The sequence below is a fragment of the Diospyros lotus genome, chromosome 7 (genome assembly GCF_014633365.1).
Source record: "Diospyros lotus cultivar Yz01 chromosome 7, ASM1463336v1, whole genome shotgun sequence".
Taxonomy (NCBI): Eukaryota; Viridiplantae; Streptophyta; class Magnoliopsida; order Ericales; family Ebenaceae; genus Diospyros; species Diospyros lotus.
This window is the reverse complement of record NC_068344.1, coordinates 32,524,604-32,596,692: the sequence shown is the minus strand read 5'-3', so window position 1 is coordinate 32,596,692 and position 72,089 is coordinate 32,524,604. Positions and strand designations below refer to the sequence as shown.

General features: G+C 37.7%; 4 protein-coding genes across 4 annotated transcripts; 1 reads left to right on the top strand and 3 right to left on the bottom strand.

Annotated features, from left to right (window-relative positions):
- Positions 1-25,683: 25,683 nt before the first annotated feature.
- LOC127805964 (receptor-like protein 56) lies at positions 25,684-31,024 on the bottom strand. The gene is made up of 6 exons (XM_052342829.1): positions 30,639-31,024; positions 30,401-30,556; positions 29,893-30,048; positions 28,699-28,854; positions 28,274-28,420; positions 25,684-28,114 (listed from the first exon to the last, which is right to left on the bottom strand). The coding sequence occupies exons 1-6, from the start codon at positions 30,973-30,975 to the stop codon at positions 25,908-25,910; spliced, it is 3,159 nt and encodes a 1,052-aa protein (XP_052198789.1). The 5' UTR covers positions 30,976-31,024; the 3' UTR covers positions 25,684-25,907.
- Positions 31,025-39,029: 8,005 nt separating this feature from the next.
- On the bottom strand, positions 39,030-43,373 carry LOC127805686 (calcium uptake protein, mitochondrial-like). Its single transcript, XM_052342441.1, has 8 exons — positions 43,031-43,373; positions 41,343-41,410; positions 41,008-41,231; positions 40,778-40,861; positions 40,078-40,291; positions 39,696-39,992; positions 39,221-39,597; positions 39,030-39,126 (listed from the first exon to the last, which is right to left on the bottom strand). Exons 1-7 carry the CDS (start codon positions 43,371-43,373, stop codon positions 39,382-39,384), a joined length of 1,446 nt encoding a protein of 481 aa, XP_052198401.1. The 3' UTR covers positions 39,030-39,126; positions 39,221-39,381.
- A 993-nt stretch (positions 43,374-44,366) lies between these two features.
- LOC127805685 (uncharacterized) lies at positions 44,367-45,525 on the top strand. Its single transcript, XM_052342440.1, has one exon. The coding sequence runs from the start codon at positions 44,764-44,766 to the stop codon at positions 45,523-45,525; it is 762 nt and encodes a 253-aa protein (XP_052198400.1). The 5' UTR covers positions 44,367-44,763.
- Positions 45,526-47,261: 1,736 nt separating this feature from the next.
- LOC127806595 (protein NUCLEAR FUSION DEFECTIVE 4-like) lies at positions 47,262-61,608 on the bottom strand. Its single transcript, XM_052343980.1, has 3 exons — positions 61,146-61,608; positions 48,379-49,274; positions 47,262-47,955 (listed from the first exon to the last, which is right to left on the bottom strand). Exons 1-3 carry the CDS (start codon positions 61,467-61,469, stop codon positions 47,490-47,492), a joined length of 1,686 nt encoding a protein of 561 aa, XP_052199940.1. The 5' UTR covers positions 61,470-61,608; the 3' UTR covers positions 47,262-47,489.
- Positions 61,609-72,089: the final 10,481 nt, after the last annotated feature.

Sequence of the window (72,089 nt, the reverse complement as noted above, 5' to 3'; positions counted from 1 at the left end):
CATTAATTCATTCTATTGGGCTATAGTTGTATGATTGGGCTATTCAACATGCTCGGATAATTTCTCAGAAGAAGGTGTGCAGAACTTAAGTGAGCTGCAAGTTTCTTGATTTGGGATCAAGAAAATGCCCCTTTACTCATTTGCAGCACTTGAATCACTAAAGTCATTTAACTCTTAATGTGGAAGGATCAACAACCCCCAGTCTTAAACTTAAACATGGATTATAGCTTACCAATGATCACTTAACTTGGGGTAGTCAATAGGGATTCTATATTTTTATGCCACTGTTAGTCTAATCTTCAATTTTTGAGAATTAAAGTTAATTTGATGTTTATTTGTCAACTTCCACAATAGTACAAAATAACTTCTTAGATGAATAAGAAAAATTACTAAAATGAACCAGTTTTCTTAATGTTCCAAAATCAATTATAAGAAATCGACTATTATCACTACAAGAAAAATCAGTTTTACTGACGGAAAAATCCGTCACTAAATTTTTCTGTGACGGGTTTAGTGACGGGGTAAAATCCGTCACTAAAGAGGGCGTGACAGAATTCTAGTGACGGGGTGAGTGCTACCCGTCGCAGATCTGTGACGGGATAGCAATTCCGTCACAGATTTGTGACGGGTGTCCCGTCACAGATCTGTTACGGAACAGTATTACCCGTCACAGATCTATGACGGGGAAGTTCTGCCCGTCACAGATCTATGACGGGGGAAGTTCATCCCGTCACAAATCTGTGACGGGGAAATACTTCCCGTCACAGATCTGTGACGGAAAAGTACGACCCGTCACAGATCTGTGACGGGGAAAAGTCTGTCACAAATCTGTGACGGACAGGACAAGCCGTCACAGATCTGTGACAGGAAGTACTATCCCGTCACAGATCTGTGACGGGCTCTACCCGTCACAAAAATTTTTAAAATAAAAAAATAAAAATGAACAATCTGTGACGGGTTACTACCCGTCACAGATCTGCGACGGGAGTACCCGTCACAAATATTTTTAAATATAAAAAAATAATATTAAATAAATAATTAATATTTTATAAAATTAATATAAATAAAAAAAATAATTTTGAAAAAAAAATTAAATTAATATTAATATTTTAAATCAATAATATATTTTTAATTTCAAAAAATATATTTTTAATTTTTAAATTTATAAAATTAAAATTTATATTTATTAAAATTAAAATTAAAATTAATACTTTCTTTTATAAGAATAAAAAAATTGAAAATAACAACAATTTTTTTAAAAATTTAAATAAAATATTAAAAATAACATTAAATAAAATTAATATTACCCACATTCACATTAAAAATATAACAAATTTAACATTAAAAAGAAAATTAAAATTTAATATTAATATTAAGATTACCCAAGTTTACTTCAATGTTTACAACATTCCACTACAATCAATCATCATTATTATTAGCATTTTCATCTTCATCATTGTCACTCTCATCTTAATCAGCTACCGGGTCAGATCCACCTGGAACAGTCGACGGTCCAGCATCTGCAGTAAATTGTTTTGTCAATCTACTTATTACTATATTCATTTCTAACTGTCACGCTGTCACTTATTCTTGCCACTGTCGTAATTGTCGATTCTCAGCCCGGGATTCAAGCAACTCATCAGTTAATTGGGTGACTTTAAGTCTCATTTGTTCAAACTCTGGTGACATATGTGAAGATGATTGGCTAGAACGATTGGTGGTAGATGGATATAACAAATTAGCTTGGGAGCCCAGTCCGTATATTCGACCCTTTCTATTTCGACCACTAACAGCTTGATAGAAGATGTCGTGTTCATTAACTGTAGGCGATGAGGACTCTCCGGTACTTGCGGATGATGAAGATACCTCTGCACTCAATCTTTCATATTTTTCCTATAAAATTAAAAAATTCATGTAAATGAATTAAAAAATTATTTTCAAATAAAAATTTTAATTTAATTTATAAAACACACTTACAGCGACGGCCCTAGATCTGTCATCGACCCACACTTCTTCTCCTTGATTATCTTTCCTGGTGTGGGTTCTCCTGAAGAATTCAAACTCATTGGGCTCACGATTCAATTTAGTTGCCTGTATAAGAAATTAATAAATAATATAGTAAATAATATAGTAAACTTATAATTTAAATAAATTAAAAAATATATATAACTTAGCATAAGTAATTACCAGCCTTCTTCGAGTCAAGGAGAATGGAATGGACCCGCCAGTGTGGAGCGACCCACCGGTCTCGGAAGCACGATTTTTTTTATTTTGTGTGGCAATTTTTTTGTTGCTTTCTTCTGCCCACTTTGCATCAAGTGCCTTACGCACGTCGGGATCCATCCACATTGCTTCGTCTTCCCCATTTCTAATTCGATGCAAATGGCTCCTAAAACTTTGTCTACCAGACTTATTCCATGTGAGCCATATGCGATCATTCTCCTCGGGTTGCCAGAAATACGTCTTCTACATTAAGTTAAGAAACATATATATATATATATATAAGAATTTAAATACAAACTTATATTAATAAAGAATTATAAATTAACTTACGTTAAATTCTTCAAGCCACATCCTTCGTATTATTTCTGGCACTTCATCCCAATGAATCCACCGTTCAGTGTATCGTGCCCTCCAAATCTTTCCCAATTTGCTTGGTGGGCCACTCTCAGGGATAAAACTGTCAAACACAAAATATATATATATATATATATTCATTTGCAAGTAATAAATTTAAAATAATAAATACGATACTCACTAATTACAGTGTTCATCGCAAGATAAGTATTTTCGACCGTCTCCTCGGCTGATGCCAACCGAGTCAGTTGGAATGGGCTCAGAGTGTTGTGCAGAAGCAGATAATGAATTGAGTCCTTGCGGTGTCGGCATGAATGTGTATGGGGAATGTCTGTCTGGCATATGAGAAGTTCCCCCAACATATTGGCCACTCGGTGGTACAACATCTGGTGGGTAGAAAGTAGGTGGAACACCATAATAACCCCATGGCGGCATCGTGGTTCCAAGATATGGAAATTGATGAGGCATGGGAGCAAAAGGTTGTGAGGGTGGTGGTGGGGGTGGTGACTGGAGATTGAATTGTATGGATTGAACAACAGGTGTGGAGTCAGGAGAAGAATATTGCGAACCAAAAATTGGCATCTGGAGAAGGTGTGGTCCTATAAGATGTTCTACTTCTACCTCTTCCCCTACTCGAAGGTGTTGAATGTTCTGATATCTATTTCGATAATTATATATATATGAAAAAAAAATTACATTAACATCAAAGTCATCATACTAAAAGTACAGGTACACAAATTATAAATATTCATATTTTAAAAATACAAAGGTTATTAATTAGCATGCACAAAAAAAAAAAACCCATAAAACTATCAATCATCTTCTTCTATATATTCATCAATGTCTTCCTGGTCACTATCTCTGTCATCAGATAATATATTTTCCTCGTCTTCTTCTGAAACAGATTCTTCATACATATCATTTTCTTCTTCCTCAACAATATTGGAGACATCAACTTCCTCTACTAGCCCATTATCATCTTGTAAAGTGCCTCTAAGGTCAATATTTACATCAATTACAGGCCGTTGCAATATTTCATCCTCTTGAAAAGGCTCTTCCATGTTAGCTTCAGGAGCATTTATTGTACCTCGTGCCTTTGTTTTAATTACAACTATCCAACCATTTTTTTCACGACAGTAATCAGGGTAAAGCGCGTAATACACTTGTTCAGCTTGTTGGGCAAATATGAATGGATCATATTTCCTATATCTTCTTGATGATCGAATGTTTACAATTCCATATTTATCATGAATTTTAGTTCCTCGTGGACTTGGATCATACCATTCACATTTGAACAAAATTACTCTTTTTATTGGTAAGCCTGCATATTCTAACTCAAGTATGTCTATAAGTTTTCCATAATAATTCATATGTGAAGCTCCACCTCCTGACGCAGACACGCAAACACTATAATTTTCTGTCGACCTACTCTGACTCCATTCAACAGTATGAAATTTGTATTTATTGACGAAATACATTGGCCAATGTTTCACGTTGGGAGTTGGCCCCCACCTTATGCTCTGAATTAGTGGGTCTGCAATAACTTCGCCACTCAAATTCACCTAACCAAATATTTTCATCAATTTATGTATACATAATTAATATTAAATTAAGAAATATCTTAAACTTTACAAACTTACATGATTATGGAACCAAACACAAAAATGCTCCTCGATTTGTTTGTTTAATTCTTCATCACTGATTACTGGCGATAATTCACGTAACATGTTTGTGTACATGCTGAAACATTAAAATATATATATCAACATAATATGAACAAAATTATTAATATGAAGTCATAAATATATTAATATAATTAAGTTTGGGTTCTTACTCAATATAAGGTTCGACCTCTGGCGTATTTAGCAAGACATATAACTTTGCTGTTTGGAACTCATTCACATCCAACCATCGTTTTTTCATTGGACCAGCTGCACGACCCGGATAATTGAAGATAGAAATTTGTGGATGCGAAGATTCTCCCCCATCATCATTTCGAGGGGATCTCATCCTCCTTGATTGAATATTTGATTCAAAATAATATGAACCAAATGTGGTTGTCTCCTCAATTAAATATGCCTCACAAATAGATCCTTCTATGCGAGCCTTATTCCGAACTTTCTTCTTTAAAGTATTGAGAAACCTAAATCATTTTAAAGTTATCTTAATTTATGAAAAAGAACATAATAAACTATATGACAAAATCAATAAATTATATGAATATAAAATTTATTATCGTTCAAATGGATACATCAATCTGTATTGGATTGGCTCTCCGACCTTTGCTTCGTAAACCAAATGTACCAAGAGATGTTCCATTGAGTTAAACCATCCAGGCGGAAATACACGCTCTATTTTGCATAAAATGATTGGGATGTTTTGTTCCATAACTTTCAAATGTTCAGTTCTTAACATTGTTGAGCATATTTCTTTGAAAAACTGGCATAATTCAGTTATTGGACTCCAAATTCGATCTGGTAATCCTGAAAATGCCGTTGGAAGTAACCGCTCCATAAGAACATGACAATTATGACTCTTCAAGCCAAACAATTTTCCATTCTTCATATCAACACATCTGCCCAATCTAGATGCATACCCGTCAGGGAGTTTAAGTTCTTTTATCCATTTCAAAATATTTAACTTTTGTTCTCTTGTGAAAGTATATTGAGCTTTAGGTTTCCAATATTTACCCCACCACGTTCTACTAATTCCAACTCCTTCCGCCTGCAATATTCTTTCAGGTCCATTCTAGCTTTACTATTATCTTTAGTTTTACCTTTCACATCCATGATTGTATTGAAAAGATTATCAAAAATATTCTTCTCGATGTGCATGACATCTAAATTGTGTCGGATAAGATTATCTTTCCAATATGGCAAATCCCAAAAAATGCTTATTTTTGTCCAATTGTGTTGCACACCATATCCGATCATAACACAATTTTGTTGTTCTAAGATAGACGGGACATTACATACTCTACTGTTATATGCGATCTTCGGAAATCAATTGACGGGCTGGGCCCGGCCCAACAGAACGACCCGAATCACCTAAGGCCCAGCAGAGCGGCCCGAACTTCCCAGAAGCCCGCCAGACCTGAAGACCGAAAGCCATCAGTGCGGAGTCCCATTCCTTCGGGACCAGAAGCCAGGTCGCTGATGCTAGCGAGCTCGCTTTAAGCGAGCTCGCTCAGACGAACTCCAAACATCACGACCTCAGCTCGCCGAGAGATACGCCCAGATCAGACGGCTGGAAGATCGCGAGATAATCGGAAGCGATAGACACTTACCTATTGGAAGCAATCCGAATCCCTGAAGACGAGGGACCTATCCCTGATAATCCGAAACCAATAAGGAAAGCACCATCAACGGAATAGACTTCTTCCATACTTAGGACTAATTCGCATTGTAAGCTACCCTACTCTATATATAGAAGAGGGGACGCCATTGTAAAGGGATCGATCATCAGAAAATACATACTGTTACTCTGCTAGAATAACCAGAGAACGGTCGTGAACTAGGCATCATTCTGGCCGAACCACGTAAAAGCCCTGTGTGTGTTTCTTATCTGCTTCAGTCTTCCATTCCTTGCCTTTTGGTACCCGTTATCACATTGTGGGCTCTCGAACTCCGATTGACCGTTTTCGTACGTCAACATCTTAGCGCTAGAAGGAGGGCCTGCACTGATCGATAGCAATGGCAAGAGGAAGGAATGCACGAAGCTCTGACGCAATCGCCGATTTGCCTGAAAATCATCACAACCAACCGCACGATGATCCACTTGTCATGGGATCCGTCGCCCCCGCGACGGAAACCCTGGTTCCACTGGCTACCGGAGTCACTACCGGAATGCCCCCACGGGCTCCGGCCCAACCTGTCGCCCCAACCGTCGGAGTAGAGGCGGTTTAGGCCTGGCAGCGGTGTCAGGAGGCTCTGGAGAATACTGTTAGGCAGCTCGCTGATGCGGTCAGGGCCCTTGCCCGAGCCCAGCTGCAAATGGTCCCGAGACAACCAGAGTCGCTGTCACCCCGAAGACCTCGCCACCCGCGAGAGGAAAGACCCCCGCCAAACGAAAGAGAAGCCGATAGAGTTCCTTAGCCAGAAAGGTCAGTAAATTCCTCTAATTCAAGGTCCAAGGATGCGGACCTCCTGTCACGTCGCTCACCGGGGAGAGGAAGCAGGAGATCGCAGCTCCAACGGTCTGTGGACCAGGACACCGCCGTTGAGGAGTTGCTCCAAAGGGTGCAAGAACTGGAGGCACGACAAGGAGTTCGTGGCCAAAATAGTGGCTATGGAGAACGGACGCCATTCACAAAGGAAGTTGAACTCGAAGCTCTCCCCAAGAGATTCAAGGTTCCGAGCATACCACAGTATAACGGAGATAGCGACCCCTATGACCACCTGGACGCATTCAATGTCCAGATGGATCTGCAGACCACCAGCTCGCTGGTGAAGTGCCAGGTATTCCCCGCGACCTTGGGCGACATCCCGCGCGCCTGGCTCAGAAGCCTCCCGTCTCGCAGCATTGGCAGTTGAGAAGAATGCCAGCGGAAGTTCCTCGGGCAGTACAGAGCCCTGAGACGATAGCTCGCCCCGCCATGCCACCTCGCCAAGGTCTTCCAAAGGTCGGGCGAGTCCCTCAAAGATTACATCGCCAAGTTCCGGCGCGAGGTGAGTAACGTCGAAAGTCCCTCGGATGAAAGTATCCTAACGGCCATCTCGGCAGGTCTTAGGAAAGACGGGAAGATCTACGAGAGCATCTATAAATCCCCCGTTGCGGATCTGGGAGAGTTCTATGAACGAGCTGCAAAGGAGATCCGATGGGAAGAAGCGTTCGGTTCGAAGAAGCCCGCCGGACATAGAGAGGAAGTCGGAAGCTCTAACCGAGACAGGAAAAGGAACGACGGGGGAAACAGAAAGGACAACCGAGGAGAGCGGTCTAACAACCAGGTAGCCAAGCGAGCTCGGCGGGAAGAACAAGAGGACCGACCTCCGAGACAAGGCCGTTTCAACAACTATACGGCCCTATCAGATTCTCAAGAAAGGATCTTCGCCATGGAAAGGAGAAGAGAGGATTTCGGGAGGCCAAACCCGATAAAAACTCCCAACAAGTTCAGAAATAGGGAGAAATTTTGTGCGTATCACAGCGAGGTGGGGCACAACACCTCTGAATGTTACGCTTTGAAGGATGCAATTAAAGAACTGATTCGAAGGGGCCGGCTGCGAGACTATGTGGTGCGACCTGCAAATCAGCCACCCCAGCGGGCGAATCAACAACGATCGCCCCCCGAGGATGAGCGCGCACCAGCAGTTCGGATGATCTATACGATCCACGGCGGTTCTCACCTCACAGGCACATCGAACAGGTCGCACGAAAGGTACGTACGCGAGGCTAATCATGTCCTAGTGGCAGGATCTAGCGAGCAGATGGGATCATCAAAGCGAGCTAGGATGGCGGTGAAAGAAATCACTTTCTCCGAGGAGGACGCCAGGGACATACACTGGCCACACAATGACGCCCTCGGCAACATGGAGGTGCGAAGAATAATGGTGGACACCGGCAGCTCGGTGAACGTGATGTACAGGGCCTGTTTCGACCAGATGGGACTCGGGCCCGAACAGTTGGGCCCATCCCCAGAGCCACTTTTCGGGTTCACGGGAGATGCAGTCGTCCCCATGGGACGAGTTAAGCTCCCATTCACAATTGGGGGCGAAGGTCGTGAAGCCACAGCGCTTGCGGAGTTTCTAATCATTGACTACCCCTCAGCATACAACGTCGTGCTCGGGAGGCCGGTGATGAACGAGTTGGATATGGTCACCTCGACCAGAGTGCTGACCGTCAAGTTTCCAACCACCAACGGAACTGGATGCGTGAGGGGAGAGCAGCACCTCGCAAGACGTTGCTACGAGGACGCGGTCAAGATGGGGACCAGAGGAAAGAAAGTAAATGTGGTCACAGAGGGAGCGCAGCGACCTTTAAGTTGGAGCGGGGTGAGTTACGACCTGGATCCCAGAGAAGTGGATTGCGACAAGGCCACCGGCCCGGTGGAAGAACTCGAAGAGGTCCCGATCAGCGAGGTGGACGCTGAAAGATGCCTGAAGCTCGGAAAGAATCTGGCCCCCGAGGTAAAATGCCAACTTATTGAATTCCTTAAGACTAACCTGGATGTATTTGCGTGGAATCACGAAGACATGGTGGGGATAGCACCAGAGGTCATGTCGCACAGACTCAACATAAACCCCAGCTACAAGCTTGTGCGCCAGAAGAGGAGACCAATGACTCTAGAACACTACGCCGCCCTTAAAGAGGAGGTGGATAAGCTCCTGGCTAATGGGTTTATCAGAGAGGCTCACTACCCAGTCTGGGTAGCCAACCCAGTGCTGGTAAAAAAGAAGAATGGGAAGTGGAGGACCTGCGTCGACTTCACCAACTTAAATAAAGCCTGCCCGAAGGACAGTTTCCCCCTCCCAAGAATTGACCAGCTCGTGGATGCAACAGCGGGGCATCAGCTCCTCAGTTTCATGGACGCCTACTCGGGATACAACCAGATCCCCATGAATCCTAACGAGGAGGAACACACGTCGTTTATCACCGATCGCGGGCTATACTGTTATAAGGTCATGCCGTTCGGGTTGAAGAATGCTGGGGCGACCTACCAGAGACTTGTGAATATGATGTTCGAAGCGCAGATTGGGAAAATAATGGAGGTATACGTTGACGATATGCTGGTTAAGTCTGAGCAGGTCGCAGATCATGTTCGTAATTTGGGAGAAACATTCAAGATCCTCAGGAGCTACAATATGAAGCTAAACCCACTAAAATGTGCATTTGGGGTGGCTTCCGGGAGGTTCTTGGGATTCATGGTCAACAGCAGAGGTATCGAGGCCAATCCAGAAAAAATAAAAGCCCTTTTGGATATGAGGTCGCCTGTAAGAATGAAGGACGTGCAGAGCCTTATCGGCCAGGTCACTGCACTAAACCGATTTATCTCCAAGGCAACCGACAAGTGCATCCCTTTCTTCAATACGTTGCGAAAAGCCCAAGGTTTCAGCTGGAGTGAGGAGTGCGAGCTCGCCTTCTAGCAGCTGAAGGAGTATATGGGGCAAGCTCCGCTGCTTTCAAAACCCCGAGATGGGTAAAAACTGGTGATCTACCTAGGAGTGTCGGCGCATGCTCTCAGCGCAGCCTTGGTTCGGGAGGAAGAAGGGGTGCAATACCCCGTTTATTATATTAGCAAGAGGTTAGTGGACGCAGAAACGAGGTACACACCGATGGAGAAGCTCGCATACTGCTTGGTCATAGCATCGAGGAAATTACGTCCTTATTTCCAGGCCCATCAGATCGATGTTCTAACTAAGTACCCCTTGAGGCAGATTTTGCAGAAGCCAGACACATCGGGCCGCCTGCTGAAATGGGCAATTGAGCTCGCTCAGTTCGACTTGGAATACAAACCAAGAGTGGCAATCAAGGGGCAGGCACTGGCGGATTTTATCGCTGAATTCACTGAAATGACCCGAGTAGAAGGAGAGACCTCGGAAGGACCGTCCTGGGAGTTGTACGTTGACGGGTCGTCGAGCGAGCAAGGAGCTAGGGCAGGAGTTATGCTAATAAGCCCGGAGGGCCACAGAATACTATGCGTCCTGCGATTCGGTTTCCGAGCTACTAATAACGAGGCCGAGTACGAGGCGCTGCTCGCAGGGCTGCGCTTGGCAAAGGAGGTGCGAGCTGAAGCACTGATAATTTTCAGCGATTCCCAGCTCGTTGTCAACCAAATACGCGGGGAATATCAGGCCAAGGGGGTGAAGATGGCAGCATACCTGCTCAAAGTACGTGAACTTCTAGTTCCTTTCCAACGGTTCGAGGTACGCCAAATTCCACGCTCTCAGAATTCCCATGCAGATGCACTGGCTCGGCTAGTTACTGCGCGAGATACAGAGTTTCTAGGGGCTATACCGGTGGAGTTTTTAGCCGCCCCTAGCATGGAGCAACCGGCCGAGACGATGGTGATTCACGCATCCCAGGGCTCATGGATGAACCCCATTCTGGAGTACCTACGGGAAGGAAAGCTACCGACAGATAAACTAGAAACGCGCAGACTGCGAGCTCGAGCCACTCGCTACTGTATCTACGATGAGGTGTTGTATAAGCGAGGATTCACAGCTCCATTGTTAAGGTGTATTGAGGGCTCTGACTGTCAGACCGTGCTGGATGAAATACATACTGGGCATTGCGGCAACCACGCCGGGGCTCTGTTACTAGCCCAGAAGGCCCTTCGGCAGGGATTCTATTGGCCTATGATGAAACAAAACGCGATCAACTTGGTGAAAAAGTGTGACAAGTGCCAACGGTTCGCTAATGTCCCGCGGGCTCCACCGGCCTACCTTCAACAGATGAACAGCTCGTGGCCGTTTGCTGTCTGGGGTATGGACCTGATTGGGCCGCTCCCAACAGCTCGTGGCAATTGCAAGCATGCCATCGTGGCAGTTGATTACTTCACCAAATGAGCCGAAGCGAAAGAGCTCGCTGAAATCTCCAGCTCCAAGGTACAAAAATTTGTCTGGAATAATATCATTTGCAGGTTTGGGGTCCCACAGCAGATAGTCACAGACAACGGAACTCAATTCACCAGCGAGCAATTCATCCAATTCTGCGAATCATTGGGAATCCAAAAGAGCTTCACGGCCGTAGACCACCCCCAGGCCAATGGGCAGGTCGAAGCAGTCAACAAGATAATCAAGCACGCCCTGAAGACGAAGCTGGAAAACAGGAAGGGCGCTTGGGCGGACGAACTACAAACGGTGCTTTGGGCGTATCGGACGACAGCTCGAACTAGCACAGCTGAGACTCCTTTCTCGTTGGTCTATGGGTCTGAGGCGATGATCCCAGCTGAACACAAGGTGACCAGTCAGCGAAGAGCCACCTTTAACCCGGAGGGAAATGACGAACTCCTAGCCGCGAATCTAGATCTACTTGAGGAGGCTAGAGACACAGCTCGCCTACGGATCGCCATCTACCAACAAAGGGTAGCGCGTTACTACAACAGAAAAGTTCGGGTCAGACGATACAAGCTCGGAGACCGTGTGCTACGCCTAGTACTCATCGGCGGTCGAAAAGCCAGTGACGGCACGCTAGGCCCGAACTGGGAAGGACCTTTTGTTATCCACGAGGACTTGGGAAACGGGGCATACCATCTGGCCAACATGGATAGAGCTGTCCTCCCGCGAGCCTGGAACGCGGAGCACCTCTGCCCCTACCATCAGTAAAAGTGTTTCCATTCTTATGTTTTATGTTAAAATTTTTTAAGCTCGATTGAGATTAATAAATTTCTGGCTGATCAACTTTGTCGAACTTTGTTACCTGTCCTCCACTACAGCACTTTAACATTTTTTGGGGAAGGGGTAAAAAACCATGGTTTGCGAGCTGGGGCCCATTCATCTTAGTCGACGGGCTATGGTTTGTGGCTTATCTGAGCATTCCTCTTGGTCCTCCCCTAGGTCGTGGTTCGCTAGCTGAGGCCCATTCATCTTGACCCAATGTCACGGTTTGGCGCCTACCTGGGCAACCACTTCCACCTCGGGCAAAGGGATCACTAGCTGAGACCCCCTTTCATCTTGAATAAAAATCATGGTCTGCGGTCTACCTAGGTGTCCCCTCCCGAGCCAACTACAAGCAGCGCCATGGTATGTTAGCTGAGGTCGCTATGCGACCTACCTGGACATATATCTTGGCCGGATTTTCAAATTCTACGCAAATTTACAAGTAGCGCCATGGTATGTTAGCTGAGGTCGCTATGCGACCTACCTGGACATATATCTTGGCCAGATTTTCAATTTCTACGCGAATTTACGGAAGTGCCCTGGTATGTTAGCTGAGGTCGCTATGCGACCTACCTGGACATATATCTTGGCAAGATCTTCAATTTAACGCGAAGCTATTCCCCTATATACTATGCGGAAAATTAGCTAAAGACATTCCGCGACCTATCCGGACATTCATCTTGACTAAATTCTGGGCAGAGACGATGACCGATTTGGTTATTCTTATTACCCTGGCTTGGGAAGCAGCTATACGCAACAAACGCGACCTACGAGCTACTGATCTCTCGACTTAATCCGATCATAAAAAGCTCCTGGATACACTGAAAATCAGCACTTCAGGCTCGTCAGCAAGGTAGCTAAAGCGCTTAGGTGTTATTCGCAACCTACTACTTAGCTAAGCAAAGCATTAAGGACGGACCATTTGCGACCAACGATCAAACGATCTATAAAAAAAAAAAAAACAATCGTTCGAGAAACTGCTCTTCAAGAATCCGGGATTAAATCAAAGCGAACGAATATGTTATTACAGAGAACGTGTCATACAAGAACTATCTACCAAGCTACAATGTGAAGGAAAAACGCCTACATAAGCTACAAGGTAGCCCGAGCCCGCAACGGTCTCTGCTCTCCTACGAAGAAGTTGTCAGCTCCAAACGCCCTCCCACGGTGGACTTCACCTGCAGAAAAGCAGCTCTCCACCGCCATTGCCCTTGGTGTATATTCTGATACAGATTTCAACCGAAAAACTGTCTCAGAATATACACCAGGGCGATGGCAGAACGAGCGGTATCTCCCGATCCGTCCGACCTTCAGCAATTCTTCCCCAATCTTAGCAACCTTCTGAAGAAGATTACCGCACTGCATGGGGATCGCAGCTGAAGCACCGTCGCCAGGATAAAAAGAAATGAACCTCATGAAGTACGTCTCAAGGGGTCATATCAGGCTATTTATAAACCAAGGCTATGGGGAAGAGAAAAGCAAAGTCAAACCAAGAAAATTGGAGCTATAATGGTAGCCCCGGTTCCCGGGACCAACGGCTATTCCCAAAAACCGGCAATTATTCCCGAGAATATGACAAGTCCCAAGACGACGGTCAAACTTCGCAAAGGGAAGAGAAAGTCGGCATTAGCTCCCAGTCCGCACAACGAACTGCGAGCTAGGGGGAAGGGGGATACACCAAGTCTACAAGCTCAGTTTACAAGCTCGCTAAGGTGATTCCTGATTCTTTGGACGGATCGAAAAAACTTCTTACGCGGACCTACGACCTAAAGCTAGCTAAAGCTCGCTTTGACATGGTCCAACATCGCTACACGACAAGTCAGGTTTAAGTTTCGCCTCTTCAAAGTTTTTATTAGATTTACTTCAATTATTTGTGAATCTAAGGTTGCGATTTGAGGATCGATCTACCAAGGCCTAACCACCGAGAGCGCCAAAGTTCAGTCAAATAAAAGCTTGCAGGGAGAAAACACACATGAAGCATGAAGACTTTGTTAAAAGAAAAATGTCTTACAAACAAAAATACAAGGAAAAACCCTAGCTAGGAGGAGGAGCCGCATTTTCGTCAAGCTGAGCGGGAACATCTTCAGTAGAAGGAGCAGCCTCGAGTTGATCGGGCTGGTCGGGCTGACTAGAAACCCCGGCAGCCTCTTTTTCAGCTGCCTCAGCTGAAAACCTTGCGAACTCCTGGACAGCATCCTCGCCGAAGAAGGAGATGTCCAGCTCAGGACGAAATGTCCACAAAGTATACAAAAATTCGACTGAGTTCTCTGAGGCAGCATCCTCGCGCTCCTTGGCTACCCGGGCTCCGACCTCAGCTTCTTTATGGGCAAGCTCCTTCTTGAGCCCCTCCACCTCGCGGGCTGCAGCTTCAGCTCGCTCCTCAGCCAACAGCTGCGCTTTTAGACTCCCCTCCAGCTCGGTCGAAGCCTTCTTAAGCTTCGCGTTATAATCACAAAGGGCAAGAGCACTCGCAGACTTCTCTCGAAAAAGCTTATCTTCGGCATTCTTCTTGGCCTCCTCAGCCCTCGCGATCTGGTCTTCCTGCCCCTCATAATAAACCCGTATCTTTCGAGTTTCCTCTGTCAGATAGGTGAGGTTGTCTTGCAGCTTCTTTTTGTCGTCTTTCAACTTCCCAGCCAAAGTCGCGAGCTTCTCCTTCTCCCTAAGGAGAACAGCGAGCTCCTCGGCTTGCTTCACACAGCTGAGAACGGACTGGAAAACAAGCAGAAAAGGCTAAGCAAAACGAATAGAAAGGAAAGGAAAGGTCGGCAAAATAAGGAGGACGTACCAGAAGACCATGGCGAGCTGAATATAATGGAAGCCTTTCCCCCGTAACGTCCTCCTTCTCCAGAGACCGGACGGAGTTGCCTAAAACGTTATTTAAGTTGTCCAGGAGGCGATCGAAGTAGACCCCTCTTGCGGAAACCTCTTCAGCTGCTGCCATAGGGGGATCGACAGCCTTTTTTTTCTTCCCGGCTTGGACCCTGGTGGGAGACGAAGCCGACGCAGCCTTCCTCTTGCTCCTAGAAGCCGAGGCTGCCTGACCCTCTTCTACCAAAGCCTTTCCACGGGCAAACGTAGCCACAACCACCTCGGAATCACGGATTGTGATTGTCTCGGTGGCGGGCTGAGCAGTTGGAATCACCAGGGCTTCGGCCGTAGGGGCTGCAGGCCCTTCAACCCTGGGCACATCCACCTGAGCTCGCAAGGTTGGCGCTGGAGGAACCGCGGTAGAGGTCGCCGATGGTTTGTTGCGCGGAACGTATTTTAGCTTTACTATCCTCGGCGTTGATGAACCGGCTTGTTCTCTCTGACCGCCTTCGTTCGAGCTCGAGCTGCGATCAGCCTCGTCAAGGGCCGACTTGACGTCCCTTTTTCCCCGGATCCCGACGTCCCTCTTCTCTATCACCTTTGCGTCGAGGGAAGGAGCAAGCCCGAACTTGCGAAGTAGGTCGTCAGATGGCTCAATATCGTCAGCGTCCGTCTTTACAGCACCGACCTTCTCCAGAAGCTCGACCTCGTCCTTGGTCAGGCTCGGCTTCTTACCTGAGGTATCTGAAAAAGAAGGCAGGCAGTCAAAGAGCGAGAGAAGAGCATAAAGAAAAAAGACAAGGGCGTGAGCTCGCTTACTTGGGCATTGTACAAAGCCGAAGCTCGTGAGCTCGTGAAGGGAAGTGCAAGAGGCGAAAAACCACCGGGACTTGTAAGCCCCAACATTGGATTTGCCCTTTGCCTTACCCTTCGGCAAGAGCTTCTTATACTTGGAATTTAGGGCTGTGAGATAATACAGCCCGTCGCCTAAACTCTTGAAGGAGAAAAGGGACCTAATAACCCTAGGGGAAGGAGGCTCAAGACCTGCCCTCTTAAAAAGGAGGGCTAACGAAGAGAGTTGTGAGTAGGAGTTCGGAGTAAGCTGGAAGGGTGAAAGCTTCAGGTCGTTTAGAAGAGCTATCAAATAAGAAGGGACTGGAAGCCTAAAACCAGACTCCAGGTGTTGAAGGCTCAAAGCGATGAACCATTTAGGAGGGTTGGCAGCATGGTTCTCAGGAGAAGGAACCATGGCACTAGAGGTCGAAAGAAAATTATATTCATTGACCCAAGAAATGAGCTCGCCAAGGGTAGGGGTGTTCAAAAAAACCGATGCACCGCGGAAACCGACCAAACCAAACCAAACCAAACCGAACCGGTTGGTTTTTTTTTTTTTTGCGGTCCAAAACGGTTTGGTGGTTATACAAACTGCACGGTTTGCGGTTTGTATGGTTAGCGGTTTGGTTTAAAACCAAACCGCCCAAGAAAATATAAAAAAAATATATAAAAAATATATTATTATAAAAATCACCCCAACAACCCCTATAACCCTTATTATTATAAAATTTTTATAATAATATATAACTATTATAATTGCCAACCGATTATAATAGTTTATAATAGTATATAATTATTCTTTCTAATATTTTTATACTATATTACATGTTATTAATAATTATTTTCAAACCGCGGTAAACCGCACCAAACCAGACCGCAAATGCGGTCTGGTTTGGTGCGGTTTGGCCACACCAAAACCAGACCGCGGTCTGGTTTGATCAGAAAACCGCACTAGCGATTTGGTTTGCTGAAAATGGTTCAGACCGGCCAAACCGCACCATGAACACCCCTAGCCAAGGGTCACATTAGAAGGATGACGCTCGAACACCTCGCGGGCTCCTCGCTCATCCCCAGATCGCTGAGACGAAGCAGCTGAGACTGACGAAGCGAGCTCGCGAGCATCCCCACCTCGCCGAGAGGTAAGCTCTTGGACCGTCTCCTCCCATCCTTCACACGGTTCCGAAGAAGTCGGGGTATCCATGTCTCCTATTTGGTAATCGCGGCGCCTGTAACCTGAGAGGGACATCTACGACAAAATTAGAGTCAGGCTGCTGGAAGCAGACCGGCGCTCACAAAACAGAAAAAAGCCCTAGACTCTCCCCATTCGATCAGGTCACGCCGAAACTGCGAAGTAAGGACACTGCCTAAAGCAGGGGGGCCAGAAACTTAAGCCCAGTGGATATCTAAAAGCAAGACTAAGCTCGCTTCGACAATCATAAGCCAAAAAGGGGGCCAAACGACGCTCTAAATACCAGAGGAAGACACATAGCCATCACGAAGAAGGCAGTACGCGGATAAATCCGAGAGACAGTAAACTAGAAAGCAAGACTAAATGGGTTGCGAGGAACTCACCGGATAAACGGAAGACAAGCAAATGCCGAAGCAGGGAATGGCGGCGAAGGCACCCGAAAACTGGAAAGGCGGTCGCAATCGAGACAGAGCAAGGAGACGAACAAGAGCCTTTGCACACAACGAAAATTCGAAATGATAAAGCGAAGGGGGAAGAAGGTAGTCTCTCCCGCTATTTATACTTTTTGCCCGGAAGATCCTGGCCGTCGGATCAAAAAATGGCTCATGGCATGCCCCAAGAAACTCGGCCGCACGACAGCTCGTGGGACCCACAGGCATGATCACGCGCAGTAATGGGGGAATGTGCGCATTTAAAGCAGTACGGGCAAGACGTGCCCTTTGAAGTGTTTCTCAAGGGACGTTTGGTCGTCCGAAATACAACTAGACAGGTTGCGGCAACTGGAGCAGCTCTCAGTCCGCAGCTCGCACTAAGAGCTGGGGGGGGGCTTATGTTATATGCGATCTCCGGAAATCAATTGACGGGCTGGGCCCGGCCCAGCAGAACGACCCGAATCACCTAAGGCCCAGCAGAGCGGCCCGAACTCCCCAGAAGCCCGCCAGACCCGAAGACCGAAAGCCATCAGTGCGGAGTCCCATTCCTTCGGGACCAGAAGCCAGGTCGCTGATGCCAGCGAGCTCGCTCAGACGAACTCCAAACATCACGACCTCAGCTCGCCGAGAGATACGCCCAGATCAGACGGCTGGAAGATCGCAAGATAATCGGAAGCGATAGACACTTACCTATCGGAAGCAATCCGAATCCCTGAAGACGAGGGACCTATCCCTGATAATCCGAAACCAATAAGGAAAGCACCATCAACGGAATAGACTTCTTCCATACTTAGGACTAATTCGCATTGTAAGCTACCCTACTCTATATATAGAAGAGGGGACGCCATTGTAAAGGGATCGATCATCAGAAAATACATACTGTTACTCTGCTAGAATAACCAGAGAACGGTCGTGGACTAGGCATCATTCTGGCCGAACCACGTAAAAGCCCTGTGTGTGTTTCTTATCTGCTTTAGTCTTTCATTCCTTGCCTTTTGGTACCCGTTATCACATTGTGGGCTCTCGAACTCAGGTTGACCGTTTCCGTACGTCAACATCTACCAAATACATTTTCTCCACTTAAACGAGGAGGTGAACAAGAATTATCAACTTTATTTTTTCGAAATGTAGTTGTATTCCTTCGAAAAGGGTGATCCATTGGTAAAAATTGTCGGTAACAATAAAAAAATGATGTTTTCCCACCGTACTTGAGATTAAAAGCTTTTGTGTTTTCCATACAATACGAGCATGCTAATCTACCTGATGTCATCTAACCAGATAACATTCCATATGCAGAAAAATCATTGACAGTCCACAACAGAGCTGCTTTCATCATAAAATTTTGCTTTGTAGATATGTCATAAGTTAACACTCCTTCGTGCCAAAGCAATTTCAATTCATCAATTAAATGCTGTAAAAATACGTCTATCTTACTTTTGGGATTTGAAGGATCAGAAATAATAACCGTTAAAAACATAAACTCTCTTTTCAAACATAATCCAAGAGGCAAATTATATGGAGTCACAATTACTGGCCAACAAGAGTACGGGCGACCCGATTGACCATATGGAGTGAACCCATCTGCACACAAACCAAGCCTTACATTTCTAGGATCAGCAGAGAAGTCAGGATGTGTCCGATCAAAATATTTCCATGCTTCACCGTCAGACGGGTGAGATAATACCCCAAACTCTCTCCGATTTTCATAGTGTCACCTCATGTTCGAAGCAGTAATGGTTGAAGCATAGATTCTTTGCAATCTTGGTATGAGGGGCAAATACCACATTCTCTTAAAAGGAATTTCTTTAAATTTTCCTGTGCCACTTCTTGCAGACTTAAAACGAGGATGACTACAAAACTTACAACTCCTCTCAAATTGATCATCCTTATAATATAACATACAACTATTTGGACAACAATCAATCTTCTGACAACCAAGTCCAAGCTTAGAAACCAACTTTTTAGTATGATAAAAGTCATCAGGCACACGATTACCAGTTGGCATTGTATGTTGCATAAATTGCATGATTTCATTATAACAACCTTCAGGCATGTTGTAATCAGATTTAATGCTCAACATCCTAACTGCAGCAGAAAGTTCACTCTCTACATCACAACCCGAGTATAATGGGGATTGTGCAGCAAATAACATCTCATAAAATGCTTTTGCATTTTCATTAGGTGGTTCCTCAATATTGTACGACTGATGACCACTTTCGCTAAACGCTCCTTGCATTGTAGCAGGCGCATGTGACGGTCCTGCTGCATCCATTACCATTTGCTCATACGGATTAAACTGATCTCTAAAATTATCTTCTCTATAATATTCATTTACAATAATATTTTGAGGCATTATTGGCATTTCTTCCCCATGGTTCGTCCAATAATAATACCCTTTCATAAACCCATGCTTACAAATATCCATTTTCACCTTATTAACTGGTTTAAACTTCAAACACTCACATTTTATACAAGGACATTTCAACACTCCTAGCCTTATGAAACTTTCTTGAGAAGATGCAAGTTGAATAAACTCATCAACACCAGCATAAAATTCAGGAGTGATCCCACCCCTTCTTGGCATACACCAATTATCAATCCATCGACGATGCAACGGAGCTTCCATTTTCAATTCAAAAAATTGTATAACAAGCACAATTCCTAATAGATATTTTATCCTGAAATCTAACCAAATTATATTTCATCATTTCAGACTATCATAAGTAATTGATAAATATGAACAAAAAATAAATATAATAATAAATAATTTATTGAGATAAATTTTGCATCTTTTTTATAAATTATGATAATAAATAATTAAGATAAATTTTAATATTTTCACTTCACTCTACATGTTTGAATTGAATTTTTTTTAAATACTTATTTAAATTTGTATTTCCTTTAATACTTAAACAATTATTATAATTTTTAATTGTTACATTTTTTTTTATTTTATTTTGATTTGAGTAATTAACAACAATATGGTTAAAATAATGTATCTAATATATTTTCTAAGTTAGCTATAAATGTCTCACTTTGAAATTTAAAATCCATTAGTGTACTTATTTTATTTCATAACAACAAATTATATTACTCATTAATAGTATTCTATTTTTAATATTGTAATAAATAAATATTTCAATTTAAATATTTATCTAATTTATTTCTCATGTAATTTTTAATTTTTAGTGTTTAATTTAAATAAAAAAATTAAATTTTATACCTTTTTAAATTCATTTTAATTTTTAAAATAATTATCTAATTTATTTCGTACATTATTTTAAATATTCTAATTTTACTTTTATTTATTATTTTTAATGTTTTAAACAAAAAAAATTAATTTTTAATGTCTATACTTAATCTTATGGCAACAAAATATATGTTTTCATAAATATTGTATTTACTTTTAGTATTTTATTTTTAACGTATTTTATTTAAAATTACAATATTTTAAATTAAAAATCTGTTTTAAATTAAAAACAAAAAAATAAATATTATTATTATAATTACATAACAAAATAACTACAGAAATAATTTATAAACAATTAATAAAATTCACATTTTAATTTCTAAACATTACAAATAATATAAACAATTAAAATAAAACCTAAACTAATTTAAATAAAATAATCATTAAACTCAACATACATACTAAACACAAAAATAAATTAACTATTAAATAAAACTAACGCAATTTAAACTTTTATTTCCTTTACTACTTAAACAATTATTCAAATTTTGATTTGTTACATTTTTTATTTTATTTTCGTTGAGTTATTAAAAATATTAAGGTTAAATTTATTGTTATAAAAACTAATAATTTTTCATGGTAAAATTTTATTTTGTATTTTTAGTCCTTAATTTTTAAGAAAATATATTCGGTAGTGTATTTTTAGTGTTTACTTTTTTATTGTATTTTATTTTTAATATTGTATTTCTTATATATTTTAATTTAAATATTTATCTAATTAATTTCTCATATTATTTTTCAATTTTAGTGTTTTATTTTAAATAATAATCTTAATCTATACCTTTTTTATTTTAAAAATAATTATCTAATTTATTTCATATGTTAGTTTTAAAATTTTTAATTAAAATTTTATTTATTATTTATTATTTATTATATTTTAAATAGAATTCTTTTATATTTTTAATAGAATTTTTTTAATTTTTTAATGTATACACTTAAATATTTTCTTATGACAATAAAATATATGCTTTCTTAAATAGTAAATTTATTTTTAGTATATAATTTTTTATATACTTTATTTAAAATTACAATATTTTTCATTAAAAATATATCTAAACTTAAAAATAAAAAAATAAACATTATTTACACATGCACGGGTTTGCTAGTCCAATAACATATCAAAATAACCAAATAATTAATTAGTTGTAGTTTAATTATTTAATTATAGTTATTTACATTTTAATTTTTAAGCATTACAAATAATATAAACAATTAAACTAAAACTAAACTAATTAATATAAAAATAAACTACTAAACTAACACAAAAATAAAATAACTACAACTAAACTAATACAAAAATAAAATAACTACAACTAAACTAACATAAAAATAAAATAATTACACCTAAATTAACACAAATAAATTATAATTAAACTAACAGAATACAATTAAAACTAAAACAAAATAAAAAAACATAAAATACTTACTTGAGAGCACTGAAATTAACTGAAGAAGAAGAAGAACCAAGGAATGTGAAGAAGATGAAAATCGAACAGTGAGAGAATAGGGGGGGCGAGACAGTAAGAGAATGGGAGGGAGGGGGGGCGAGACAGTGAGAGAATGGGAGGGGGCGTTAAGTGTGAAGAGTGGGGAAGGGGAAGGAGGGGGGATTTTTAAAGGTGAGATACGGGACTGATGCGTCCCGTCGCAGAATTGCGACGGGTCTGACGCGTCCCGTCGCAGTTCTGCGACGGGTCGTCTGTACCTGTCGCAGTTTTGCGACGGGTCATCTGTACCCGTCGCACTTCTACGACGGGATTGATGTTCCGTCGCAGTTCTATGACGGGACACCTCACTCCCGTCGTTGATTTGCGACGGGAGATTATTTTCTGTCACTATTTTGTGACGGGATACACCATCCCGTCACTGATTTGAGACGAAAATAGATATCCTGTCACAAAATTGTGACGGTAATTTCTGACTGTCACTAAACCACTTTAGTGACAGCTTTCCATCACTAAACCCGTCACAAATTAGTGAAAGGAGCATCCCTGTCACAAAACCCGTCACTAAAACTGATTTTTCTTGTAGTGTATAGACGCACATGAAAAAGGCATTCAAGAATGTTAGACATGCAATTTAGTTGAGTGGCAGGTAACTCGTCTCTACTCGATTGTGGACAAGGAAGTAGGGCCATTAATTTCGGCCCGCACTGAGGCCTGGCCACAAAATCTGCAAACCCTCTTACCCTTATTTCCTCTTTCACTCAAGCGCCCATCGCCCACCCCCCCTGCCCTTCGCTCTTGCCTCTGTCTGGCTCGGTGGCTCCGTCGCTCGCCGACGTTGCCTCGGCCTCGCTCTCACTGCCTCGGTCGTCTCGTTGCTAGCCCTCGCCAGCCGCCGGCTCTCCCCTCGGACCTCGGTCTCTCGCAGTCTCGATCTCGCTTGTTACTGCCTCTCTGAGCTCTCTCGCAGCCTTGCTCCATCCCTCGCCAGCTCGCCCCTCCGTCGCTCGTTGCCGCTGCCTGACTGCCTCTCCGTCTCAAACTCTCGGCCCTACTTCACATAATCAGTGAGCAGCACAATAGTAAGCTTCTCTTCACTAATTTTTGTTGTAAATTTTTTTTTTCAATTTTAAAATTAATTAAGTGAACTTGAATTTTGTTAACTGATGTTGGGTTAATTTGTAATACCCTAAGCCACATTGAATAAATTAAATAATTAATTTAGTCTATATGATATGTAAACAATTTATTAAATTAAGTTTATGTAATTAATTTGGTTTAAATGATTAATTTATTTAGCTTAAGTATGTTTATGCTAGAAATTATATAAGTATGTAAAAAATAAATAAACATGTAATTAGGTATGTGAAATATAAATAAATATATAAATATGTAAATGGAAATAAATATATGTATGTCGTGTGTATATATATATATAAAGAAATCCGAAAAATTCGGATTTCTGCAAAGCAGTGCACGGCCAAGGCATGGCCGCGCCTGCAACCGGATTTTAAGGGAGAGGGGGCCATTAAATGGCCAAAGCGACGCCGGAGTGACCTCGGGGACGCGTGGCCGTCCATGATAGGACAAGTCACGTCGGATTTGGGCTATAAATAGCCTCGTTCGAGTGAAGCAAAGCACCGAAAATTTTAATTCAAAGATTGGCCGATTGTGAGAGAGTTTGAGAGATTTAAGAGTGGGGTTCTGATCTCCAAGTCGTGGGCATCATTTCTGTTAAGTTTGGTGGCCAAAAGAACAGTGAAGAGAAAGAGCCAAGCATCGCCGGAAAATCGCGCATTCGCCGGAGCCGTGCCTCCGATCGAAAAATTAAGGTACTTTTAATATTTTTTTCTCGTTTTTAATAGCAAATTTGGATTCAGGGGGTCGAAAATAGGGGGGGAAGAGCTTCATTTCGAAGCTCAGAAGCTTGGAGGGGCCGCCGGCAGCGAAATGGCCGCCGGAGAAGGCGGCTGCAATCAGGCGCGTGGCTGCACGCGCCCGCGAGTGGGAAGAAGGCGCGTGCAGCCCACGCGCCCATCCAGAAAAAAAAAAAAAAAAAAGAGTAAAGTTTTGAAAAAATTTATTAAATCTGAAATGTTATTTATGATTTATTGGTGAAGAAATTTCATAGAAATGCTAAAGTTATTAATTATTTAAGTGGATTTTTCTATTATGGAAATAAAGAAAAAATAGGATTTTAATTCAAAAAATTTCAAGAAAATTTCAGAGAGTTAAAAGTATTATTTAAGAGATATTAGTGAAAAGGAATTAAATAAAATGAAAGATTAGGTAATTATTATGTAATAATCACATATTTAGCTATTATGAAATAAGGGAAAAAATAGGAATTTAAGTTAGAAAATTCAAAAAAAAAAATTCCAGAACGCTAGAAATATTACTTAAGGAATATTGGTAAAAAAAAGAGATTAAATTTTTATGAAGCCAAGATAATTATTATGTGATTTCGAAGAGATAAAATTTAAAAATAAAAGAAAAAAAAGAAGAAATTATGAAAAATAGTAAATGGTATTCTAAAAATAAATTTATATTTTAGGGGTCCTTGTGAGCGAGGGGATTAAGGAATAGCCGCTTGGCACGTTGTTTGAGACAAAATAACTGTAAGTATACTGTTTTGAAACTAATATAGTTATAAATGTTAATTTCGAGAATGTTTTTAGTATATTGGCATGTTATGATGTGAAATCAACACGTAGACTGCATCAATGACATGATTATGAAATGCATGAATACACATTGATACTGTTGATCACACACATATGAGATCGTAGGGAGTACAAACTGGCATCGTTGTTTTATCAAGGGTGCACCCATTCACCCCGGCTTCGAAAGAGGTGGCCGCTAAAATGATAGGCAGCACGAGGGGTGCAGTTGACACCTACGATGAAAGACATTGCATACACTCATTATATTGCATTTGGTACTCTTATTTAGATGGTTCATCATCTAATCTAGGTTCGCCCCTGGAACATTCAATGTTCCAGTCGGGACTTGCAGTGATGATACCGAGGTTGGAGATGTGTAGAGACACGAGACGTCAGGAAACAAGGAAATGTGCCATGATATTAAAATAGATTAAGCATTTTGTACGTTTGTTGTATTTTAGTAACTGATGTAATAATTTTGTAATAAATGCTATGTCCAGTTACACATGTATGTTTTGTCATGACCAGGTTCGATTTAGCTTCCGCTTTATATTGATCTCTAATGTAAACATCTCGTCTAACACTAGATAAGGTCTTAGGAAATTTCAGAAATAATTTAAAAAAAAAAATGAACCAAATTTCTTAACGCATAACACGTCCGAGAAGACGGGCTGTTACATAATTGATGTTAGATTTCTCAAAAATAAGTTTGTTAATGTGATGTTTAGATTGATAAATAAGTTTATTAATTGCACAAACACACATAATTTGATATTTTGATTGTTGGAGAAATTGCAGAGGTGCACATAATTTGATATTTTGATTGTTAAGCCTATGCACATAATTTAATATTTTGATTGTTGAATCAATTGCAAAGACACACATAATTTGATATTTTAATTGTTGGATCAATTGTACATAATTTGATATTTAGATTGTTGGATTAATTGTACAAGTGTACATAATTTGATATTTTGATTGTTGGATCAATCACATAATTTGTGAATTTATGAATTTGTGCATTCTCTAATTATCATTTGTTATATTAAATTTGAAATAGTCATGGAGAGATTTTTGTAAAAAACAAAAATCTCTGTTGGTTGTAAAAGATGTTGATAGAGAGAAATTAAATAAATTATATTTATATTATTTATTATTTAGTTCCTGGCTCCGCCTCTGCAAGGAAGCTTTAAGAAAATCTGCTAGGAAAGAGGAGATAGTAATGTACGTAGTGTTCCAAGAAAAGCTATGATATGCGTACAATATTCATGTTTATCACTTTGAGTATGACAACTAAATGTAGAAAACTAAACTATATATCAGGTACTTAATTCAAATTTACAAGCAGAACAAACTTGGTAGGGTACATCGAACCGTATCCAGCCGAGTGATGTTATTTATGAAGGAAACAAGCTTTGATCCTCCAGAGATTATCTACGATAAAGTAGTAGCAAGAAGTAATGAAAACCTCAACAAGGTAGAACCATGTTTTTCTCCACTGAGGATTTATGTACAAAATTCCTACAACAGCTAGTAATGCAGCTATGTAAGACCCTGCGAAGCTCATATAGAAAGTGTCAATGTTAATAAAGCCAAATTTCGTTTCACTGCCATTGTTGGTTGATGATGTTGATGGAGGTGAACCAATTGCAGGATTGCAATTATTTGGTAATGGTTCTCCACAAAGAAGTGGATTTCCAATGAAGCTGCTTGAGTCAAAGGTTTCAAATTGGTTTGATTGTTGAGGTATCCTTCCACTTAAATGGTTGTAGGACACATTGAACTTTTCCAAAGAGTATAGACTAATAAGCTGGTAGGGAATGTTCCCATTCAAGTTATTGTAGGAGAGATCCAAGCTTTCTATGCTCTTCAAGTTGGAAAAAGTTGTAGGGATGGCTCCAATCAAGCTGTTGTGGGACAAGTTGAGTGATTGAATATGACTAAGGTTGCCAATTTCTGGTGGTATGTGTCCAGTTAACTTGTTGTTGGAGAGATCGATTGCTGAGAAGAGGTCTAGAGGGACCCCTCTATAAAACAAGGACATTCCTTTCGTTGTGAACTCCATGTGATTCTCCAATCTGGGAAAATAATCGTAGTGATCCCCAATTGGCTCTTTCACGCTCTTGAAATCTTCTAATGGTGTTTGGAATTGCATAATCACATAAAATCTCTCTTCTACAGCATGGTCAGATGCTCCTTGAGTTTTGGTGATGCCCAGGCAAGGTGGAATATGGCCAAAGAAGTTGTTCAAAGAAAGATCAATGACAGTCAAGTAGGACAAATGACATATTTGATTTGGAATATTTCCCTCAAAATTGTTATTTTTCAAGAGAAGAATTTGGAGCTGGGAGAGGTTGCCAATCCACTTTGGAATATCATTCCTCAGGCGGTTATTAGAAATATCAAGCACCTTCAAAGAAGTGCTATTACGAAAACCCTCTGGGAAAGGACCACTTAGCCTATTATTTGACAACCAAACCTCTTCTATGTTTGCCAGGTTCATGCAAGATGGTATTGTTCCTGTGATGTAATTATTTGAGAGGTCCAACACAACTGGATTAAGATCACAAAGTTCAACTGGGATTGATCCTTCAAAATGATTGCTATCCATGGAAAGCATTACCAAAGAACGCATATTCCCAATCCATCTTGGGATCTTTCCCAATAATTGGTTGTGACCCACATCTAACACCACCAAAGGGTGTCTTGAAAAGAGAGGTGGAATTTCTGTGAAGTTATTGTAGTCCATAAACAAATATTGCAACATAAATAAGTTACTTTGAGCGGGTAGTACTGGCCCTGTCAAGTTGTTGTTTGATAGGCTTAGGAATCCAAAGGACTTGCAACCCGTGGCCAAATGAATTGGTATCTTACCAGATAATTGGTTGTTTGATAAATCTAGAACTTGTAGATAAATTAGGTCACCAAATGAAGAAGGAATATCACCTTTAAAGCCATTTGCGGACATGTCTAAATATATTAAACTGGGAAAGATATTGGCAAGTTCTGAAGGGATGCAACCTTGAATATGATTGCTGGATATATCCAATTCAAAAAGCTTTTTCATGGGGTGTAACGGTAAAATTATCTCATTTACTGAATTTTCTGGAAGAAGAAGTATTACCAATCCCGTATTGTTCTCCAACAACCAATTCGGAAACTTCCCTTTGAAATCCATTTGAGAGAGTTCAACCATTTGGAGTTGAGTTTGATGGTAAAGGAAGTAGGGAAAAGCTATGGAGCAATTGTTGCATCTGGAATCAGACAGACGGATGACATTTAGCTGGAAACTTGGGGTTGAGGAGTCCAATCCCTCTTCCGCCACCAACTTGTTATCAAGGCTTTCAAGCAACTTAAGTTTGGAGTGGTTAAAAAATGATCGGAGTGAGATTGGGACTTGAAGGCCATTATTTGAGAGTGCTAGGTATTCCAAGGATGTTAGGTTGATAAGAGGAGAAGCTGCAATGTTTCCAGAGAAATCATTGGAAGAGATATCTAGCAGACGAAGTGATGTCAAGTTGGCTAAGCACCAAGGCAAGTCCCCCCAAAGTTTGTTTCCGAAGATGTTGAGCTCTTGAAGAGTCTTCATTTCACACAACCCTTGAAAACATTCAACATTTTGAAGAAAAGTCATCAGTTGGTGATCTATCCAAGTGGAAGATTTCTTTTTACCCTCCATTGGGAGAAATCAAACACTTAGAAAGAAAGGTCAATCGGGGATTGCCAAAGCAGAAAAATATTTTTCTTTTTTTGTTTTACCTTCTGTTGGAAGGCGACCAATGAGGCCACAGGATCGCATTGACAATACCCGAAGGGATATCATCCCTCTTATGCTTCGAAGAGAACCACCCTTAATAATATTATGATCCAAAAACAAATCTTCCAAAATACTCAGGTTCTCCAATTCTGAAAATATGATGTAAAATTCATTTTATAAGTGCAAGAAACATGTCGTGAGTATTTGAAAGAAAATACATCTATGTTATTATTGGAACTTCACTTACACAAGATTAAAAAAAAAAAAAAACTGATAATTTTTCACCAATGTAGATCTTAAATAATGACAGTGCTAGTATGTGATTTGGTTTATATAAGATCATTCCCTTCAAAAATAATGAAACGACCCAATGACGTATCTATCTAGAAAATAAAAAGTCGAAGTTTAGTGAAATATGGAAACTTACTGCTGAAATTAATCAATCCTTTAATGTCATTGTCTGAAAGATCAAGAGACTTTAAACTTGAAAGGCCACCAATAGATGTTAGAATACTATTGCTGAAATTATTGCCACGAAGATTAAGAAATTCAAGATTCCTCAGTTTCGAAAGTCTTGCAAAACCTGTAAAGTTGATGAATGTCATATTAATTGTTTATTGAATAGCTAAGTAAAAAACATGTAGAAGATGGTAACAAACCTTCATTCTCAATCCAACCAACTATACATAATGAATTGTTAGTTTTGGGTAAATTTTTTATTAATCTATCAATTCAACAAGTCTTTTTAATATTGATATTAATTTTATAAATATGTGAATTAAACTAAATAGAATAATTAATTAGGAAAATTTATACTTAAAATGCACCCAGTCACATATACATTAAAAAATAATAATTAAAGTTTTATATATTTGACAATTTACTTATGCAACTCCTTGTAAAGCTTTTTTTCTAATAACTTTACTTGAACTCATTCCAAATTTTTTGTTTGTAGAATTTTCTCTAAACCATTATTTGATATTCTTTTTACCTATTATCGCATGATATAAGCATATAAATATCCTTAGATATCATTTGTTAGTTAAGGTTGAAAATTTTAACTGTATATTAGCGAGAGAGCAAAATATAGATTTATTCTGTTGTAAAACGAATCAAAGTTTCTCTTACTTCAAATTAATTTAGAAAGAACGTATGTATGCAAGAGGAACAGAAAAATAAATAAATAAATAACAAACTTTCTTTTTGCTTGGGAACAACACTTTCTTTATACAAATTAATTTTATGAATAACTATGTCCTCATTTGAATTTCTGTAACTGTCACAAAATTTAGAAATTTAATGTTACTTAGCTCTTTTTAATTTTATATATTTCATTTTACATAATATGCAGGTGAAAATTTTTTCATACCAATCATACTTTCTATGAAAAATCTATATATTATATTTAACTGTGTTTTTTGTTTGAATAAATTCCATGGGGATGGATAATACATGTTAGTTTGGCATTGTCTCATAACAAAGCATAATTTGAGTTATAAAAGGATTTCACAAATGTAGATCTTAAATGAAATGTTACCATCAAATCATATGAAATCATTTCATATATGAAATTATATATCCAAATTATATGAAATAGGAAATTGGTGTGGAATGGACTTACTGTTGATATGAATTGATTCTGTCATATCATTAAATGAAACATCTAATGACCTTAAGCTTGATAGGCCATCAAGATATCTTAAAATACTGTTATTGCAACGGTTGCCAGCAAGATTAAGGAATTCAAGATTCTGCAGCCTTGAAAGTCTTGCAAAACCTGTGCAAGAAGCTGATTAATGATAGAACTAACCATCAATTAATAAATTCCCACGTAAAGAAAGAGTTTCGAGTGTTTTTTTAAGCACACGAGAAATAATTGAAAATATCTATATTAAACGATATAGAAAGATTTAAACTCACAATTTTACTATTAACATGGCATAAGGTGTTAGCCATCTCTTAAGTCACCCTTGAAAAAGTTTGATATCTTCGAGATAAAATAATAATAGACACATGAAAACGTTTGATTTCTATATGACCATCTTCTTCAGGTAATATTGAAGCAATTCAATTGTATATTTACTTAGAAAATAGGAAGTCGATATTAAATAAAAGATTCATAGACTTACCATTGAAATAAGTTGATCCTTCGATGTTATTAATTGAAAGATCCAAAGACTTTAGGCTTGAAAGACTGGCAATAGAAGTTATAATACTGTTATCGAAACTGTTGCCACCAAGATTAAGGAACTCAAGATTGTGTAACTTTGACAATCTTGCAAAACCTGTGACAGAGAATGATAATTATTTATGTTAATCTTATTAAATAAGTAAAAGGCACAATGTATATAGGAGGTGGTAAAAGACCTTCACTCTCAACCCAACCAGCTAAAAAGTTATAAGATAAGTCAAGAGTCTTGAGTTCTTCAAAGGGAAGCAATAGAGAAGCATTGAAATACCAATCTCCTAATGTCCAATCCCTTAAAAGATAAAGAGAGAGTTGGATCACTCTCTTTGAAGTGTTGTTGCACTCGACTCTTTCCCATTGACAACAGTTAGCAGACTGATTGTTAACCCAAGAAGGCAAAGAGACACCATTTGGGTAGTTGATGGAAGCTTTGAGGTTCAAGAGAGCAATTTTCTCTTGATCCAAACACCCAAAACAACACATCCCATTCACTAACACCGATGCCATTGCTATCATCAACCATAGCCAAGGAGGAGGAGGAGTAGTATTTTTCACTAAGGTATACATCTTCTTCTCGTTTTCTTCTTCCCATACTTCTTATTCCGTTATATAGAGAATTTGGTCTTGCTCTTAGCTGTAGAGAAACAGCTGGGATGGCTTGACTAGCACTATCAACAGAAGACTTGGATATAGTGGCACGGACTTTGAAATTTCAACTTATTTCACGCGTTTGAGTATATTGTATATTTATATATATGTGTATTATATTACATATTTTATATAATTATGCATACTATATTAAAACTATATTAGTATTATTGTATAGTGAAATATTATGTTGTCGGTATTAGATAACATAACATTTGTCCGACGCGAACAAACTAACTCAGAGAGGAGTGTGGGGGCAACATATCAGTTTGTTATTATATATTTATAGTGAGTGTTAATGTATACATCACTACAAAAAATCAATGTATTAAATACGAAAAATTTCGTCGCTAAAACATAAAAAATCGTCGCTAATTTTTTTAGCCATGGATTTTGTGATGGGTATCTTTCCGTAGCTAAAAAGGTCGTGCGTGACCACTCTGCTCATTTCGTAATAATGCTGGGATATTAATCCAGCAATAATTCCAAATGCTGCACCTTGGAATCGAATCGCCAACCTCCCAACACCAAGAACCTTTATACGGATGTGTGAACCAACCGATCTGAAAACCTTCGTAGTTATTAAAGTGCATAAATTATATTTATAACATTTTCTTTCAAATTTCCTAAAATTATATTTACACTTCAAAATTTTCAAAACTTATTTAATGAATATTAATTTTAATTTTAATATTTATTAATTCTATTTTATTACTAGTTCAAATAAAAATTTATAAATTATTATATTAGTAGTGAAAAATTTTGTTCTTATTTTGATTTTAATTTGTAATGTCATATTTTATTAATTTTTTGTAAATTAATGAATATTAATTTTAATTTTACATTAAATTTTTAATTTATTTTTTTTGCTTTTAGCCACTAGCATACACCATTGCTAAATTTTAAAATTTAAATTTAATTTTTTTATTTTTAGCTACTGGTGTACCCTGTCACTAAATTTTGAATTTTGAATTTAATTTTTTTTATTTTTAGAGACGTTAAATTTTGAATTTTAAATTTAATTTTTTCTTTCTTTTTTAGCGATGACACACTCCGTTGCTAAATTTTATATTTTAATTTTTTTTTTTTTTGCAACAAACACACTCCATCGCTAAAGTTTTTTATTTTTAATTTATTTTTTCTTTTTTAGCGACAAATTTTTTCGTCGCTAAATTTTAAATTTATATAGCATATATTTATTTGTTTTATGTTTATGTTTATTATATACAATTTGAATCATAAAAATGTTTATACAATTTGAAAACATAATCGTATATAATTGTTTTATTTACGCATAAATAAACATTATTTTTGTCGGCAAGTATAAATAAACATTATTAATATATCAGTTTTTGATACATACACACAAACATAATTTATGGGCAACCCATCTCATCAAACTTGAGCATAATGATTTGAATTTATAATTCTCATTGCTTACAACATCAAACTTTGAGGATATATAATGGTTTGAATTTATTCTCATTGCCTATCTAACATCAAATTTTGAGGATAATGATTTGAATATATTCTCATTGCTTTTAATATCCGTACTATTCTTACAGATAACAAGAACAAATAATATATTGAAACTACAAATTTGTATATAATAGCACATAATCCCATCATGTAATTTTGAAAAGTAACTTAAAAATAAGTAAATTTGAAGTCAAAGAAGCTGATTATTACAAATGTGCTGTCCACTTAGAAAAGAAATTTGTAACAAAAAATGGTATATCTAAAGTAAGAGATTAATATTTAAACATTTTGTTTTATTTTTGATTGAACTGTTTAAGCATCGTAACACTAAAATACCAATAAATTTTTACTAATATAAATTTATATGTTAATATATATGTTCATGATTAATGTATTTTTATATAAATATTCATCAACCTAAATTCTAGAAGGGTGTCCTTTCATTTTGAAAATAAATCACAAATATGTAACATTAATATGACAAATTGAAATTCACATAAGCGAGGCAATTTGAAATGGTCCGAAGATATGGTCAAGGGGGAGGATAAGGAAATGGAAATGGAATTCGTCATAGTGTTTAGTGATGATAATTTTGACTTCACAATTCATTGGGTTTTGCCCAAATTAGCCACCATCGTCGGCGTCAATATAGAACAAATTTGTCCCGCCATATAAGTTAAGTGATGAATAAATGATACGTTAAAATTAATATCATTAAGTTACGAGTTCAATATTCGACTTAAACAAGAGCTAAAGATCTGCTTGTGATTTACCTTCTTTATCGAATTTAACAATACGAATGATGAGAAACAGTGCAAGAGCGATGATCCTAATATAAGATTAACCTTTTATTTAAATATCTTATTTATTCTCGATCTCAATTAAAAACTTGTTCATCTTATTATTAATTAAAAATAACACCTTATTGCCAATTAAAAATAATAAGAAAGAAGCAAGAAAATACAAACTTAAAAGTTAGGGCCGAATTCAGGGACTCTCTTTCCCCATTGAGGTGTAGAATTTATTTCTTAAAGAGGTATATGCTGAAAAACAAGGCAAAAATAGAGTTTTTGAGTTTAGGACTGAAGTGAGCAAAACTGATCTACCAAGCCTTTCTACTCATTTTGATATCATTCTTATCATGGCATTCTTAATTCTGTTTTTAATATTGTCATGTCTAATAATCATATATATACTAATTTCATTACTTTAAAAATAAATAAATGGCTCAATTAATACATATATATATATATATACTAATTAATCAGGGCCGCCCAAGGCTTAATGGGACCCTAGGCCATAATAAATTTTGTGACCCTCCACATTTATTGCGCAGGACTATAGCGGCACTCTGCTTGCACGGCTTGTTGAGGGTGGTTGTTCACCTGTAGTTTTTGGGGTTCCAACCAATAGTTGTTATACCTTTTAGGGGCCCCAAAAAATTGGAGGCCCTAGGCACGACCGGCTCTATAATTAATACACAATAGAATTAGTCGTAATATAATAACAATAGAATTAGTCAAAACTCCAAAATTAATTAGAGAAAATGAAATTGGTGTGATAACAATAGAATTAGTCAAAATATAATAACACATGATCTCTCATCATCTAATTTTAAAAATTATTGTAAATAATCACTCCACTTTAAATTATAAGTTTCAAACAATAACTGGTGAATTTTAAATAAAATATTATAATTAAACATTTTAGCACTAAGATACTAATATTTTTTTTCATAATAAAAGAGTTTTCCAATATGTTTATGATTGATTTATTTTTTATTTAACTATCCAACAATATAAATTTTAGACGGTGCCGTTTTAATTTTGCGAGAAAAATCAACAAACATAGATAACATCGAATATGGCAAATCCCAGAGGCATGGAGAAAGCAAAGTAAATTTTTATATTATATGAATATTTATAATTATTTTTTATGTATAAAATTCTAGCAAAAATTATTAGAAGGGACAAGAGTGGAGAGGATTTGACCTAGACTTTAGAAATAGTGATTGTTTACTGATTCTCTTCCACAAACGGGTTTATCATTGAAAATAGTGCTTTCTAGCCAGAAATATCTTATTCCATCCACACCTTAAGTCAATGGTATTAGAATCAAGTTGGATTGTCCGAGCAATTTTTGCGGGCGTGGGAAAGCTCGGAAGTCTAGGTTCGAGTTCTCTCGCGGTTGTTTATTTGGGTGCGTTGAAATTTATCTTCTCTCCGCATGACTAAGCCCTCGGTGGAGGGGACGCCCACAAGAAAGTGCATCTCAAGTTGAATTGACTAGTTCTGTCAAATAATTGATTTGGTGTATGAATAAAAATTAATCAGAGAAAGAGAATTGTCAAGACACTCCACTATTAAAAATAATATTAAATATTTTAAAAAATGATATTAAATTAAAATTAACTAATTATTTTACATGAAATTTTGGTGATAGATAAATTTTATTTCAAATTTTAAATTTTTCAAAAATTACCAACTATCATGTATTTAAATCATATTATTGAATTATCATACTACAAAGTTTACAATTACATTATGATGAAGGGAATACCCTCGGGTCTATAATTACTCCAATGTCTCAGAAATATAACCATCAGCAATGCCATGTGTCCGTTAAAAAGGTACTTCACTAACGTCATCTTGCTTAGATCTAGAGGGGACACGTGACAAATATGTATCACCACGTCACTTGGCCTGTTGCTCGGCAAAGATTCTCCGAGTTCTTCAGGGTCAACCATCCCGTCGAGGATCATGGTGATAGGAGTTACCCCGAACTCTTCAAGGGAGATTTCGATTGTGGAACTCATATCAGTAAGATTCCGTGAAGAACGGGATAATGATCCTCGGAATTTTGAAAGATTCCTCGTCTTGACAAGAGGATAAAAGGAAAGAGACTGGAAGGAGGTAGGGATCGAACTCTTTAATTCAAAAAATTGAGGGAATCATGATTTTTTCTAAAAATTTTCCTTGATTCAGTAATCTGACTTGAACATTGAAAAATAACCAGGGAAGCAAGTCCCCGCCTTCATTGCAAATGCTCTAGCAGAGGCAAAAGAGAGTAATCGGCCACCGTATTATAATACTCTCAATTTGCTTGAGATCAATTAGTTGAATTAAATGTTTGTAATTGATACGACAAACATCATTATTATCCACTCACTAAATAAAATATGTAATACCGAACAAACTGATTTTTGTACAATATAACGGAAACCGCTTTCTATTTTGAATAATAATATCCAATGCATGGATGCATGCACAAGTACTCAACCATCTCATGTAATGGTACAACAAATAAACATGATATAGAAAACTTTGTTATATTTTTTTATGGCTAATTTAATTATTCATCACTTTTAAGGTTTAATATGTTTTATGAGTCATGCTATTTGTACATCATTTATGTATATTTTAAATTACACAATATATATAAATGACATAAATATCTCTCGTTTCATTGCGTCTCAGCGCCTTAGGTGAGGGCATTTTAGACATTGAAACACCATTTTGTAGCTCAAATTATACACCATGATATATCAATAGTATTTTTCATGTTTTATTTTTTAACTATATTATAATATTATATATATTATTAATATTTTTATTTTCTTATTTACGGTAAAGGAAAGGCACATGGGCAACAAATGAAAGGGTAAATATATATGATGATATGAATTTAGATGAGTTCGGTAATTTATAAACATATACATAATAAATTTGGGTTGATGATTTTTCATATGTTTTTATATTAATTAATTTATTTTTCATTTCTTGAGGAATGGTTTAGAAATTTAGATGGATTTTGTAAACAAATGAAATAGTAATCATAATTATGGAGTTGTAAACTTTATTTATACTCTTCACATTAATTATGAAGTTATAATATATTTTTTTTTTAGTTAAAATTTTATTTTTGTTGATGACATGATTTTTTTTTCTTTTTTTGGAGATGATATGATTTTTTTATTATATAATTGTTGTTATAACTGAAAGTCTACTTACATGGAGCAACCAGTCAACCAAAAGTGAGATTTTTTTATTATGGTTGTAACTTAGGTGTTGAGAGAAAGATATTATTTATTATTATCCTAAGTTGAGAGCAACTATTTATTATTATTATCATTGTAAGGAATTGTATTGTAAATTATTTTTCTTTATTATTAGTTGGACAAACTTAAGGATTTCGGATGAGGTTTAAAATTTATATCTAATGGCGGATATTTTGATTTGAGGGAAAATCATAAAAATATTTCATTTTCAAGTTATCTAGAAGGTAACCGGCATCTCAAAATACTCAAGTTTGGATATGGGTTCAACCCGACTTGGCCCATTTCGCCAGAGTCACCCCAATCCCAAACTAGATCATCATTTGTTTAGGATGGCTCATGAGCTACACTTTGGCCATCCATATGACACAATTACGTCATCTCTTTTATGATAGTATGCCTTTTTAAAGGTACAAATTGCAAGAGATAATTAAATCATTTATGATGTATTAATTATTCATCTTTATCTCTTTGATTTGATCGTTAAAGGATATACTGAAGAACTAAACCCCACCAATGCAAATCGAGCATGGTTCAAATGTACTTAAAATTGAGGACTATTATTGGACACATCGAGGGTCAACGACAAATTTGGCGACTATCTACTCCAACCATCATCATTTGGCTGAGAAGGATTCATTTCAAGAATGTACAATATTTCAATGGCAGAGGGATGAAGAGGAAACCGGTAATGGTTCAATCGTTCAAGGCATTTACGTATAGATTACCAAGGAGCTCTTGGGAGCCTCATGAGCTTGGCAGCCTTTAGATGAAAAAAAGAGTAGTCATCCTCACAAAGCTCAAACAGGTCAATAAGTACCTAGGTCGTCTCCCTACAAAGGTGAATAACCTCCTCAATTAAAGGGGTGACTAAATCAGATGGTGAATTCTTTGGCCACCGTACGGGACAACCAAGAAAATATTAGGACTCTGCCCCTAGGGTATAGATTGAGCAGTAGGACAAACGATACACCAGTATTAATTCGGTGGGTCATAAGTTCGATTTTTACCTTGTGCAATGAGACGAAAGTTTACACCTGTGATTTAGCTCCCTTGACATAATTGAGAGCACAAGTACTTAAAACCTTACAAAAAGAGTCATCCCAATAAAATACTAGGGTTCCACTAAGTAATCTAAAAAAAAATCTAATCTCAAAGCTAGAGTTGCCAAAGCTCGAGGAGGAGCCCGGGTCAAAACTCGACCTTGCTTCACAACTTGAGTTCATCCTCTCTACATCTATTTGATTAGAGGACAGAAGAAAATAGGGCAAGAAAAGGCTTCACCAAGGACTCTAATTTGAGCATGAATAAGCAAGAGTGTTGAAGGCACAAATAAGAAATGATAGCCCTGGGGTCCAGAGCCCTTTCATAGGTGTCGAGGGGTGGTAAGCTAACATGAAAAAAAAATGCGAATAAGTGACATGGCATCATCTCAAACGTCCATCTCTCTGTCCAAGAAGGCGTGAATGAAGCAACCATCTTGTCAACAAATGAGTATGCAATAGAGCAATAAAATACTAGTGTATTGCTGGCATGAAGCTATGCGGCACCTCCTTGGCTACTCCTTGATCTGACTTTTGGAGCTCAGCTCAGGGAGTGGGGGAGGGGGGCAAGTGATAGTGAATATTTGGTCCTAGGAAAAATTATGAAAATATCCATTTTCTAAGTTACCAGGGGTGACACACGTCCCAACACACTCAAGTTTGGATATGGTTCAACCCAACTTGACTCGCGTCGCCAGATCCTAAAATTTGGTTGTCCACTTGGTACAATCAGGGTTATATAAAGGAACAAATTTCAAGAAATAGTTAAATCATTAATTACACATTATCACATATTAATTACTTAATTTTATTTGGGTTATCGAGTCATTCTTAATCGTCGAAAATTATATTAAGAGACTGAGCTCTGCCTTGCAAATCAAGCACGGTTCAGACGCGCTCAAGATCAAGGACTACTACGCACAGAACACATCCAGAGTCGAACAAAAATTGATAGTGATGAGCTCCAGCCATCATCAATTCTCCACTGAAGCACAAAGTCCAGGACAGTTAAACAAAACGTTGCCTTGGCGCACCCCATTTTCATTCCTAACAAATATACTACTAACTAATATTAAAATTGAATATGAGACACATACGATGAAATAAAGAAATATTTCTTTCCACAAGTAGCTAATTTTTAGTTCATTTGCAGAGGATTCCTCCTAGTGGACAAACAGTTGGTGAAGAGTTGCAAGTCTGGACCATTTGATATACCAAAAAAATAAAATCACATAAATTCTACAGATGGATAAACAATATTTATTAATCTCCCAAAAAATATTTTACAGAAAAATTTACTATAGAAAACAGTATATACAAACATACCCAAAAAAAAAAAAAAAGGACCAGCTGTACAGTCCCATTTTGGAGACAATGGCACTACACATAGAGCTGCAGTCTTACAGGCAAAATAATCATAGGTCACCACACTTGCCAATCAATCTGCAAATAAACATCTAATACAACTTAGAATAAACAATTACAGAAAACTATGAATCATCAGTAGAAGATTTAGTAATGGTTTAGAATATAATACCTTCATCAGTACAGATTAGTCGTCATATTTGAGGAGGTTCTCCAAATGGCATTCAGTTGAAGAGAAACCTAAGTTTGCTGCCGCACCATTGGTTGTCGTTCTCCAGAGTACAGAACCATGGAAGTATAAGCTTTTACCAAATCCAAGGCTCAAAAGATTACCTAAATTAACACCTTTGAATAAGAGCAGTTTTTTGTACAGTTCAACCAGCAAGATAACAACCCCCCGAAGCCCTCCTCCCGTTGAAAAGAGGCTGTCGCTTCGCGTCTTTGTAATACTCGTAGGAACTCATCCGAGCTCAAACTCCCATCGCGATTAGTGTCAAAGATGTAAAATATCAAATCGACCACATTATTTGTCAGAGAGATACCACAAGCCTAAAAACAATGCAGAAATGGGGTTCTGTTAGTATGATATGAGGGACAAAGCGCAAAAACTTGAGAAGAAGATCAATAGGACAGCAGAGTGAAAGTACATGATACGCAGCTCTTTGGAAATCTGGCTTTGTTAATAGCCCGTTTACTTTCCCATGGGCAAAGATTGCGAGGGACAAAGGCCTTAATCTTTTACGAAGTTCTGCAAAATTCTTGAATTCTTCAAAGGTGATGCGTATGTCTCTGAGCTGTTGTTCATCAGTTAATTCTTCAACCCGATCAAGAAACTTATCTATGTGATGCAGGTCGGCAGATGCAACCATGGACAGTGCAAAATCTTTTGCTGATATGGTTCCTTGCGACATGTAGTCATAATGAGCAAATTCCAAATGCAATATCTACAATAGTCATAGACCTTGATTGAGATAAAAGATAGATGCGAATCATTTCCTATACAGTATCAATGTAACTGCACAGACTTACTTCATCGTGCAAACCTCTCAAAAACTGGACAAACTTGCCATGTTCAAGGCATTCTGTGCCATCTTTGCCGAAGAAGTACTCAAGCAGACCCCCATTTTCTACAGAACTCGAAACTTTTAGCCCGATTCGCAGTCCATCTCTATGGCTTGCTCCTTGTCTGTTATGAGTTCGCATCAAGGCCATCACCTTCTTAAATTCCTCTTTGTCTATCTGTCTGCATATTCAGGTCATAAGTGAGAGCACCATAATCTACAAAATATACAAGCAGCAGGTGCCATCCTATGAGATTCAACAATTCATAAACCGTTTACAGGGTAGAAATAAATTAAAGAATCATATACTAGCTGGGGTCTAATAAACAAACAAATGAATTCACCTAGTGCCATTCTTATAAGATGTGATAATTCAAGATGTTATTCAATAATGTCGTCAACTATTCAAGCACACACACTTGGGCTACATTTGGATTAAGGTTTGGGGGAATTGAAGGATTTGGAAGGGATCATAGTTCTTTCTTATTTAATTTAATTAAGAAACACAAATGAAATAGATGAAAATAGCGAAACATGAAAGGATTCACTGACAGGAGTAAAAAAAAAAAAATGTAAAAAAACACCAAGTAGTGAAACTGATTTGGTAGACCACTGGATGAATATTAGATGCCATAGTAATATGACAAACATGCATGTGTCTGACCCACCCATTGTTGTCAATGTCGAACATTTTAAATGCCACAGAAAAGCTTGATTCTGGTATGCTGAGTAGCGTGACAAAAAAGATATATCTGTTACAGAAAAATTAAGCAAGAGGTCACTAAACTTAAGAATTGTAGTGGCTTGAGAAATCTATTCAAAGAGGTTCAGATGTGTAATAATACACCCCTTTTCTGGAGATGTTACAAGCAATCTTAAAGGCAGAGTTGCCACTCACTCAGCAAAGGATATAAGTCCATCATTGTTGGTATCAAAAAGCATAAAAAATTTTGAAGGAGCACAGCGTAATTCACCGGGAACTAACTCCCCTTTCAGATATCCCTCTCTAACATGATTCGATTCAGATGGAGGAAATACAGGGACGACTGCTCGCATCAAGTCTGCTGGAGTCATAAGTACCTCTCGGCTTGGAGTTTGGATTGACGCGAAGTACTCAAACACCTGAAACAACAAACAAATAACTTGTCATATGTAGTATACAGATCCAAAATGCAACTTCTTGTGTGTTTATAAATCAAAAAAAGTTGCTTAAAAGAAGAAAACCAAATGTACCTTCTCAGGAGGACTTTGCATTCTTATGCGTTTTTCATACTTGAAGAAAACTTTACGCCTGTATGCATCTGAAAATACAAACAATTAGACCGCAGTATAAGATTTAACATGCTGCAAATAGAGGGGTATAACAATTGAATGCATATGAGCAAAACCGAGAAAAGAAAGAAAGAGGAGCCCAAATGCAACCCATTAACTTTCCACTTCATACCTATTATGAAAATTATAACTTGAAGTTTGAAACTTCAATTTTCATCCAAATCAAATGTCCATTTCAGCCTTTTGTGCATAAACTCACATGCTTGCTGCATGGATCATTAAATTAGGTAGCAATTTTGAACTCTTTCAAACAGTTGCAAAGAAACTGACCAAAATGACATTATAATAAAATCTTTTATCCTTGGTTAGCAAAAAATAAAATAAAATCTAAAATTCAAATCAAATTATGTATTTCTAATCAATTGCCTGATAAACCATCATCAAATTCTAGAATTTGAAATCCTACCAAAACACAAAAGCAACCACTAACCCCTCCAGGAAAAAATAAAAGGCATCTTTAGTTCAAGAGTAGGAGTTATGAGATTATCGTTTTTACTTTTTAAATGCAGTTTTACTCTTAATGTGAAAAAATAATGTTTTTACAACTAGAATCCATAACTTTTCAGTTACGAAAGAGTGATCTTACTACTAACAAGGGCCTAAAAAGATCTCTCTCTCTCTCTCTTACAAATAAGAATAAAAAAATAAATAAAAGGAAATAGAAAACAAAATGTGGATTGGCAATTTAAACCTTCTTCCAGTATGAATTATAAAGGATAGTTAAAGAAAACACTTGAGATGGTCAAAAACTAATTCACTCATTAAAATGATTTTTTTCATAAAATGGAGAGTTTTATACACTAAAGAGGCCCTTTTTTATTCAACTTTTATGGGTTTAACATTTTTGTAAGTGGCAATATAAATTACCAATAACAATTTGTTTCAGTGTACCATTTTGGATATATCAATTATTTTTCACAAACAAATACTTAGATTTACTTAATCTCACAATGAATGAATACGTGTTAGTGGAATTAAAATGTAAGAATTTTGCTGAAATAAGTTGGAAAATAATTTAATTTGACATCAAAGAATAGGAGCTGGTGCTTACAATTTATTTGCGGAAACATCAAACTAATGACACCTAATTACCGAACAAATTTACTGACTTAATTCCGTGATCCTACCAAGTCATTGCCATTGCTATAACATGATACCAATGTCCCCAATTTAACCACAAATATGTACTACAATACCAATTTGGGTGTCAGCGACGCAAAGCACCATGAATATATGTATCTACACATATATATAACATTATTCTATGAAGGTGGTATCCAAGTGGTTAATGGTCACTTTGACTATTTCTTATGATTTGGTGGTATCTTGACCATACAAACCACGAGTTTAAAAGGGTGGGGACTTAAGATGCTACCCATAAAACTTTAGCAAGGTGGTTTACTCATAAATAATAAATAATTAAGTGTTCAGACTAAATTTTTGTATAAGCAATCTTAAGACTCACCCCATAGACAATAGATGTATATATACACATTATATATATATATATATTTATACGTATGTGTAAGTGTGCATATATATGCATACACATTACAAATAAAACCACTGTCTTCGTAACCATTGATTACCTCCAAATAAAAACTTGGGTTTCTTCCCAGTCTCCGAATTCTCCCCCAACTCATCGGCAAAGGACAAGAAAGAAGCAAGATCAGAAGCAGCAGACCCGAAATACAGCCCTAAGCCCGCCCCGACAACGACGAACCCTGAAGACAGCAATCTCACAAGCAGCGACTCCAAATTCGACCGTCCCCTCTTATTCTCGCCGTGGCCGGACCCGCAAAACGATCTCGACGATGCTGAAGATGAGCCGTCCGATTGGGTGAAGATCGAGCGGGCGGTATAGCGACAAGGTGCCGCAGCGGCACGACGGATCGACAGCGAGGATGATCTGAGCAGTGCCCAAGAATGCATAGTATTAAGAAGATTTTGATAGCATTGATTTAGAGAAGAATTGACATCGATTTGTGGCGCGAATACATATAGACTGTGTTACAGGGATAGGCGCGAGAAGCTGAAGATTGGGGGGTCGTACGGATTTGTTTGAACGAGAACAACGGTGGGGTCGGATATCTTCCCAACGGTCTCCTTGAAGTTAGCTTGTCCACCGGACTAAATTGTGTACTGAAAATTTTAAGTGTTATTATTATTATTACTATAATTAATATAAAAATAGCAAAGTGTTTTATAAATATAAAATTATTAGTTTAATATTTTTCTATATAAATATATTATTTTCCTTATAAGAGTGTCAAATGTAATGACAGTAGAGTGGAAGTTGTTGGGGCACCAAATTTGTTTTAGTAGTACTTTTCATTTAAAAGTAAAATGAAATTCAACCATCAAAATAACAAATGTGTATCTAGCGACAAATTTGCTTCATGGCATAGCAACAGTTTGGCACTCTCTGCCTTTTCCATGACCTAACAATACGGTTTGAATTTTGTTTGTTAATAAATCATATCACTGCGTTACATGCTTTGTGTATAAAACAATTGCATTTGTATAATATTACTTTAAAGATATGAAAACAGTTTCGTTTGCAGAAGCCAGAAGAAGTAGTGTATACAAATAAGGCTTTTCCTATCCTCCTAACTGCACTAAAGACCCAATTCATAACGATATTCTTGCAAATGGCCCAAAAAACTAATTTGGGTATAATTTACCCTTTATAATATTACATAAAATGGAAAACCGGTTCAATTAATGAGAATTTTAAGGGGACAATTGTTTTCGTATTTACTTCCCTGGAGACTGTTAGTTGGCATGCGTAAATAGGTTCAGCTGAATGGCAAGTCCTTGGCTTCCAAGATCATTGATGCAGTCTTAACTGCAATTAAATGAGTGAGTAGTAATCCCCCCCAACCTCCCTTCTATTGCTATTTCAAGTTTTTCAACTTCAACATCAATTATGGGCAAGTACAATAATTTTGTCTAATGCCTTCACAACAGCCAACAGTTCCATGGAAAGGAAGCAAATATTTCTGCCAAAATCGGAATGGAGTTTCCCAAATGATTGAAAAACATTTGGCCTTCTTAGTTCAAAACTCCGAATTGATGAAACTTCTTTTCTGAAGCAGCAGTTGGGATTTAGAGCACAAGTTATGGAATTGGTTGAGGGGGTGTTGGAAAAAATTAAAGGTGGTAGCCTACAAGCTAAATTAAGTACACACCTAACAATTTCGCCACACTTGCAATCCATTTAGAGGGCACCTACAAGTTTTCTGCTTCATTTTCATTTGCATTTGCATTGTTTCTACCATTCCATTTACAGAACAGAGAGGGAAGCAAGACGAACCTCCAAATGCTGAAATCAGATCATCGGGTTGCCATGGACTGGTACAACTGGTTGTCGAAAACTGCACTCGAACGCTCGCTTGTGTATGAGTATGGCCTCCTCTTCACCCGGAATGAGCTCGAACAGGAAGATGTTGCAGCCTTCAACCATGAGTTTCTCCAGAGCATGGGCATATCTGTGGCCAAACACAGGCTGGAGATCCTCAAGCTTGCCAGGAAGGAGGTTGGGGAAAACCCACAAAGCATTTCAAGGCTCTTGCTAGCAATCAAGCAGGCCAAGAAGGGCTTCAGCAAGTGGGTCTTTCGGGGTCAGTCGGCTGGCAGAGCCATGTCAGATTTGGCCCCTTTCCGGGCGCATTGGACCGGAGCATTGAGGAAGTACAAGAGTTCCAAGGAGTTCAGCAATGAGAAGGTGGCGATCACTAACAGGAGGACACTAAAATCTGGCCCATTGGACAGTACAGTGCAGGGGAGTTTGATGGTCACAGCAGGGAGGAGCCTGCAGAGTGTATCGGGGCCACTGGACCGAGACCTGCAAGAGAGGATGACGTCCATAAACAGAAGCCCAACGGCATCAGTGCCTCCGGGTGGAAGGGTACTGCAGGAGAGGTTCTTGATTGCTAACAAGCATCAAGATGAAGCCTGGCATTTGGATGAGAGGTGTTTAAGCCCCAAGCTCAATGGCTTTCATGGCAAAGGAAAGATGATTGCTGGTAAGGAAATTCAGCCCCTCTGGTCTATAATGTTTCAGGATATGAAACCCACATGAGTGAGAACACTCTCAAATGCTCGATCAGGTGTCAACAAGCAACATCAGATTAATTAAGGTCCACATTTGCAAGATTACTAGGTTTTGAAGAACTCTTCTGTGCAAGAAAAACCACAATAAAAAGGGGGCAGCTATACTAAGAGTGTGCTAAAATTAATAAATTTCCTAGTCTTTTCTGTGCATTATGCATCTTTTTCCTCTTAATGTTCTTTTGGGTCTGATAGTGCAAGAATAATGTAGTTCTAAAATTCAAGTATATCAACCTTTTTGTCTCCACTTCTACGTTTCCAATGGTCAGAGCAGAGGAAAATGTGAGAGATTGAACATTAATTTCCTAATTGCTTTAAGGTTATAATCACTTGAGAGCTACATCTTAGCTCACAAAACCTTCACCATTTTCTTTCCATTTAACAAATTATGCAAGCCAAGAAAGAGCAAAAGTTAACTTGGAGGTTCTGAACTTTTATAGTCCTCTCATAGATCAAATATGATCAGGATTCCCCCATTTGGAACCATAACCCTAATTCAACTCAACTTAGCATTTCTCAGCTACTTAGGTCAGCAATCATCTAAATAGTAGGATTGTTTGGGAGAGATGTATATGTATATGCATATGCATATCTATCAAGATGATTCAGTGCTTCATATCACATTCTGAACAAGAAGATCATGCCTGCCCTACATCACATATATACATATAAGACTGACGAGCTTGGTTGTGCATTTGAAAGAGAAGAATTGAAATGCATAAACAATCAAGAGCTCAAAAAGGCTCTCCTGTCTGTTTCACCTCTTTTGCAGCAGCAAAGGAGAACACTCACTAATGCATACAAACAACTGCTCTTATGACTTCAACTAATATCCAGATTAGAACAAATTTCAAATTATCCAATTCCATGCTTTCCCTAATTGAAAATCTACAATCATGAAAAATAAATAAATGGCTATAATTGGATCAAATTGTTACTATTCTTATATTCATTCAAGGTACTAGCTTGTGACCAGTGCAGTAGCTTCAATTTAAAAAAAAAAGTCAACAGTCCCCAGTGCAGGATCTGAGGTGAAAAAAAAAAAAAAAATCTAAAGTTCCTCAGTCTCCATAACTTCGGAATTTAACCTACTTTTACCCTCCTACAATATACAGAACTCTATTTTTCCTAGATATTAGTTTTATTATAGGCATTTCATGCTCAACCAAACCTCACCCTTTTGCTTCAAGACCTTGGTTGGCCTACAACAGAATTTAATCTATCAGTTTGAATTTTATATTTTAGTTTTCCTCCTTTCTTTCTTTCTCTCTCATCCACTTCCCGATTGGTTATTCTAGACTGAGATAAAAAAATGTCCACAGATAAAATCCATGGTGGCAGTCAAAATAAGACATCAGATTAGTGGTAGGTTAAACATTATATTTCAGCAGGAGCTTCAGTTGCTAAAACATTTCAAGGTTCAATTTCTTATACCAACTTGTGTTCTGAGTAGATAAATTTTGCCTGTGGTTTATTATTCTAATTCGATGTTTTTGTCTCAAATATTCATATACCTAAAAGTCGTAGAAGTTTCAACCACTGGTTCAACATCTTGCTAAATGCATAATGCTCTTTCATTTGGAGTCTTCATTGAAATGAATCCAAAGCATCCGAAATATAATGCAATGAGCAAATATATAAAAGCAAATGAGTTCCATCCAAATATATAATTTTATATATTAAGCAGCATTCACGAGCAATGATTAGTAATATCAGGAAGAATGCTCATATACCACATAGATAGCGTCAGAAGAAGGTTCATATGCACAAATTAGAAACAAGATGTGCAATGATTTGACAATGTGGGGCTTGTAAATACATTTAATTGGTTGAAGTTAATGGAGAAAGTGCCTACTGAGGCTCAAGTAACAAGATACAATGCACTCTATTTGATTTCTTTCCGAAAGCATCTTCATGCTACACTTCATTCTACGCTCAATGACTTGAACTTTGAGGCAGCCTGAAGGAGCCCCCAGCATAAAGCATTTCATAAACAGGCTTGATTCTCTTCGTCAGAACTATACTAAGGATGGCGCCAATAGCACAGTTACCAGCCAAAACAAGGAAGGTGAGCCTAAAGCAATTTGGACCCAAGCAAGAAATGGCATGCTGCTTAGTTGCCTCTTTATCATATATAAAACCAGCAAGGAGACCAGAGAAAAGGAGAGCACCAAGAGGATTCCCGAGCGACATGAAATTAAAAATTATACCAAAATGCTTCAGTCCAAAAAGCTCAGAAGCAGTTGGGACCATTGTAGAAAATTGCACACCGTAGCAGATGCCTAGTACTGCAGTTGCAACATAGAGTGTACCATCCAGAGCAGATGCAAACAAAAAGTATGTAAATATCATAATCGTTTGAGTGAATGCCATCCAGATTGTCCTCGGGATTGTTTTTGACCTGCAAATAATGTGAGATCCATGCAAATTAAACAAATTCTTTGGAGGAGCAACGTGAAATATATGACACTGAATGTTTTTGTGTGTCCTGTACATGGTAAATAGAGAATTGATGCCTAGTAAGATGTGAATGTCATGCAATTTTGTGGGAAAACACAAGTTTTAACATCCAAATGCCTAGAAATAGTATATAAAAGATTCTAACAAAGCATTAGAATTGTTAAAGATTTAGAAATGCAAGAGGGATCATGGCCCAAATGTGAGATATGTTTCTAGCAATCCTAACAATTTAATCAACATACAGTTTTCCTCATAAAATTAATTCTGGAAAAGGTCAAACAATTGGAAGATGAGGATATAAATCATGCATTTGGAGCTTTCACTTTAATTAGAATTCACGGACAAAAAATTAGCGGTGTATTACCTGACAAAATGTTCAGAAACTGCACCACCACTGAGACGACCAACAAAATTGCAGAAGCTGAACAGAGATAGCAGGACTGTAGTATCATGCACACCTTGAGCTATTCCTATCTGAGCCAAGTTGTTGAGGACAGTAACCCCAGAACCAACACCAGTAAAGTAAACCAAGAATAGAAGCCAGAAATCAGCCTTGACTAAAGCTTCACGAAACTTGAAATCCTCCCCTCTTCTGGGACGCCTTTTTCTCTTTACTGCACCCTCCCCCTCAGCTAGAAGCATATCCACATCTGATGCACTATCACCCTCATGAAAACTTCCAAGATTTGATGTCGATGCAGATGGTGTGAGCAATGGTTCTGTTTTATCTGCATTTTGTTGGCCTGTGGAACCAACCACTTGACCAAGTTTCCCGAACTTACTGAGACTCGAGGGGTAAAATGTCATCTTTACTGGGATAGCAAGTGGAGCCATGAGAAGTAGTACCATTACGACAAGAAAAGTGTAGGAAATGGAAGGACTTAAAGAAAGAAAGTGACCCAATACTGTGGTTGTGAGAAGATATAGGCCAAGGACAACACTAGCAGCTTGGATAAAAAGGAAATGTCCATGCTCTGCGGAGTCTTCCCCGGATGCAGGAGTACAAGGTCTGACAAAATACATCAATATGATACAGAGAATTGGGATCCCAAACGTGAGAAACATCAAGAGCTTGGAAGAGGAATTATGAAGCATGATGCCAAAAATTTCAGTATACACAGCAGCAGCGAGCCCTCCATAACCTTTGAGAATACCTGCTACAGTACCCCGACTGAGGGGGAAGTTTCTCATGTTCGTTACGAGAACAGCTGTCGAGAGCCAAGCATTGCTATTGGTGGCAATGCAAAGCGCAATCCATAACTGCCATGGAATAAAAACTTTATCAGTTGTTAACTAAAAAATTAGGGTTCAGGAACCTGGCTGCTAAATATATTCATTAGATAATCACCATGACAAGAGGTCAAACCATGTTAGATGCAGAGACTGCTGCATGTAGAGTGTGTAATAACACTTGAACGTTGGGCACCATCTCCCTTGTTTAAAACAGAAAAAAAAAAAAAAAAAAAGACGAAGAAAAAAGATAACCAAAAGCTCCTAAAATTGCAATTTGGCATATTTTCTTTCCTTAAATGCCTAGTATTCTATAAAGTCCTCAACTGAAATTTACTGTCATCCACAGAGAAATTGGGTGGACTACCCCAAACCCTAAATGTCTAGATGGCATTTTTTTTTCCTCATTCGCATCTGGCTGGTGATGGGTTCAAGTTGTTGTAACGACCCGTTAATGGGTCTAGGAGTTTATTAATATTTTATTTATGGGAATTGAAAATTTTTCCCTATTAAAGTAAATGGGAGAAATATTTTTATGTGGCAAAATATATGTAAGTGAATTATGTGTTTAATTTAATGGATTGGGCTTGAGCCCAATTGCAAAATTGTGTTTTAAATTAAATGAAAGTGGTGGGTTAGAGAAATCCCATAGGCCTAAAATGAATTGGGCTTTTAAAATTGGGTTTGAGGCCAAGTGTAGCCATGTTGTGATTTACGTGAAGTGAAGTTGTATAGCCCATTGGGGCCTATGATGAAAATGGGCCATTCTTTTTAATTGGGCCATTGAAATGGGCTTTGGGCCCACGTGTATGAAATGGTATGTATTAATGAGTAATGAAATAAATGGGAAAATAAAGAAAAATAGCAAAAGTCAAAAAATGAGCATGCTTTATGAATAAAGGTGAGGGCAAAAAAGGGGATTTGCATAATTGGTTGATAAAGAAATGAAAATGTAGCAAAATCCCAAATGGGCCTTTGATATTTTGTGTAGTGTGTGTTGTGTAGAGGGGCAAAATGGGAAGATGAAGTTGGGGTAGATGGAGTTGGCATGAAAGCCACTCATCTCCCATTCCTCTTCCATTCTTCTTCTTCTTCTTCCCCTCTCTTTCCTTGGTTCACTCGACAGATTCTTCATCATCTTCATCTTCATCTTCTCTTTTTCTTCAATTAAGTGTGGTAGAATCAAGCTCAAGGTGGGGAGATTTAGAGCTCTTGGAGTGCTTTTCTTCCCTTGGTTTTTCATCAAAAAGGCAAGCATCCATCTTCTCTCCTTCTATCTTTTAATGCAAGACTATGTCCTCATGTGTAACCCAGTTGTATTTTCGTATCTCTAAATGGTGTTTAAAAAGTTGAGTTAAATGAGTTATTTTTCATGTTTTCCTAAAGTTTGTGGGTCTCCTTCAATGGCTTCATTGAGTCTCGTTCTTGGTCTCTATGGTGCTTGTTTTCCCCATCTTTATTTCATGGAATGGCAACTTGGGGGTTAGGGGATTAGCCATGGGTGGTTTTGGGGTGTTTTGTGTTCATTTCGTGCATTTCGGGTTGTGTTGAGTCGACTTGTTTGTGTATTAAGTCGACTCAACCGAAACTGGTTTCTTTTGGTCGTTTTTCCCCATTTTCAACCAAGTCAACTCATCTAGGAGGTCAAGTCGACTCGGCCCAAGTCGACTCAATTTCGGGCAAGTCGACACGGCTCAAGTCGACTCGGTCGTGACTTGATTGCATTGCGCGTGCTTCGCTATTTTGGCCATAACTTTTGATGTAGAAGTCGGAATTGCAATCCGTTTCAAGCGTCATAAACTAGATTTGAGAGCTTCAATTTGATATATAATATCATATATTTTGGGTTTTATTTGAGTTGGTTAAGACTTTCCCAATCCAAGTTAAGCATGATTGTTAAGACAAGTTGTTATTCAATGGATGGGCATTTTCTTTTCGTGATGGAACCTATTTAACTGATTGAATTTCTTGTCATAACCATATTGAATCCACTTAACCAATTGGGTATGCAAGTTAAGTCGAGAGGACTTTAGAAGTGATAATGTGATTACATGTGTGCTTGAGTTAAATTATGAAGTGACCTAGTAATGCCCTAAAAGATCTTTCATGATAGGAAAGAACCTTCCAAGAAGAAAATTCATCCATAAAACACTAAGGATGTTATCCACAATGTCTTATGATTTTGAATTGGATGCATGATGGTGGGGTCGTGTCATACATGAAATACGTTAAGCATGGCATGGTAATTACCATTGGGCACTCATACTATAAACAAGGGCATGTATGTATTATATATATAGCCATGGGTACACACTACGTGAAAAGGGCTTGCATGTATTATGGTGTTCACTCATGATGTGGCATGTACTTGAAGTTGCATATGCATGCTTGATATTATAATTTGCGCCACTCTTATTATTTTGGTGGGGCAGCTACATTTGCGTGTGTGAAAAAAGAGTACCCTACGAGCGTCTGACGCGGGTGAGATGGCCATTAACTCGGTAGGCGTGCTTAAGCCAAGATTGGCTAGTGGAATTTTGATATATGTGCATATATATATATGTATGTATCTGCATGGATGTGGTGACTTATTGAGCTATTGTGATGCATGTGTATTACATCCCTTGTAAATTGTGACATGAGTATGAAACGATTCTATAAAGGCATGGCATTCAGTTGAATGATGAGTATCTTTCATGATATATGCATACATGCATGGTAGCGGCGGCCTTAGGAGCCACGTGGGTTTCACTATTATGAATACATGTGCATGATGATGCAATAAGTGCATAACACACTGACGACCATGGCTTGAAGAAAGGAAATTGGTGTCTATGTGTGGGATGCATGATGTGGTACATGTGGTTAGAGGGGCCTTGTGTGCCAATTTGTTATTATATATGGGCATGGTTACATTATGGAAATTTAAAATGTGTCTTGATAAATCATAAAGCAATTGTTTTCTTTAAGGATGTGTTGATGAAATGTAATGAATTATAATTTCTATGAGATTATTGTTGTCAAGTGTAGAAGGCATGAACCCAGTCAATATTTATATATCGGGTAATGATTTTCTTTTAGCTCCAAATTGTTCGTGCCTTTATATATGGACCTGTTGATACTTCTCTTTTGCTATATGCTTGCTAAACCTTATGGCTCACCCTTACTTCTTTTATCATTCTAGGAAAGTGGAATATGATTATTTAGGGCGAGTTCTGGATAGATGTGTACAGAGATGTCCCGGCCTCAAAGATCCATAGGTGTAGTTTGAGGGTATGAGTAAAGGGCTTCATGATGTATCCAAAGTTAGTACCCTTGTATATTTTAAAATGTATGGGTTGTAAACCCGAGCTTATAATGTAAAGAATGATATATAATATTTATTTTTGCTCCTATTGATAGCGAGCAAATACAGAAATGAAAAGAATTTTTAGCAAATTTTGAGTGATATTTATATCTGTATCCATTTTGAATGAACCATCTCTCAGACTTCCTATCCTAGCGAGTAATCCAGGAGCAGACCCTGACAGCTTGGTATCAGAGCAAATGTTGGGACGACAGGAGTCTCTGTACACATAGGAATGTCAGGTAGAATTAGGACTATGTTTAGTAGTCCGAAATCGAGAAGTTGAATTAAAGTGATAATTTTAAATAATTGGTTACATAGTAAATGGGTGCTTGTAAAGAAACCGTCGAATTGAGGCCGAGGAAAGAGTACCCTGTTACTTGCATTGTCGCCCCGTGAAAATTTACCAGGGATGTATGCTAGGATATTGAGCGAGTTGAGAAGCAACATGAGAAAATGGCGAGAGAAGCTTAGATAGAGGTCTGTTGGTTGGGGGCTAAATTATGTTGAGTTTTGGAAGGCGTTTGAATGGAGACCATTGTCCCACAAGGATTGGGGGATAAGGACCTATCAGTCTACTAAGATGGTGTGAGGGAGCACACTGGAGGCACAATAGGAGGTAAGGATCACCTGCTTAGCTCAAAGTGCCTTTAAGTTAGTGGACATAAGGATGAGAAAGCTACCCAAGTTTGGAGAGGCCAACGTGTGGAGACCCAATATGCATTGGTTGGTACCCAGATTAGGGATTGCCCTATGATAGTGTAAATGGTTTATGCAATTGTAAGCGTCAGAAATGAACGAAGGTTAGGGCAAGTGGTCTCAAGAGGAGTCTACTATTTTGGTGACCGAGCGGTACATAATTGGAAGGGCTACCCTCGAAGCCTAGATGTATTGGATGTTGGATTAGATGCAATTTGTTCTCGGTGTTGGTAAGAGGGCCACCGATACCAACACTTTTGCGATGTTGCCACAATATGGGGTATAGAGGCCGAGAGGTCAGAAATAGAGATTGGATCAAAGGCTGCGGAGCCAGATGTAAGGAGCAGTTTCCCTATTAGTATTGTCTCGAGTTTAGTGTTGTGCTACGGTTGAAGAACCCCATGGGCAGGGGAGGATAATTGTGATGATAGCAGTTGGAGCAGGAAGGGATTGATACCCTTTAAGACAGTCTCACTCTGTGAGAGATGAGTACGTAATGGTGTGTCGTATTTTTACAATATTTGGTGTGATGAAGGTAAGTTGTATCCCTATTCCTAAGGAGTTGTGGATTTCTGGTGCACGAGGATGCCAAGGATGGACATGATGGGTGGTGAATAATTAGTGGATACAAAGTTGGGGCACACCATTGGAAGTTCTTTGGTGGGAAAGGCCACATCCTGTGCCGTGAGAAACGAGAAGGGCACTGTATAGCCCCTAAGTATATGGTTGTACTAATGGGGAGGAAAAAATATGGATTTAAGTTGGAGTTCTATGAGAGGCACGTGTATTACCTGCCTGAAATTTCTAGTTTGATTTTAGTATGATCGTGTGCACAGAGAATTAGAGGAAAAAGAAAGAATAAGAGCTACTGTATGAATGCACGCGTATGTATATATGTAAAACCTAGACTAGGTTAAATCATATAAAAATGTAATGTGATTCGTTGGTTAGCGGGGAGCTAAGGGAAAGAAGGTGAGAGCCTATTTCAGCATAGCAGCTATTGATCGATGGTAAGGAGTTGTCGACCGGTCGCAAACGGTTGCCCGTTTCCTTTCATCTGTCGACAATGTTTTTGCTAAGTGTGGTTTTCTAAAACCATTAAAATAGGAATGCGGTCAATAGATAAATATATGTACGTATAGTCAAGTTTGATGTGTGGTATTATTATATATTAATAGTACTTAGATGATCATGCATCAATTCATAAAGAGAGGAAGAAATATGGTAGTGTAAGGACATGCACAGATGGTGGTGCCAGGAATAAGTGACCATGACAGATAAGAACCCCGCCGTAAGAGGATGATTGTTGGGATAGTTGTTGAGGCAAGGCATTATCTAAGAGTGTCATATGGTTTAGAAGGTATCAGTGAATGGTGAGACGGGGAAATAAGTCATCTCAAAATCGATATTATAGTTCATCAATAATATGGGGATATACTCGCCGAGTAAGGAGACTCACCAGGAGTATTTAAGGGTTATTTTAACCAAGTCAGGAAATCGCAAGATGTATGCTATGAGTAGCAAATGTGAATTTTTGCTTGAAAGAAATAGTCTCTTTGTGGATCTTGCCCAGGGTTTGAGCGGTAGAGAAGTGATCACTATGTATAATCGTTGCAGATATAAGGAGTCTCTTAGACAACAAGGTGTGTCATAGGTTGTTAAGGAGAGATTTTGAGCATCATTGCTCCGTTGTCTTGAATGATTTGGAAAAAGGGGGTTGAACTTATCGGGAAAGACCCTCGATAGGAAGGTTTGTAGAACCTGAACGTCGAATGGCATGGGATTTGGTATTGGCCACGTCTGTGAGCCTAAAGGACGCTTGGCATTATGTCTTGGGGTCCAGGTTGAAATCTAGGGTTGTATTTCGTCCGCAGCTGTCAGGCGGATAGTGAGGATTATTCCGACATTGGAGAATATGCTGGGAGTGTGCGTAAGGAAGTTCCATGGTGGTTGGAATGATTATTTACAATTGGTATAAGTTACCTACAATAGTAGTTACCGTAACTCTAGCATTGGAAAAGCTGCCTTATGGGGCATTTTGTATAGCAAGACATGTAAGTCACCTATGTGTTGAGAGGAGGTTGGATATCGGACATTGGTGGGACCCAAAGCTGTGGAGCAATCATCGGAAAAAAAAAGGGTCCAAACCATTAGGGCCCATTTAAAGGCGGCCCAGGAGAGGCAAAGGAATTACTCGGATCGGAGACGACGTGACTTGAAGTTGTCATTAAAGATCGTTCATGATAGAGGACGATGCCCAGGATGGGTGTATGCTGAAGTGTGACTTCAGGGAAGTTTAGTTCCTCCTACATTGATTATTTGGGATTTTGGAGTGAAATGGATCTTTGGCATATGAGTTAGCCATGTTTGGCCAATGTGCATAAGATGTTTTGTGTGTCAAGGATAAGGAAATTGTGTTTGGTCCTCAGTATATGGTCAACTATTAGACCATGAAGGTCGGGAACGAGGTGTCTTATGAGAAAATGTCGTTGTGCATTACAAAAGGAAAGTGTTGAGGAGTCAGGTGATTCCGTATGTATCGGTTTAGTGCTAGTATCCCCATCCAGGAGAGGCTACTTGGGAGTTGAGATGAGGCATCTCCTTCCCAATTGTGCATATAACTAGGTCCGAATGTGAAGGACCAAATTCTTTGAAGGGATGGAGAAATTGTAACGACCCGTTAATGGGTCTAGGAGTTTATTAATATTTTATTTATGGGAATTGAAAATTTTGCCCTATTAAAGTAAATGGGAGAAATATTTTTATGTGGCAAAATATATGTAAGTGAATTATGTGTTTAATTTAATGGATTGGACTTGAGCCCAATTGCAAAATTGTGTTTTAAATTAAATGAAAGTGGTCAGTTAGAGAAATCCCATGGGCCTAAACTGAATTGGGTTTTTAAAATTGGGTTGAGGCCAAGTGTAGCCTTGTTGTGATTTACGTGAAGTGAAGTTGTATAGCCCATTGGGGCCTATGATGAAAATGGGCCATTCTTTTTAATTGGGCCATTGAAATGGGCTTTGGGCCCACGTGTATGAAATGGTATGTATTAATGAGTAATGAAATAAATGGGAAAATAAAGAAAAATGGCAAAAGTCAAAAAATTAGCATGCTTTATGAATAAAGGTGAGGGCAAAAAGGGGGATTTGCATAATTGGTTGATAAAGAAATGAAAATGTAGCAAAATCCCAAATGGGCCTTTGATATTTTGTGTAGTGTGTATTGTGTAGAGGGGCAAAATGGGAAGATGAAGTGGGGGTAGATGGAGTTGGCGTGAAAGCCACTCCTCTCCCATTCCTCTTCCTTTCTTCTTCTTCCTCTCTCTTTCCTTGGTTCACTCGGCAAATTCTTCATCATCTTCATCTTTGTCTTCTTCTTCTCTTTTTCTTCCATTAAGTGTGGTAGAATCAAACTCAAGGTGGGGAGATTTAAAGCTCTTGGAGTGCTTTTCTTCCCTTGGTTTTACGTCAAAAAGGCAAGCATCCATCTTCTCTCCTTCTATCTTTTAATGCAAGACTATGTCCTCATGTGTAACCCAGTTGTATTTTCGTATCTCTAAATGGTGTTTAAAAAGTTTGAGTTAAATGAGTTATTTTCCATGTTTTCCTAAAGTTTGTGGGTCTCCTTCAATGGCTTCATTGAGTCTTGTTCTTGGTCTCTATGGGGCTTGTTTTCCCCATCTTTATTTCATGGAATGGCAACTTGGGGGTTAAGGGATTAGCCATGGGTGGTTTTTGGGTGTTTTGTGTTCATTTCGTGCATTTCGGATTGCATCGAGTTAACTTGTTTGTGGGTTAAGTCCACTTGACCGAAACCGGTTTCTTTTGGTCGTTTTTCCCCGTTTTTAGTCAAGTTGACTAGGCACAAGTTGACTCAGTTTCGGGCAAGTCGACTCGGCTCAAGTCAACTTGACCGCGACTTGACTGGACTGCGCGTGCTTCGCTATTTTGGCTATATCTTTTGATGTAGAAGTTGGAATTGCAATCTGTTTGAAGCGTCATACACTAGACTTCGAGGGATTCGATTTGATATATAATATCATATATTTTGGGTTTTATTTGAGTTGGTTAAGGTTTTCCCAATCCAAGTTAAGTATTATTGTTAAGACAAGTTGTTATTCAATGGATGGGCATTTTCTTTTCGTGATGGAACCTATTTAACTTATTGAATTTCTTGTCATAACCATGTTGAATCCACTTAACCAATTGGGTATGCAAGTTAAGTCGAGAAGACTTTAGAAGTGATAATGTGATTACATGTGTGCTTGAGTTAAATTATGAAGTGACCTAGTAATGCCCTAAAAGATCTTTCATGATAGAAAAGAGCCTTCCAAGAAGAAAATTCATCCATAAAACACTGAGGATGTTATCCACAATATGTCTTATGATTTTGAATTGGATGCATGATGGTGGGGTCGTGTCATACATGAAATACGTTAAGCATGGCATGGTAATTACTATTGGGAACTCATAGTATAAAGAAGGGCATGCATGTATTATATATATAGCCATAGGTACACATTACGTGAAAAGGGTTTGCATGTATTATGGTATTCACTCATGATGTGGCATGTACTTGAAGTTGCATATACATGCTTGACATTATAATTTGCACCACTATTATTATTTTGGCAGGGCAAGTACGTCTGCGTGTGTGGAAAAAGGGTACTCTACGAGCGCCTGACGCTGGTGAGGTGGCCATTAACTCAATAGGCGTGCTCAAGCCAAGATTGGCTAGTGGAATTTTGATATATGTGCATATATATGTGTGTAATCTGCATAGATGTGGTGATTTATTGAGCTATTGTGATGCATTCGTATTGCATCAATTCCCTTGTAAATTGTAACATGAGTATGAAACGATTCTATAAAGGCATGGCATTTAGTTGAATGATGAGTATCTTTCATGATATATGCATACATGCATGGTAGTGGCGACCTTGGGAGCCACGTGGGTTTCACTATTATAGATGCATGTGCATGATGATGGAGTGAGTGCATAGCACATTGATGACCGTGGCTTGAAGAGAGGGAAATTGGTGTCTATGTATGGGATGCATGATGTGGTACATGTGGTTAGAGGGGCCTTGTGTGTCAATTTGTTATATATGGGCATGGTTACATTATGGAAATTTAAAATGTGTCTTGATAAATCATAAAGCAATTGTTTTCTTTAAGGATGTGTTGATGAAATGTAATGAATTATAATTTCTGTGAGGTTATTGTTGTCAAGTGTAGAAGGCATAAACCCAGTCAATGTTTATATATCGGGTAATGATTTTCTTTTGACTTCGAATTATTCATGCCTTCATATAAGGACCTGATGATGCTTCCCTTTTGCTATATGTTTGTTGAGCCTTGTGGCTCACCCTTACTTCTTTTATCATTCCAGAAAAATGGAAGATAATTATTTGGGGCGAGTTCTGGATAAATGTGTACAGAGATGTCACAACATCAAAGATCCATAAGTGTAGTTTGAGGGTATGAGTAAAGGGCTTCATGATGTATCCTAAAGTTAATGCCCTTGTATATTTTAAAATGCATGGGTTGTAAACCCAAGCTTATAATGTAAATAATGATGTATAATATTTATTTTGGCTCCTATTGATAGCAAGCAAATACGGGAATGAAAAGAATTTTTAGTAAATTTTGAGTAATATTTGTATCTGTATCCATTTTGAATGGACCTTCTCTCAGACTTCCTATGGTAATCCGGGAGTGGGCCCTAACAGTTGTGGAAACAACTTTTTTGAAAAACAAGAGGATGGCCATGTAGAAAAATGACTCTCTCCCAACTCTCACAAAGCAAAGAGCCACATGAACCAAGAATGCCCCTAGAGGAACTAACTTTTATTCACCTATGTTAATTTATGAACTATGTCTTTGGAACCTTACAAACAAGTTCACATGAAAGAATGGTCTGATTTTTTCAGGTGCTTAAGCATTCTTTAGCAGAATCAGTAATCCAGTATATTTGGTTCATTTATAACTTTGTCACCTGACATCCATTATTGTAAGAAGACAAAATCTCTCTTTCAACATAAGAAGTTGCTCAAAGATATTTTTAAAAAAAGGCAGGTTTATTCATGGCATAATTGGATGAACTTCATGAATTAACCTTGCATGTTGTTAGGATCGAATCACGCAAACTAAGAACATAAACAGAAATCAAAAGAGAAAAATAATGAGAACAAAAATTAACATGGTTTGGCTTAACAAGATATGCACACAATCCCATCACAAGGGGAAAATCCACTAATCTAACATCATGACTTTAGATAACTAGTCATTCCACCCACCAAGACTCCAGTCAGATGATACACAACCACAATAATGTAGATATATCTCTCCACAGATTATTTACTTATAGGCTCCAAATCACAATCATAGTGGGATTAGGTTTCCCCAACCTATTTCAATCCCCTAATTGGAATTATCTTCTGATAAGAAGTATTTGAGAGACCTTCTCTGGCACGGAAGCATATTTTTGCCCCTAAAATTTTACGTTTTTTCCTTGTAGAACCCTAAACTTTTCGTGGTTCTATATGTGCCCATAAACCATGCAAAATAACTCATTTAAACACCTCAGCAGCAAGTGATACGCACGAGCGCTAACACGACAGTTTTCTAGTATCTCCTCAGCTCCCTCTCTCTCTCTAACGACATCTCCTCAGCTCTTCTCTCTCTAACGACATCTCCTCAGGTCCCCCTCTCTCTTTGGTGTCTCCTCAATACCCTCTCTCTCTCCGGCTGTGTCTCTTCTCTCTTCGGCATCTCATGCGTCTCCTTCGGTTGTGCCTACTCTAGCATCTCATCTCTCTCTCCGACGACTCCTCAACTCCCTCTATCTCTCCAGCTACATCACCTCAGATTCGGCAGCATCTCTGATCTCCCTCTCTCTATCTAGTTGCATCTCCTCAGCTCCCTCTCTCTCTCCTCATTGCTAGAAAACTATCACGTCAGCGCGCGTGTGCATCATTTGCTAGCCAGGACCACAAAAAGTTTAGGATTCCACAAGAAGAAAAAAAAAAGTAAAAGTTTAGGGAACAAAAATATGCTTTTGGCCAACCTTTTCTCCATCACATTAATCTTATCAGATAAGATGACACGATCCCAATCAAATTAGAATTTGAAGAGCTATCCCCAACACATGTTTCATAAGCTTTTGAAATAAATGACTTCTCAAAGCTTGTACATGCAAATCGTCCAATGTTTCCACAAGACTTTTAAAATTCCATATCCTTCCAAATAACCAAAAAAAAAAAAACAAACAAACAAACAAAATCCAACTTCCAAAAGGATTTTCAAGCTCACGTACCAAAAGAACAAAATTGGCTAATTCCATAGCCATTTTTTAACCTTAAAAATAGCCGTAAGTTCCGTTTTCCCACCCAATGAATCAACAATCACTATGTTTCAGTACATCCAACCAGAAAAGGAAGATCCACAAGCATCCAAACACCTAATAGCAGTAATCACTTAGACCCATTTCGTGCCCCCAAAAACATAGTCCCCAAAATAAGCAACTCAAAAGTCGCAAAATTCATTTTCTTCATCAAATTTAAGCTCAATCCCTTCTTCCAAAGCACATAAAGATCAACCTACTCTTCTTGCTGCCTATCAAAATCTTAAATTAATTCATTATAAACCGGAAAACTTCTAATTACTCCATCAAACACAGAACAAATCCATTTTTCAACCCCAAAGGATCCTTCAAGATCAGCAACAACCAAACCATCAAAAGGTATGCGAAAGCTCAGAATTTTAGGCCATGGACATATACGCAACTATGTATGCACGTGAAAATTACGACATCTGAGTTCAGATATATATTGTAATTAGAGGCGAATTTACCAGCCAAAAGGGCAAGGACTCAACGGTACGGCTGACGGCGAGCCAGAGGACGCCATAGCCGAAGAAACAAGCGACGGCGCCGATCAGGAGAACCACCCAGGGGGGGAACTTGTTGCAGGCGATGCCAGGGAGGATTCCGACGTTCTCGCCGACGTCGTTAGCGACGCCGAGAAAGGTGAGCTGGCGCTGGTTGAAACCTAGAACGGATTTGAGGGAATGGGAGTAGAGAGGGAAGTTGTAGGCATTTCCAGAGGCTATCTGGAGCCAAACCGCAGCTCCGAGGCCCACCCATGGCGGCCTCGTGCCCACTTTGAGCGTCACCATTGTTGGGTTCTTCTTCTTCTTCTCTTCGGCTTCAAGAGAGTACCAGTTCCTGCTATTAGTAGTTGTTCAGACCACTGTAGGGACGGGGAGAGAGATAAGTGGAAGATCTGGGCACTTCGTTTAGATTAATGTTTTTTTTTGGTGGAAATTGGGAACTTCAAGGAATGCGGCTTGACATGGCGCCGACCAAAACTTTTGGGCACGAAGCTCCATGGGTGGGGGCACACGGTTAAAAAACATATAATGACGGTTCTGTCCATATTCACGTCCTAATTTATCGATCCATCATGTAAAAAGATAATAATATTTTTGTTCTGATTTCCATTGACCAACTCAATGTAAAAATATTATATCTTTTTATATGATCCTTTGATCACATTGCCTATCAATCTTGATAATAAAAAATAATAATATTTTTTTGAAATTTTTATTAGATAATAAAAAAATATAAACGTTAATAATAATTATATTTTTTATTACTCAATAAAAAGATATTATTTCCATCTCTATGCTAAATGGATAGCATTACTCTAATTTTATAGTCATTAAATTAGGTCATTTTATGATTTATAATATTAAATAACAGTGGTCTTAAATCTTTCCAAGTGAACTTATAAAAAAAATAAAATTATATTCAATTATTATATATAATTTATGGTGTTATTACTTTAATTTAATAAATTTATAGTTACGTGAGCCATCACAAACTAAAAGAAAGATAGGAAAGAATATGTTTTTAAAGTACAAATCAAGTGATTGAGTGATGATAAATTAAAATTTATATCAATAATTTATAAATTTAATTTTTTATCATCTAATAAAAAATTTATCTATAATTTATTTTCTTTATCAAAGTTAAAAGAATATCAATGGTGAAGAATTGTGTAAGGATCAGGAAAGAAGATTAGTTTATTATATTAAAACGAAGTGTAAGCTATAGAGATATTATCGTAGGACTACTTGTCGGTCCTAAATCATGCCGGGACACACCAGAAGATGCTAGAGATCCCTTAAGTCAGCTTCGATGTGACATTTTGGACCACAGGGCATCCTTTAGTCCTGGCTACAATCTCGCCCTTTTTGTATTTTGCGGGTTCCCTTCCCTACTACCGGTCAAATAGTGTAAAATGGTCATTAAAAAATTATAATATCTTAATCTAAATTACATGTGAGTTGAGAAGCATCTTTCTTTCAACCTTTCAATTTTGAGTTTAGGGATCTCTTGGATATGAGAAAGCTGCTTTATATATTTATTTTAGACCTTTGGTGGGGGTGCAAACTTCCACTGTGGGAAAAGAGGAAAAAAGTATTCTTGAAAATATTTTTTACATAACAAATTATTTTTATTTTTGGTATTTTTCATATTGTAAAATATTTTAAAAAATTACTTATAAATAAATATATTTTTTTTTGTTTATGAATCATGAACATTCATATACCTATGCGAATGTATATATATGTGTATGCAAAAGCACGTACAGAGGCGAATGTAGAGGGGAAAGCCCGTGCTAGTCCCAAGTAAACAATAATATTATATATATATATATATAAAAGTCCAGACTCTCAATTAAATATTAATATAGCCCAGCTGAGGACTCCTCTACTTCGGCCCTGAGCATGTGTATGTATTTATATGTGCACATGTATGTGTAATTGGATGTGTGCATGTGTATGTATGTACAAGTGATTATGTTAAGGAAAATAATTAAATCTACCTCACCAGCGTCTTGGCAAAAAGTCCATCAAGATTAATTGACCACATATCCAGTTAAAACTTCAAATACTGGCAGAGAGTAAGACCTTAAACTAAGCATATCTTCAAAAAAATATAACATAAAGTAGAATAAGAAAACCTAATTCAAGTAAAAGATAAGACACTAAAATATTCTTCAAGCAAGATAAGTATAGTTATTATTCATCTATCACTATATGCACAGTTTGAGTATAAAATAATTTTAAAAAATTCATGCATTTAAGTCCTAATTAATTTGAGGCAACCTTTAAGATTTAGAAAGGAAATACATCCAAATCTAGGACGAAAGTTCAAGAGATGGGTATTATAAGTCTTCTTAATACCGTGTGACTAAACCTTTATAAATATAGATTAAGATCATTCATATTTATTTGACAATTGTAGTTTAACTAAATTTTGGCTCATGAAATAAGGAGAATCAATTAATTCTCTACAATATGGGTATGGTGGGTTCATTCTTATCATCATCATTAATCCAAAAGGTATATAAGGATTTAGATGAATGAGTCAAAGGTACAATAATTCATTACGATTCTCAATATTTTTAGTTTTTAGAGTCTCTTTCTAACTTAAGTATCAAAATAATGTCATCCAAACTAAGTTCCAAGATAATCATTCTTGTTTTTGGTTTACCCAATCATATATTTTGCAATCTAAATCGTGTGCATGCTTGAAATCCTAAGTTGTATAAATTTAATTGGTGACTAATGGACATATCATCCATAAGTGTGTATGTATTGTAAAATTTTTTAAGGTGGTCCAAACGTTCATCCATTATTATATATACTGATTATGGGTTGTAAAGGCTTAAATATTTTTATAATTATGTTTCTATGTTTATGGCAGTTATATTCTCTTATTGATTAAGTTGTAAAGTAATAAAATATGCATATTCTTGATAGAAAAATGTTATATAAATTTATGATTTTGATCGTTAAGCTCAATCATCAATTTCTTTTCATCATACACTATCATTTGAGATGTTTAAGAGTTTAGAAAAGTCAAATGAGCAAAAAAATATCAAACAACAATGACAAAAGGTAATACTATTCATTTTTCGCATTAATCTAAATATTATTTTGATATTTATAACATGTTAGATCACTTTACATATACTAACATGTATACGTTCATATAAGAATATATCTATATATGTATGCATGTTATTTGTGCATGTATGTGCATGTGCATGTATATATATATATGCATACGTATGTTTATGTGTAGTGTATGAATATTTAGAATCAAAATGTATCTCTAATATATTTTAAATATTTTAAAAAATTATTTTACTTTATTATATAGATATATCAATAAAAACAATATTGGCGCTTTTATTTAGTAGGCACCAAACAATGCCTCTACCAACCAAATCAATAAAAAATGTTACTTAGAATGACCTTTTTGTCGGGGCGGCATGAAATTAGATATATTTTATTATAGTGCTAATTATATTTATTTTTTATTAATTTAAACTTGCTTTCATTTGTCAACTAGTATGTATGATTCGTACCTTATTTTCAATTCAGGAAAACTGAGAAATTAACTTGCAATATTGCAACTTCAATAATTTTTTTCAGATTTTTATTGAAACAATTGCAAAACTTTGATTGACATCATCTGGACGTTACAACAATCATCCCTTATTCAAATTTTTGGGTCATTAAAGTTGCATATATGTTCTTCCTATATAGCTCGATAAAGAAATCTAAATAATAAGGTAAGAGGGTCTTTGAAAATGTCTCAAATATATCATAGATATATTTAGTTTTAATGACTGAGATGAATTTTCAATATACACTACAAGAAAAATCAGTTTTAGTGACGGGTTTTGTGACGGGGATGCTCCCGTCACTAATTTGTGACGGGTTTAGTGATGGAAAGCCGTCACTAAAGTGGTTTAGTGACGGTCTGAAATTACCGTCACAAAATTGTGACGGGATATCTATTTCCATCTCAAATCAGTGACGGGATAGTGTATTCCGTCACAAAATAGTGACGAAAAATAATCTCCCGTCGCAGAATTGCGACGGGACACGTCAGTCCCGTCGCAGTTCTGCGACGAGGACTGACGCCCCGTCACAGAATTGTGACGGGACATGTCAGTCCCATCGCAGTTTTGCGACGGGACTGACGTCCCGTCACAGTTCTGTGACGGGGACTGACGCTCCGTCGCAGAACTGCGACGGGACTTGTTAGTCCCGTCACAGTTTTGCGACGGGACTGACGCCCCGTCACAGTTCTGTGACGGGGATTGACGCCCCGTCGCAGTCGTTCCTTTAAAATAACGCACGCCCCCCCTTTCCCTCCCACTCTTTCTCCACACCTTTGAACGGCCCCCCTCCCTTTCTCTCACTGTCTCAATTTTTCTTCTTCTTCACAGTTTCCTTGGTTCTTCTTCTTCTTCATAGTCTCTTTGTCTCATTGGTTCTTCATAGTCTTCTTGGTTCTTCTTCTTCTTCAGTTATCTTCGGTGCTCTCAAGCTAAGTATTTTATGTTTTTTATTTTGTTTTAGTTTTAATTATATTCTGTTAGTTTAATTATAATTTATTTGTGTTAGTTTAGTTGTAGTTATTTTATTTTTGTGTTAGTTTATTTGTAATTATTATTTTTGTGTTAGTTTAGCAGTTTATTTTTATATTAATTAGTTTAGTTTTAGTTTAATTGTTTATATTATTTGTAATGCTTAATTAAATAATTAAACTACAACTAATTAATTATTTAGTTATTTTGATATGTAATAATTGGACTAGGAAACTCGTGCATGTGTAAATAATGTTTATTTTTTTATTTTTAAGTTTAGATATATTTTAATGAAAAATATTATAATTTTAAATAAAATACGTAAAAAATTATATACTAAAAATAAACTTACTATTTAAGAAAGCATATATTTTAAGAAACTTAATATTTTCTAAAAATATTAAGTTTATATACTAAAAATATTTTCTTAATATTTTAAGTTTATATACTAAAAATATATACTAAAAATAAACTTAATAAAATATTTTAATTTTATATACTAAAAATAAACTTAATATTTTCTTATTGTCATAAGAAAATATTTATGTGTATACATTAAAAAATTTAAAAAATTCTATTAAAAATATAAAAGAATTCTATTTAAAATATAAAAAATAATAAATAATAAATAAAATTTTAATTAAAAATTTCAAAACTAACATATGAAATAAATTAGATAATTCTATTTAAAAAATTAATGTTAAATTTGTTTTATTTTTAATGTGAATGTGGGTAATATTAATTTTATTTAATGTTATTTTTAATATTTTATTTAAATTTTTAAAAAAATTCTTGTTATTTTAAATTTTTTTATTCTTATAAAAGAAAATTTTAATTTTAATTTTAATTTTAATAAATATAAATTTTAATTTTATAAATTTAAAAATTAAAAATATATTTTTTGAAATTAAAAATATATTAATTTCATAAAAATATATTATTGATTTAAAATATTAATATTAATATTAATTTAATATTTTTTTTCAAAATTATTATTTTTTATTTAAAAAATATCTACGACGGCTGTCCGTCGCAAATTGATCATATTAATTTTATTATTTTTAAATAAAATTATTTATTTAATATTATTTTTTTTTATATTTAAGAATATTTGTGACGGGTACTCCCGTCGCAGATCTGTGACGGGGGTACTACCCGTCACAGATTGTTCGTTTTAATTATTTTTTTTATTTTAAGAATGTTTGTGACGGGTAGCGCCCGTCACAGATCTGTGACGGGGCAGTACTTCCCGTCACAGATCTGTGACGGCTTGTCATATCCGTCACAGATTTGTGACGGACAATTCCCCGTCACAGATTTGTGACGGGAATCACCGTCACAAATCTGTGACGGGCAGTACTTTCCCGTCCCAGATCTGTGACGGGCACTATTTCCCCGTCACAGATTTGTGACGGGCAGCACTTCCCCCGTCACAGATCTGTGACGGAATTGCTATCCCGTCACAGATCTGCGATGGGTAGCACTCACCCCGTCACTAAAATTCTGTCACGCCCCCTTTAGTGACGGATTTTACCCCATCACTAAACCCGTCACAGAAAAATTTAGTGATGGATTTTATGTTTTTAGTGACGGATTTTTCCGTCACTAAAATTGATTTTTCTTGTAGTGGTATATGAATAGCTAAGATGAATTTCAAATTTTAAGTTTTCTCGCCCACTCTTACTGCCCTCTGTCTACCCTTTCTTTCTCTCTATCATAGACCTGCCCACCCACTCCCTTATTCACAACCCCTCTCTCTCTCTCCCTCTCTCTTTCTCTTTCTCACAGACCCACCCACCCACCCACGCCATCGTTACCCCTTATCGCCTTACTGGCCGTCGTCGCCTCTCCTTCCGCCTTTCGCTGCACCTCTCTTGATGTGCTATCACCAGCGACCGACCCATCGCCCTCACTCATTGTCTCTCTCTTTCTTCCTCTCTCTTTCTCTCTCTCACAGACCCATCCACCTACCCACAATGGTCGACCCCCCTCTCTCTTTCTCTCTCTCTCTCTATATATATATAGTTGAAGATTGAGAGAAAGATCGAGACCCAAAGAGAGTTGAAGGCCGAACAGTGGTCGATGGGGCCGATTGCAACGACGACCTAGAACATCTCAAAAATTTGGAGACAAGTAATAATAATTAATTTCGGTATTTGAGGTATGTATTAAATATTTGAGGATTTAAGATAACCAAATAATAGTAAAAAATAATATCAATAATAATAGAAATCATAATAATGGTAAAAATAATGTTAATAAAAGAGATAATAATGATAATAATAATAATAGGGATAATGCTAATAATAATAACAAATGTGTAAATTAAATTAACTTAACTTAAATTAATGAACTATATATATGTTTAGGTGCATGGCCTCCAAGCATGCTACAGAGGGCCATTTTTGTTGAAAGTAGAGAAGGAACAAAGAGGGAGAGAGAGAGCTCGTGGGAGCAGGGGAGCTGAGAGATTGAGAGAGAGTTGAGAGCGGTGCTAGCCGAGGGGGAGAGAAGGAGATCGAGAGGGGGAGCCGGGAGATGGCGGGGGCGACCGGTTATAATGGTAGCGGTAGTAGCGGCCGCGTGATGGTGCGGGTAGGGCGACCATGGCCAACGCTGAAGCAAGAAGGAGTAACAACAAACAATGATGGCGCGGTCGTCGATGGAGGAGCTGGCAACAAGGGTGGCCGGCAGGGGCTAGGCTGGCCAGTGGCTGGGGGTGGCTGTGCGCAGGTGGGAGTTGTGCGCGGGGAAGAAAAAGAAGGAGAGGAGGAGGAGGAGAATGAAAGAAAGAAAAGAAAAGGAAAAAAAAAAGAAAATAAAAGAAAAGAAATAAGAAAAAATATAGGAAAAATAAAGGGGTTTGGGATTATTTTGACGTAGAAAGTGATTAGGTACCGTGGGTAAAAATTAGTAGAAGCGTTATATGATTAAATTATAAATTTTATGCGGTTAGATTTAATTAATTTAAGCAATGGTTCTATTAAACGCAGCAAAACACTTTACTTCGCAATGGGAGCACAAAAGAGGCAGGAATAAGTTATTTTCAGGAAAGTTCCTAACCCTCTCCTCATGTTCTTCATTTCCTGTGAAAGTCTCCATGGTTTTTCTTATTTTATTCCCTCTCTCACCGTGATTCGGTTCCACGCATTAATAATAATAATCTGCGTGGTAACCACCGTATGACTTAATTTTATTAATAAGTTTATTGTTAATGGAATGAGCTAAGCAATGACGTCTTGGTGTCTTTCATTTTGACCGCCTCGAAATTTCGTATCACTCCGCTTTCCTTGAGAATGATGACGAATACGTTGAGATTGAGTTCTTAGAAGGATGTGGTCAAGATTACGAGGTTATGTTAATAATTTAATATGAATATAGAGATGGTTTCTTGGGTATGAGAAGAGATGAGAATGTGAATGATATAATGGTGTCTATGTTGTCATGAATAAAGAGTGCAAAACGATAAGTATAAAAGTTTAGTGTTACCTATGTGTGTCTTAAGGGTATGGGGTACAAAGCCGCTGACTATCGATCGTGGGTCGTGGTAGTTGATGGTTGGATGTATGGCGCCAGTCATTGACTGTTACGATAAAAGCTAGACGGGCCAGAAGAGCTGGTACTGCCAGATTTCTGTCTTGGCTTGTGTATATCATGATGTGTGTGCTTTATAGGGCTTGAGTTGCATTTACTTGGGGATATGCTTTGTGTGTGATAGGAAGTGTGTGCATCTACATAACCCGGTTGGTCTAAGAGCTAACATGGGTTCTTTAGGTGAGTCGGTGCATTTAGAGGCACATCGCATGTGTGAATTCTTATATGGGCGTAGTATGCCCTGATGCTTGGTTTATGAGAGCCTTGTCATCACGTTTATGCTGCAAAAGCCGTTATATTTTCTAATTGTTGCACTGCATGGTGAGAATGTGCGATTTTAAGTAATGAGTATGGGTGGCGGCGTGGCCCACAATAAGACCTTGGGAGTGAGACCCACTGCGGCGTGGCCCACGGTAAGACCCTAGGTGAGACCCACGGCAACAGCAAGACCGGGGGTTAGAGTCCCACGGCAACAACAAGACCAGGGGTTAAGTCCCACGGCAACGGCAAGATAAGACGATAGTGACAGGGAAATTGACGTGTAAGGGAAATGAAATGGTAGCCTATAGAAAGCTGCCAACAAGTTTGTATATGGGATTTGGGTGCCAATGTATGTTTGATGTGGGCCCTAATGACCATTTATGTGAAGTTTATTATATGTTTATGCATATGAAAATAAGGCAGGTATTGGGCATGGCATGACATGACGTTGCATTGGCACGAATTGCATGGGATGTTGGGAAAAGTCCTATCCATAACCGGTTGCCTTTCTTTCATGAGCTTGCTGTGTCTTGCGACTCATATTTGTTTTCCTTTATTCCAGGTAAGAATATCATGAAATAGCAGGTGCGTTCGATAGAGTTGGGTTCTAGATCGTCGAGTTAGGGTAGCAAGTACAGAGTCCTCCCGAGACTAGGTCTTGGATGTCGCTGTGTCTATGTTAAGATTAATATTTATGTTTTTTAGATTGTAGTAAGTTATGTAAGCCAAGTGGGCCCAAGTGGTGAATGGTTATGTAGAAATGATTATAAGATGTTATATGATAAAAAGATTATGATTTTAGTAAGAGTTGTAGTTGTGTTGTTGTTCGGTATCATTTAAATAATGACTTTCTCACGGATCCTCTATGCACGCGGAGGCTCCGGGAGGCGGGCCGTTACACAACCGACCATGGAGCCTGAAACAGTAAGAGGTCAGTGGTGGCGGACGACAAGCTAGGCTCGCGGTGGAGAACCGATGCAGCGGTTGGGTGCAGCTGCCGAAGGCGCGGCCAATGGTAGTCGAATGCGGCAACGCTTGGCAGCTAGAAATAGTAAGGTCGAACAGCAATGGCAGTCGGAGGCAAGCATCGACGAGAGACGGTAGGTGGTTGTGTTGGCTGTGATGATGTCCAATGGTGGCTAGGAGGTAGCAAATGGCGGCGAGAAAGGGCGCGATGATGGTCGGCAAAGGCCCAGAGGCAGCTAGAGTGGGTGGTTCGACCATGCGTGAAGGAGAAACAGAAGGAAGAAGAAGATGGGAAGGAAAAAAGAAAATAAAGAAAGAAAGGAAAATATAAAATATGAAAAAAAAAATGAGGGAAATGGCATTGTTGATGGGTGGGTTTTGGCGTAAGGAAAACAGTTAAAGAAGCGACGCGGGTGTGAGCATTTGCTAGGTTTCTCCTCCAAATTGGTTGATATAAAAATAATTATTTTTGAATTATTTGCATTATGTGAAATAATGTAGAATAAGTATTGGTTTGGTTGAATTAAACCCTTGGTTGGTATTGTTTGAAAATTATTGATGGGTGGATTTTGCGAGTCGGGCCCCCATCCCGTTGTTTTTATTTTTATTATTTTTATGAAAATATTTAAAGTTAGAAATAGTAATCGATATTTAAAGTTTAAAGTAAAATTAAAAACATTACGCTTATAATATTTTTAGATAAAATATTTAAAGGTAGAAACATTAAATGAAAGTAAAAATATTTTTAAATAAAATTACCTTAATCGATATTTAAAATTAAAAATATTACACTTATAATTTGTATCTATTTACGTATGCTTGTTAATAAGATAAAATTATAATTATAATTTGTGTCTACTCGATCACTGTAAAATAAAGAGTATCATAGATTATGATTTTTTTTTAATTTTTCTTAAAGAGTATTATTCTAAATATTCTATTTTTAAAAGCATTTAATACTTATTTTTTAGATATTTTAAATATCAACAGTATAAGTTTTGAAATATCATGTTAGTTTTAAATAAAAAAAACACCAACAATGTAAGTTTTAATGTATTAGAATTTGATATGGATGATTCAATTATAAAAGAAATAAAAATCTCTTTTTTAAATCATTGATGATCAAATGCTATTTTTAGTGTAAAACTTTATTCAAATAATGAGATCAAAGTAGGAAACTTAATTCAAAATTTAATATTTTTATTTTTAGGTGTCGAATCTTTGATACTTAGAAATGTGAAATTAGTTAATCTATCCTATCAAGTTATTTAAATATGCAAATATTCAAAAAGAATTTATTTTTATTTTATTAATTCTATTTTTTTATTTTAGACACAATTTTTTTTAAATTAAAATAATATAAAAATCATAGAGTCTTAACCACGCATGGTCGAGAAACCTAAGGTTCGGGAACACAAGGGCTCATGGCTGGGAACCCAAGGTTCTTCGACCCTGAACTGGGGTTCCCCCTTCCCCCCGGTTGATGGTCACGGCCATGGCGGTCGATGACAGCTGGTATGTA

Bases quoted from the DNA above. Each gene is read 5' to 3' on its own strand.
- LOC127805964 (XM_052342829.1), bottom strand. From the start codon at position 30,975: ATGATAGCAATGGCATCGGTGTTAGTGAATGGGATGTGTTGTTTTGGG. The intron at 28,421-28,698 runs GTAAGTTTCCAT...TCATATTTTCAG, and splicing joins AGGATTGATTAATTTCAGCA to AATTGGAGAACCTGAGTATT. The intron at 28,115-28,273 runs GTAAAACAAAAA...AATGTTTTCAAG, and splicing joins TGGTCGCCTTCCAACAGAAG to GGTTGTGTGAAATGAAGACT.
- LOC127805686 (XM_052342441.1), bottom strand. From the start codon at position 43,373: ATGCATTCTTGGGCACTGCTCAGATCATCCTCGCTGTCGATCCGTCGT. The intron at 41,232-41,342 runs GTACATTTGGTT...TTGTTGTTTCAG, and splicing joins TGCAAAGTCCTCCTGAGAAG to GTGTTTGAGTACTTCGCGTC. The intron at 39,598-39,695 runs GTACTTTCACTC...CATTGTTTTTAG, and splicing joins TCCAAAGAGCTGCGTATCAT to GCTTGTGGTATCTCTCTGAC.
- LOC127805685 (XM_052342440.1), top strand. From the start codon at position 44,764: ATGCTGAAATCAGATCATCGGGTTGCCATGGACTGGTACAACTGGTTG.
- LOC127806595 (XM_052343980.1), bottom strand. From the start codon at position 61,469: ATGGTGACGCTCAAAGTGGGCACGAGGCCGCCATGGGTGGGCCTCGGA. The intron at 49,275-61,145 runs GTAAATTCGCCT...ATTCCATGGCAG, and splicing joins AGTCCTTGCCCTTTTGGCTG to TTATGGATTGCGCTTTGCAT. The intron at 47,956-48,378 runs GTAATACACCGC...CATTATTTGCAG, and splicing joins GTTTCTGAACATTTTGTCAG to GTCAAAAACAATCCCGAGGA.